General features: G+C 39.3%; 2 protein-coding genes across 6 annotated transcripts in view; one reads left to right on the top strand and one right to left on the bottom strand.

Moving 5' to 3' along the window:
* Window positions 1-10263, top strand: part of btbd10b (BTB (POZ) domain containing 10b) — a 20822-nt gene extending 10559 nt beyond the window's left edge. For both annotated transcript variants that reach the window (XM_079810800.1, XM_079810799.1), the window contains exons 5-8: window positions 4054-4174; window positions 4344-4541; window positions 6127-6237; window positions 8641-10263. In XM_079810800.1, coding sequence (XP_079666926.1) covers window positions 4054-4174; window positions 4344-4541; window positions 6127-6237; window positions 8641-8972 — 762 coding nt within the window. In that variant the 3' untranslated portion in view covers window positions 8973-10263. The remainder of the gene's footprint in view (window positions 1-4053; window positions 4175-4343; window positions 4542-6126; window positions 6238-8640) is intronic.
* A 3402-nt stretch (window positions 10264-13665) lies between these two features.
* bmal1b (basic helix-loop-helix ARNT like 1b) lies at window positions 13666-54767 on the bottom strand. Of its 4 annotated transcripts, none has more exons than XM_079810997.1 (21): window positions 54640-54767; window positions 48214-48278; window positions 38736-38800; window positions 38368-38515; window positions 37943-37963; window positions 37576-37644; window positions 29880-29918; window positions 29023-29049; window positions 28749-28906; window positions 26807-26886; window positions 26625-26717; window positions 26418-26535; window positions 25753-25902; window positions 25429-25675; window positions 22184-22290; window positions 21941-22091; window positions 21766-21854; window positions 19142-19238; window positions 18951-19047; window positions 14640-14733; window positions 13666-14385 (listed from the first exon to the last, which is right to left on the bottom strand). In XM_079810997.1, the coding sequence occupies exons 4-21, from the start codon at window positions 38505-38507 to the stop codon at window positions 14225-14227; spliced, it is 1938 nt and encodes a 645-aa protein (XP_079667123.1). In that variant the 5' UTR covers window positions 38508-38515; window positions 38736-38800; window positions 48214-48278; window positions 54640-54767; the 3' UTR covers window positions 13666-14224. The 4 variants fall into 4 exon arrangements, with proteins under 4 accessions (XP_079667123.1, XP_079667124.1, XP_079667125.1 ...); XM_079810998.1 differs by lacking the exon at window positions 54640-54767 and adding an exon at window positions 48362-48541 and having other exon boundaries at window positions 48214-48251; XM_079810999.1 differs by lacking the exon at window positions 37576-37644.
* Window positions 54768-72089: the final 17322 nt, after the last annotated feature.

Here is a 72089-nt window from a genome sequence, read left to right as displayed (position 1 = left end):
TTATAAAGCTCAAAGTTCAATGCCAAGCGAGATATTTTATTTAACAGAAGTTCCCTTTCAAAGCCTACAGCGAACGGCTGGCTTGGACTACATCCTGGTACTTCCTTCTTTAATTACGTCAGTAGAGCAGTAGAACAGACCAACCTCCGCCCACAAAGAAACGCGAAAAAGGGGGCGCGGTCTTGTTGCTGTCCCACGTGGAGAAGCGGACGGTCGCGTGGAGAAAAGGAACTGTTGCGTTGAGTGTGTTTATGGCCATGTCATCGAGACGCTGTTATTTTCATCCAGGAGTCAAATCACCTTTGTTTGGCTTTCCCAGGGACGCTGTAGAGATTATTGAACGCATACATCGCTCCGTTAAGAGGCGTGACCTTTCCAACGTGCGCTAAACTGCTGTCAAATTACAACACAGGAACCGCTTTCACGTGCGCTAAGCTGTGGTCGAATCACAGCACAGGAACCGCTTGCACAATCAGAACTCGTTACGTGTTTCTGAAGGAGGGACTTCATAGCACAAGGAAATCACCAGCCGTTTTTAGGACAGTGGAAACAGCGGTACACAGATAAGTAAATTGTGTGAAAAATACTGTGTTTTTTTACACGCGAAACATGAACACATGTTATATTGCACACTGTAAACACAATCAAAGCTTCAAAAAAACACGAAGAACGGGACCTTTAAATGTCAGATCCTCGTCATTTGCGTCAGGTCTTAAAGTGACAGCAACCTAATAAATCTGCTGCAGTCTGTGTCAGTAATGTTAATCAAATAACAAAGAGAAAATCACTCACTGCTCTTCTCTGAATCACTTTTGTAGCTTTAATAAGGATTAATCTGAGCAAGTAAAAGTCGGAAGCACTGCTATATTAAAGGCACAGCTTAAATTAAAAGTAGTTTTTATTAAAACATTTGTATTAAATGTAAAAAATTAAGGCTCTCAATCATACTGTAATGTTGAATGGCTATAAGTTTTCATTTCATCCCCAGAAATTGAGATCCATTTACATCAGTAGCAGTATTTGTATTTGGCCTTTATTCATAGTACTTAGTAAAGAGATACCATTAGAACATATTTAAAATATTCTGACTTCATGCTGTTTCTACATTTCAATGTGAAATTATACAATATAAAAATATAATTATAATTAAATGGATTATGTTGGGTGCGATTAATAACGGAAAAATGTGATAATGGCATGATGTGTGACCCACTTAACAAGATGCTACTGTCACTCACAAATTCTTGTATTAAATCTAAATATTTTATTTATAAGTTTTAATATGACGACTTTCATGTCACTTCATGAGTTGAAACGGTTCCATTTTACACTTGGTCGCATAAATGTGTCTCAGCAAATGGGATATGAATTTTAATTTCCCGCGCTATATGCAAATTTAACGGAGTTCAGGTTAACGAAAACATCAGATATGAGCTGCATTTTATTTATCATCAGCTAATTTCAAGATCAAAGACCGCAATAGGACAGAGAGCGGCATCAGCACTGGTAAGATCTTTTAGTCTCACTACTTTAAATGAAGATGATTGTGTTGAACGTTTGCGACTTACTTTCAGTTTCATTTGCGGGAGATCGGCTTGCTGAAGAGATACTCAGCTACTCATGTTGCACGTGTTGCAGTAGCCCTGTTATATCTGGCTATAACGTCATATAGCCTACTATAACGCGCTCTCATGCTTATTTTTTGGGGGAGGAGTAACATTTATATACGTGGTTTCAACAATCAGATGCATTTACACTTGTCCAGTTTCGTTTGGGATGCGTCTCAAACAACCTCCTGAAGTGGTTTGAGTGATTGGATTTAAATCCGTCTCGAAAGCTTTTCGGAGGGTATTTACACCTGGTCTTTTCACGATCGGATAGCTATCCCATCAGAGAAAACGCATGAAGCAACCAGGTGTAAACGGGCCCAAGGAAATCCCTAATTGTGTTTAGATAGCAGAACAAAACTTGTTAATTGGAAGGCTAATAGATGATTTGTATGCGTAAATGAATATTTAAAACAGCTCTGTGGTTCAGTCACAGGCTTGCACTGTGGGCTGCTTCGTCTCTGGGAACATCTCATAATGAGCTTCCAGCAATAGCTTTTAAATGATGCTGTAATGTGCAGCATAAGCCTGTCATCAGCTTTGCTGTATATCCTGCTGTAATGATCTTTCGCCACAGTGTATGTTATGTGTCTCAGGGCAGTGTTTATTGTGCTGCTGTAGCTCAGAGCTCTGTAGACAATCAATAAATTCAGATGAGTGCATTCAAACAATGTCACTGACTAGCAATCCGGAGAGAGGATGTGAGGGCTTTAACAGAGAAGCGTTCAATTTGCAGGGCCAATTTGAACTGCAGTATAATCACTAGAGGGGATGGGGAATGGGATTTGGACTTGCGTCACCTTTGTGAGCTCTTTGGCTCTAATGTATCAAGGGTACGTGGTCTACTGCAGGTGTGTCTGATGTTAAAATTTGGACTGTTTTTCTGCTGAAAATTAATCAAATGTAATGGACGGTAACCAGTAAAATAGCTGATATTAAAGTTCTGGGGTTTTTCGTTTGTTTAAATAAATAAACAGAACACTAAAAGCTTAATGAACCATTTAAAATGTTGCAAGAGAATTTACAGCATTATAATTTAAAATATGAAAATACGCTTATCACTAGCACTATTGACAATGAGAATATAAAAATTGTGATGTGCTTGATGTTAAAAAGAGTTCTAAGTGCAATATAACTTGAAAAGGAACAGTGTGGTGCTCGTGCTGACTGACACACTGGCAAAGTGAGCACGCCGAAAGCTCAGCATGCGATCGCATATTCACTTCTCTTTTACATCTTCTTAGACTTGAATGGCGGATTCTGAACTGCCAAAATGACTCCTCATTAATTTCTGTCTCACTTCCTATTACAAACCTACATAGGTTTGTAACACATTTGCATAATGCCTGCCTATGGTCTGTATTGGCTGCTCGCGAACAACGTCTACTTTGACCCGCACCCAAACACTTCATGTTGTCGACATCTTGCCTCTGTTTGATGCAGTTCAAAAAAATGCGGACTTGCGCTCGATTCAATACGGAAAAACTGACGCCATTAATGTTAAGTACTGAGGAAGCCTCTCAAGCTGAAATTTAGATATGGTAATGGGCATTTCATTTCCAACACACACTGTAAGCAGTAGACCAATGACAACAGACTGGGCCATCTGACCAATCAGAACAGAGTAGACCAATTACAACAGACTGGGCCATCTGACCAATCAGAGCAGAGTAGACCAATGACAACAGACTGGGCCATCTAACCAATCAGCAGAGTAGACCAATGACAGAAGACTGTGCCATCTGACCAATCAGAGCAAAGTAGAGCAGTTACATCAGACTGCGCCAACTGACCAATCCGAGCACAGTAAAATAATGAAAATGGACTGGGCCATCTGACCAATCAGAGCAGAGTAGACCAATGACAACAGACTGGACCATCTGACCAATCAGAGCAGAGTAGACTAATGCCAACAGACTGTGCCATCTGACTAATCAGAGCAGAGTAGACCAATGACAACAGACTGTGCCATCTGACCAATCAGAGCAAAGTAGACCAGTGACATCAGACTGCGCCAACTGACCAATCAGAGCACAGTAAAATAATGAAAATGGACTGGGCCATCTGACCAATCAGAGCAGAGTAGACCAATGCCAACAGACTGGACCATCTGACCAATCAGAGCAGAGTAGACCAATGCCAACTGACTGCACCATCTGACCAATCAGAGCAGAGTAGACCAATGCCGACAGAATGGACCATCTGACCAATCAGAGCAGGCTCTCAGAAATGAGTTTAGATCCTTGATCGTTTCAGACACTGTGAGAAAAGAGTTGATGTTGCTCTGTATATCATGAGAAAATGAAAGTGTTTTTGACTTTCAATGCATGTAATCCCCTAGGAGAACAAAACAAAATGTGAGAGTTCTATCATAATGGGGCACTTTAAGAGGTGCAGCTTCTGTAATGGCATCTTTTGTGTTGTCTGTTCTTTCTCTAACTGGCAGGATTATTATAAATCTGGGATTATCCGTTGTCCTGATGGAATCTCCATTCCTGAGCTGAGGGAAGCGTGCGACTATCTGTGCATCTCCTTTGACTACAGTACGATCAAGTGTCGAGACCTGAGTGAGTAATTCCTCTGCTTCTGATAAAGTGAGATTAATCTACTGTCAATGCCCATGCCAGTTCTGTGATCTGACAACTCTATTTTAACCATGTTCTCAGCCTATTGGCTGCCAGATTTCCCTGCTTTGATTTTCCACAGGTTGTTTATTGACCCAGTTTGTCTCGCCAGGTGCCCTGATGCACGAGCTGTCCAATGATGGCGCTCGGCGGCAGTTTGAGTTCTATCTGGAGGAGATGGTGCTGCCTCTGATGGTGGCAAGCGCTCAGAGCGGAGAGAGGGAGTGTCACATCGTAGTGCTCACAGACGATGACGTGGTGGACTGGGACGAGGAGTACCCGCCTCAGATGGGAGAGGAGTATTCACAAAGTAATCACACACACACTTTTCTGTTATTTTAACAATTTCATTTTTTAGTGATGCACCAAAAAAATTGTTTAACCAAAAATAAAGCTTTCATTTAGCCTAAATCCGAAGAGTTAAAAAGTAAATTTTTTTTTTTAAAAACCTGCTTTTAAAGCTGATTAAATTCTGCCTAAGGCAGTTTTGTATCAACTTTTTAATATACTTGTTTTTACTCCAATTCATGCTTAAAATGTAAACATTTAATTAAATAAAAAAATGTAATACAATTATAAAAAAAATTAAAATATAGGCTACATTAAACTATGAAGAACGCACTTACAGGTTAAGTAAAAATATAACGGATATAATAATAATAATTAATTCGCGATATCAAGTCGGTACTGAAATTTAAAAATGCTTCGTAAACACCTCATCAAATATGTCTGTGATTGGCTACAATGACCAGCGCTTCAAAAACGTTGTAAATATTCATCAAAGACGCTTGAGCGCTGACACAGATACACACAGGAGTGTTTGAATGCAGGCGCCTATCAGACTAGCGGTCCACTGGTCGACGCCTGCTTGTGCTTTCAAACGCTCCCGCTTTCAAAACACTTTCAAACACTTCTGTGTGCTTTCAAATGCTCCCGTGCGTTGGTCATTGTAGCCAATCACAGACACATCTGATGAGTGCGCGAGCACAATGGCCAGTCAGAGGTGTTTATGATTCCAGCTCAACAGCGCTCAGTCACATTTTTAAAATGTCAGTACCAACTTGGTATCGCGGTCGGAACTTTAGACAAAGCTAAACGGATATGCAATATAGTACATTTATTCATCAAAATGCTCCTTTCTAGAGTAATTTTTTCTAGTTAACTATCCAGCTATGAACATTGAATGGCTTTGCTAAATGAATAAATGTAAGTTACGTGACATATTGTTTACTAGATGTTTTATTGACATCTTTCTGTGGTTTAAACACAAAGATCGAGCAATTACATGACTTGATACAGTTCAGTAAGTTGCCCAAGTTTTTTAAACATACCTTCTGATGCTCATTCGTGTTTATTTTGTGCTATAACTAGTAGTAAAGAGGAAGAGATGATCAGTTCACATGCTGCTTGAGCTGAGGTGACAGCGATCTGTCACGCCACATAAAAGAGCGTCAAAGAGTTGAAAGCAGAGAATTTGTTTCATATTAAAAGTCATATTAAAAACGCACAAGCTTTAACCAACATTTAACCATCCAACATTATTGGATGGCAGGTGCGTAACAATTTTTTAGAACTTTTGTTCATGCTTCATCAGAAAACAGCACTAAATAAGTGATCCTGGGATTTATGAATCGATAAAGGTACTAATTAAAAATGAGAAATCAATATTGTTAATCCAGCACTAGCGTTCCACACAGTTGACTTGTTTACATGTGGTAGTTGATTCACATCGTGTGCAAGAAATGGATGCTTCAAAACTCGCCATCGGAGAAGCTAATTAAATGTCACTGATTTCGGCCCGCCAAAACAGAGAATTATTTGTTTTCTGTTTGGTGCATCACTAGTGTTTTCATCTGTGGCTACAACCAATATACTTCTTTTTTTCTCCTTTTCAGTTATATACAGTACAAAACTGTATCGCTTCTTCAAGTATATTGAAAACCGTGATGTAGCCAAGTCAGTTTTAAAAGATCGAGGACTTAAGAAAATTAGGCTGGGTATTGAAGGTAAGAATCCTATTTTCACATCCTATTTTTACAATGTTATACCTATTTATTCATATATGCATTATAGGGAAAGTTCAGCAAAAAAAAATATTTTCTCTGCAGTAGCAGAGAATTAAATATGGAAACGGGTGTCAGGTTTGACTTGAGTAACATTTGGTCACAATAAACCTGAGAACCAATGATGTTCATTGTCTTCCAAAGTATCTGGTATCTGGTAAATGTTTAGCCTGAAAAGCCAGACCCACATCAAGATGTTGGGTCTGGGAACACACCATTGGCCGGGCTCAATCCGAGGGGCGGGATAAACAGTTGTCTTTCAAATTCCCTCTGCACGCAATAGGAAAGCTCTACAACCAACCAGAGCAACGAAGAAGGTGAAGCGGAGCTAGTTGACAGATTAAACTTTCGCCGTTTCCAGTCGGCAAAACTCCGAACACATCTTCCTTTCTTAAGAATGACTTCAGTGCTGTTCTTTTCTCAAAGAAAAGCTTAACTCCAAGTCTTCCAGAATCGCGGCCAAAGCCGATTCGAAAGACCGCTGTTCGCCAGGTTCTTTGTTTACAACTGCCGTCATTATGTTAAGCCCGCCCACCGACTATACAAGATGTGATTGGCCTGACCAGAGTTTGGTTTTTCCAGCTTGCATGCCAATGGAGAGTTGCTAGACACCCTGGCTGCAAATGAGATTTGCTGCCGCTAGGGTGCGTCTAGATTTGTAGGCTATTTTCTAGTCATGATATTGATATCTACAAAGCAGACCAGCTGATGGCCAATGTAATCACAATACATGCATGCTGCTGTCACACTTTAGATTAGGACCCAATTCTCACTATTAACTATGACTTTTGCCTCAATAAACTCCTAATTACTGCTTCTTAATAGTTAGTGCGGTAGTTGTTAAGTTTAGGTGTTGGGTATGATTAAGGGATGTATAGAAGGTTTCAACGGCAACAACATAAACAAACGTTACTGCGCATGTGTGCTTTTGTGGCCCAAACTTAACTTCCGGTAGACGTCCGCAAAGAATCAATAACAACAGAGGCTGCGTTATCTTTCTTATGCGCTAATTGGGCGGCATTATCTTAATTTACATATTTTTATTGTTTCAGCATTTTTATTATAAATAATCTTCCATTTCTGTTTGCAATATAGAGTGGGGGAAACGCCCCCCTTAAAGGGTTAGTTCACCCAAATATGTAAATTCATACATTAATTACTCACCCTCATGTCGACCCCAACCCGTAAGAAGAAAAATATCTTAAGTTGTGTTCCGAAGATGAACGAAGGTCTTACAGGTTTCGAATGACATGAGGGAGAGTAATTTTGGGTGAACTAACCCTTTAAGGGCTGTGTAATGCCGTTTTCTGTACAGTATCTATAAACGCTTGCGCGCTCGCCTTCAATCATGCAATGCATTGGAATGACATGTTTCTTTGGATTAATGTTGGGAAAGTTAACTTGTAGATAAAGTACCCTATTTGAGATTGATTGTATATGAATGCATCACAAAAAATCCCGTGCTCTATGGGCACTGCCATTAAAAGAGGACAAAGTTAAAGTTGTTTTGCACTCCGTGATAAAGGCACATAATTTAAATATTTTGCAGGAAACATAAATCTGATCATTTATCCAGATGGCGACCACTTGATGTGAACAAATGTAAACTCGCCGTGTCCCGACTGACTGATGATCAAGGTGCTCGCATGTTAATGCCAAGTGTAAACGCAGCCAGAATAAGTTTCCTCTAGAGTAGATTATTTCTGATAAATAACAAGTAAATTACATTAGACACTGCTCTCGGATGACTGGATATTTATGAAGCATTTAAGGCTTTTTGGTGAGTCGCACACACTGTTTTTGCGCTGGTGTCATATTCTCTCTGCTTGATCGTTAATATTTATATCATGTTATCCAAGTATAGTACTTCAAAAATGTGTTTCTACTGAGTAGTGCGTCATACTATCTCCTTGCCAGACCAATAAACAAACACAGACCGGAAGTTAACTTCGGGCCAGGCGCATAACCGTGGCAACGCGTCTGCGTCCGATGAAACCGTCTATAATATGGTCATGAAGAATAAGGCATTAATATGTGCCTTATAAACAGCCAATATCCTAGTAATGTGCATGCTGATAGTGAGAATTGGACCCTAAACTAAAGTGAGATGCACACAAATTTGGTGAAACGAAAAGTGAACTTCTCACTTCTCACAATATTCACTCAGAACTCGCTACAAATTTTAATTGATTTACTATCCATTGATAAAGCAGTAAAATTGGGCCAAATATTAGCTGATACATCAGTCTACTTCTAGTCAAAAGCGGCCATATTTGATTTGGAAGCCACAGTGAAGGCGTACAATGACAGAATTTCAACTTTTGAATATCAAATCTGCATCTGTAGGTTATCCAACATACAAAGAGAAGGTGAAAAAGCGTCCCGGCGGTCGACCCGAAGTCATCTACAACTATGTCCAAAGACCCTTCATCCGCATGTCCTGGGAGAAGGAGGAAGGCAAGAGTCGACACGTGGACTTCCAGTGCGTGAAGAGCAAGTCCATCACGAACCTGGCGGCGGCCGCGGCAGACATTCCCCAGGACCAGCTCGTGGTGATGAACCCCGGACCACAGGTGGATGAACTGGACATTCTTCCCAACCACCCTCCCCCCGGTCACCACTACAGCAACAACTTCAACAACGAGCCGGACCCCGACGCGCCCTCGCCTGCCGTCTGAGAGCAGACGCCCCTTCACAGCATGCTGCAGCATGAACCAGAGTGACACTATAACCAGATTGCCTTCTGCACCTCCTCCACAGCCTTAGAGCCTCAACTGTCTAGTTACTGTATTTAAAAAAGAAAAGAAAAATACACATGGACTTGAGATACTGGCATGGGCAGTGCTCTCCTGTCCCGTCTTCGCTGTTCTCTTTTTTTACTTGACCAAAGGACATTTTATTTTTGTTTGTTTGAAATGAAGTTATAGCAACCTCACTTGTTTTGTAATTGGGCCTATTATATGATTATAGTTATTGTTACTCTCGTTCTTTTCCATTTGACTTATATTATTATTGCAATGAGTTGAATTATTATTAATATTATGAAGTTCCTTTCACTTGATGCGTTTGGGTTTGGTGCCACTTCTTCTTTCGGAAAGCTCTCCCCTCGATCTCCTCAGGAGGTCCACTTGCCTGGTGAATGAATGCAGTGTTTTTCTTAGATGGACATTAATTTATCTGCTCAAGATCTGTCTGTTCAAGCGCTTGAAAATCATTGTATTAATAAAGATATATAATATTATGTACTGTGTTTGACACATCAAGTTTGATTTTTGGTGGTTTGCTGATGTCAAAAGATCATAATGGCAACTGTTGGAACAGTGTAAAGGCCTGTTCACACTAATGACGATAGCGATAAAGATATGGTTCTCAACAATAAAGGGGGTCCTATAATGCCCCTTTTTAAGATGTAAAATAAGTTGTGTGTGTGTGTGTGTGTGTGTGTGTGTGTGTGTGTGTGTGTGTGTGTGTGATGTTTTAGCTCAAAATACCCCATAGATTTTTTTTTTTTATAGCATGTTAAAATTGTCACTCTTTGAAGGGGAGCAAAGAAGTTGTTGTGTGTCCCTTTAAATGCAAATGAGCTGCTCCTTTCAGGAAGAGGGCGGAGCTTCAGAGACTCAATGAAAATGTCAGAAACTATTCAGCTTTTATGTTCAATGATGGAGAGACTCAAGAAGAAGTGACAACATGTAGAATGAGACAGGATGTTTCTGAATGGTTAGTTGATGAATTTATGTAGCTGATGTGGAGTTACTATCCTCATTGATTAGCATATTCTGTCATGATAATCTATAAATCGCTCGTGTGGGAACTGCTGTAAAATGCACAGAGCCAGAGAATATCTGCTGCATGGTGATAGAACAGGTGTAGTTTAATTGTATTACGGTCATAGAAGCAAGATGACAACATATTGCATTTGTTTTTGTACTGTATCGCAATAAATGTGCAAAGACGGATGACAACTTGAGCAGACTCACAAATGTGCTCGACTACAACAAAGCCCAGCATGGCCTCACCCCCTTTGTTCTGTGTTCCTGGGGGCGGGGTTTATGTAAATGTTCGAGATTGTGATGTCACTAACCTGTGAAGAAGCTAGTTGTAGTCCCTACCAGCCGTTTATTGTAGTCCCTAAAAAACGATTTCTGTAAAAGAAAACATCTCCCTTTGCTTTGAACTTTGAGCATCGTAACTATTGACAGCCAATCAGAATCCATCCAGCTATAATGAGCTTGAGCATTTAAAGTCACAGTCAAACACAGTATCGTCCTCTGGTGTGGATTCTAATACAGTTATCGTTCTTGGTGTGAACAGACCTGGGCATAACAGTTTGATTTTGTATTGATATGCAGTATTTTGTTTCTCAAATCCTCTGCAATAACGATTGGGTAGGGTCATTTCATTACCTGCACTCCACTTCACAATCAGGTTTGGGACTGCTTGGAATTCAGTTCAGTTCAAACGACTTTCTACTCTAAAGAAATGCAAAGTTTGTGTAGTTATGTGTACCGTAGAGGACATAAATTCTAATTCAATGTTTGGTTACACTTTATTTTACAGTGTCCTTGTTATGGTATATCAGCGGTGTCTAATCCTGATGCTGGAGGGCCACTGTCCTGCAAAGTTTAGCTCCAACCCCAATTAAACTCACCTGAACCAGCTAATCAAGGTCTTACTAGGCATACTAGAAACTTCCAGGCAGTTGTGTTGAGGCAAGCTGGAGCTAAACTCTGTGGGACAGTGCCCCTCCAGGACCGAGTTACATGTACTTGCCATGCATAATTTACATGCAACTAACACTCAACCAAATCCTAATCCTACCCTAACCCTATAGTAAGTACATGTAGTTCATTAATATTACTCAGTACTTAAATATATAATTACACTGTAACAATGACACCGTAAAATAAAGTGTAACCCTTTATTTTAAGGTGGCATAGTTAAATTGTACTTAAAGGGTTAGTTCACCCAAAAATGAAAATTCTGTCATTAATATCTTACCCTCATGTCGCTCGACACCCGTAAGACCTCCGTTCATCTTCAGAACACAAATGAAGATATTTTAGTTGAAATCTGATGGCTCTGAAAGGCCTCCATTGGCACAATGCACGGTTCACTCTCAAGACCCATAAAAGGTACTAAAGACGTCGTTACAAAGTCTATCTCACTACAGTGGTTCTAAAATAACTTTATGGAGTGACGAGAATAGTTTTTGTGCGCAAAAAAACCCTAAATAATGACTTATATAGTGATGACGATTTCAAAACACGGCATCATGAAGCTTCGAAGCGTTATGAATCAGTGAGTCGAATCATGATTTGGATCGCGTGTCAAACCGCCAAACTGCTGAAATCGCGTGACTTTGGCGATTCAAACCGCTGAATCGACTCACTGATTCATAACGCTTCGAAGCTTCATGATGTATGTGTTTTTTTGGCATGGTTGCCTACTAAAATTCACATTCCCGGGGCTAAATATCACATAATTGGGGTCGCTTCAACCCGCGGACATGAAAAAACAGCCCGCGGCAACAGTGATGAAGTAGCCCAATGCCACGGGAAAACCGCAGACTTGGCAACACTGCCGCTGCCTGGCTAGCGTTGCTGAGAAAGAGGAGACGTATACAGTGACGTAAGACATGGCTCTGTTGTGGCTCTCAGAGCATGTGGAAAAGCAAACGGTTCTTAGAAGGCTCCTCAGTCGAACCAACTATGAACTGGGACCAGCTCTGGCTCTGAATTAGCTCTAGCACTGGCTTGGTGGAAAAGGGGTATCTAGTGTATGGTTGTCTGTCATAAACCTTCCATCTCCACGATGAGAAGAACTCCTCTATAGGGTTCAGGAAAGGGGAGTAGGGTGGCAGACAGACGTTTAAAAAGTGGTTACTGTTGGTGGTGAACCACTCTCTGATTTGGTTTGTTCTGTGGAAGCGTACATTGTCCCAAATGATCACATAAATGTGATGTGCGGGCCCAGGATGGTGTTGTTGGCGGTCCAGGAGGATGTCTTTTAGCTCCTCCAGGAAGGTGAGGAGACGTTGGGTGTTGTAAGACCCAAGGACACCATGCCGGTGGACAAGCCCCTACAAACCCATGGCCACACAAAAAGTAATATTAAAAATATTAAAAAGTTGGCCAGGAACCTCAGTGATGGCTCTTCGTCTTCGTTTCTGCAGGTTGAAGCCAGCCTCATCCAGGAAGAGGTACTCATGAGGTCTGTCCATCGCGTCCAACTGTAATATCCTCTGTGAAAATGTGAAAGTGCACAGGTGTTCAGAACAACAGTCAATCAGGTTGCACAGTATTGTCCAGAAGTAATGTAGGCCACTGAGCAAAACAGTATGTCCACTAACTGTACTGTGAACATGGATGTATACTTACTTGCACATACTCATAACGTAGGTCTTTGTGTCACGCAGAGTTGCGCTCAAAGGAAACCCTATAGACCTGTTTCATCCGCATCTTTTGGTGCCGGAGAACTCGGTCTATTGTGGCCAAGCTGACGTCATCAATGCTCTCAAAGTTGACATTATCGGCAATGACTTTGTCTCTGATCTCCCGGAGTCTGATGAGGTTGTTCTCACGAACCATATCCACAATGAGGGTTTCTTGTGCCGCTGTAAATATGGCAACCCTCCCACCTCTATGTGGCATTCTTTCAACTCTAAAGAAATAAAACATGTGTTGTCAATTGACATGTTTTACAATACAGTAACAACTGATTTGAAACCAATAGACTACTTTCACAGGCTTGTAAAATTGTATTGTGACAAAGAAAGCAATAGAGTACAATACCTGTTGTGTTGTCTGAATGCCCTGATAATGGTGGCCACGGTGAACCTACTCAGGTTTGGACGGACTCTTAGTCCTGCTTCAGCCATTGTCATGCCATGGTCAATGACTGTTGCTCGCATCTCGTCCGTAATGATGGTGCGAGGTTGTCTTGCTCGTAAGGATACACGGAGTACTTACCAACACAATCATCATTTCTGAGAGAAATAGTAAAGGTGAATGCATATACAAACAAGTTCTCCGTTTAGTAAACGAATTCAACCCAAGCGCTCTTTGGTGACGTGGATGATGACGTTACTGTTGATCATCTGTCCATCATCGTATAAACCCCGCCCTGACAATTTGATTGGTCTGAACAGCTCTGGTTCCAGCATAGTTGCTCCACAACGGATCAAGTCCAGACCGAACTTCCCGACCTCAAATGTTGTGGGCGGGGCTAAGTTCAGCTGGCATCCAGGCTACATATTTGGTGCTAATATAAAATTGTTCCGTTTTTAGTTTTTTTTTGGGTATGAATGGTGTACTCTCACATAAAAAAAATGAAGATTGTACTCAAAATAGTTTTCTATGACAACATATATATAACAAGAAAGAAATACTTTTTATTTTTAAAAATATGTCACTGCCCTTTCGTTAATTTAAATCATATACATTCAGATCAAATTCATACATGTTAGAATATACATATCTATGTTACACTTTTTTTAGTAAATATGCAGAAACACACAAAATAACTGAAATGCTGCAAGGTGCATATAGAAATCATCTCTACGCCCAACAGGATTTCTGTTTTTTGTATGTCGAAAACAATATCCTTGCACTGATAATGGTGTGTTGTAGGATGTTGTGATCTAACACCGTCACAACCTGGTGCGAGAAGTCATTCTGTCCTCAATGCAAGTGAAACGGGAACAAGATCACCTATTTGACACGCAGCTGTGGAATGGGGTTGTGAACCAATGAGATTTTGCTATGGGCGGAACTTCCTGAGGCAGTGTGACAAAAACAAACGTAACGTCACCAAGAAAAAGTGTCCACGCGTGTTGCTTGTCAAAGTCTTGGCTGGTTGGAACGTGAACTCGTTGGGATAGAGTGTGACAGGTTGTGCATGTGATGGGTGAAGTTCTCCTTCAGGGCTCTCACAGCGGCCAGGGCAGGTCACTGAAGTCCACTGGACCGCCCAGGCCTGCGTCCGCCTCCAGCAGGCTCATGATGATCGCCATGGCAGCCTCATCACTGCTGGGGCTGCTGGAGCCCGGCTCGTCCGTGATGTCACCGATACCAATGTGTGAATGATCACCTACAAAAAGAAGTGTGTCAAAAGCAATACTGACAAACCAATCAAGTCACCTTCCGGTAACACTTTATATTACACGTTACATGTAATTACGGCATTAATAACTATAAATGATGCATAATTACAGGCAAAATAACCCTAAACCACACCCAAGAGCTAACCCTATAGTAAGTACACATAGTTATTATTACACAGTACTTAAATGCATAATTACACTGTGACACGGACACCTTAAAATAAAGTGTAGCCAAACTTACTTAAAATAGAGCTGTTGGAGTAAGGATATCCTATGCTGTCCTGGCCTGACATCATCCCTACAGACGGAATGTCTGGAGTTCCACCGTTTGAAATCTGAGCAGTTTGGGGGAAATAAAATCAGGACATGCATTAACATTACAGTAACTTGTGTACCTCTTAGGGCTGTGCGATATGTATAATCTACGGCAATAGATCGTTATTGTTTAACAATGTAGAAGCTGACATTGAGTATGACATAATCTAGTAGAATGCAGTTACAATGGCCCCATACACTGATCAGGCATATCCTTATGCAGAACCGATACTGATTTTTTTTAAATACCAGAACTGCGCAAAGTTTCTACGTTTCGGTTCCGAAAACGGTTCTGGTGCAATGTGTGTGCGAAGCGCTGGGAGCGTATCCTTTAATAGCGAGCGAAAGCTCACCTCATCGTGAATATTAATTACGTTGCCTGCCGCTTCCAGGAGAGCAACCAATTAACCCAGTTCAGCACTGAAAGCCCTCGCGCTACACATTTACGGTTTTGCGTCAGATATCTTCTCGTTGACCAGCATGGCGAAGAGAAAGTCACAAGTATGGATTCATTTCCAAAGAATGAATGATAATAAAGCAAAATGTAACACATGTGAAAAGTTAATAACATGCAAAGGAGGCTGCACTAGCAATTTGACAAAACATTTGCTACAGCACAGAATCAACCCCTGCCACAGGGCTGTGACCAGATTACTAGTCAAAGGCCTATATGCTTTTTCAACCGTTGAGTCACCATGGTTTAGGTAAGCGTTTAGGCACAATTACCTTTGCAATGCTGAATTACCATTTATGATTTACAAGTTCACTGAATAACTGAATTACTATTCAATTAATATACAACTAATTCATAAATATAACTAATAAATATAATTTACAGGGAGTGCAGAATTATTAGGCACGTTGATTTTCTGATCATATTTTTTTTCCAGGCACATTTGACCAATTCCAAACCACAGTAATCCTAATAACTACTATTGATTTAGTATTTAATAATGTATAAGTGATATATAATTGTTCATGAAGGCTGGAAATGAAAATCACCTTATATTCAGGTGTGCAGAATTATTAGGCATGTTTTCTTTTACAGATAAATTGAGCCAAAAAAGAGATTTAACTCAGACTGAAAAGTCAAAAAGTATTAAATGCCCATGAGAAGGATGCAATACTAATGCAATACTAGACACTGCAGTTAAGGCGTGACCATTGGACAGTGAAATGCTCGTTGGGTCAGCAGGGTCAGACAAAAACATGTGGCGGAGAAAAGACACCTGTTAACTGCAAAAGAATTAAGAATTAAGGTGAAGAATTAAGGGTGAAACCATCAGGAACCCTTTAGTCTCCAGCGCCACCATTTTCCAGAGCTGCAACCTACCTGGAGTCTCCAGAAGTGAAGGTGTCAGGATCTCAGAGACTTCAGTTAGGTAAAGAATCCTAAAAAATGACCCCCACTAGATAAGAATCACAAGCTGAAGTGTTGTAAAATACATGAAGAAGGTTTTGTTATAGGCTTTATGGACAGATAGGTTGAGAGTGACTCTTGAAGGACCAGCACCACATCCTCTAGTACCACTGTTTGAAGAATTCATCTTCCAGAATCTGGCAGTACGTTTTGGGAGTTCATTTTAGTCCATCCTGAAGTCCGTTTTGCAGAGATGGACTAAAAATGAACTCCCAAAACGTATTTTACAACACTTCAGCTTGTGATTCTTATCTAGTGGGGGTCATTTTTTAGGATTCTTTACCTAACTGAAGTCTCTGAGATCCTGACACCTAGCACTTCTGGAGACTCCAGGTAGGTTGCAGCTCTGGAAAATGGTGGCGCTGGAGACTAAAGGGTTCCTGATGGTTTCACCCTTAATTCTTCACCTTAATTCTTAATTCTTTTGCAGTTAACAGGTGTCTTTTCTCCGCCACATGTTTTTGTCTGACCCTGCTGACCCAACGAGCATTTCACTGTCCAATGGTCACGCCTTAACTGCAGTGTCTAGTATTGCATTAGTATTGCATCCTTCTCATGGGCATTTAATACTTTTTGACTTTTCAGTCTGAGTTAAATCTCTTTTTTGGCTCAATTTATCTGTAAAAGAAAACATGCCTAATAATTCTGCACACCTGAATATAAGGTGATTTTCATTTCCAGCCTTCATGAACAATTATATATCACTTATACATTATTAAATACTAAATCAATAGTAGTTATTAGGATTACTGTGGTTTGGAATTGGTCAAATGTGCCTGGAAAAAAAATATGATCAGAAAATCAACGTGCCTAATAATTCTGCACTCCCTGTATAACTTGGTTTTATTCAGAGACAGAGAGAGAAAATGTAATAAGACAATTTCAGAGGTGTTCATTTGAACATTTTTTTGTTGCAAGAATGGCTTAATTAATAGTAATACTGTAATATATGTACACTACCGGACTTTTTTTTGACATTGCCAACCTGTAAATTAGGGGTTTATAATTTTAATGGAACCGGAACCGGAATCCTTAGGCGGAACCGTAACCAGAAAATTTCTCACAATTCCCAACCCTAATTATGACAGGTGAAGTGAATAACACTGATTATCTCTTCATCACTGCACCTGTAGTGGGTGGGATATATTAGGCATCAAGTGAACATTTTGAAGTGAAGGCTGGCCTGTGTGGTCCGATCAAAAAGACAAGCTACTGGAGCTCAAATTGCTCAAGAAGTTAATGCTGGTTCTGATAGAAAGCTGTCAGAATACACAGAGCATCTCAGTTTGTTGTGTATGGGGCGGCACAACCGCTGACCAGTCAGGGTGTCCATGCTGACCCCTGTCCACCGCCAAAAGCACCAACACTGGGCACGTGAGCATCAGAGCTGGACCACGGAGCAATGGAAGAAGGTGGCCTGGTCTGAGGATCACGTGGATGGCTGGGGGTGTGTGCGTGGCTTACCTGGGGAACACATGGCACCAGGATGCATTATGGGAAGAAGGCAAGCCAGTGGAGGCAGTGATGCTTTGGGCAATGTTCTGCTGGGAAACCTTGGGTCCTGCCATCCATGTGGATGTTACTTTGACACGTACCACCTACCTAAGCATTGTTGCAGACCATGTTCACCCTTTCATGGAAACGGTATTCCCTGGTGGCTGTGGCTCTTTCAGCAGATAATACGGTTATAATATAGCAAAAAGGGTTCAGGAATGGTTTGAGGAGCACAACGACGAGTTTGAGGTGTTGACTTGGCCTCCAAATTCCCCAGATCTCAATCCAATCGAGCATCTGTGGGATGAGCTGAACAAACAAGTCTGATCCATGGAGGCCCTGCCTCTCAACTTACAGGACTTAAAGGATCTGCTGCTAACATCTTGGTGCCAGATACCACAGCACACCTTCAGGGGTCTAGTGGAATCTAAGCCTCGATGGGTCAGGGCTGTTTTGGCAGCAAAAGAGGCACCAACACAATTATAATAATGTTATGCCTGATCCCTGTTTGAGTTTTTGTCTTATTTCAATGAGAAATAGTTAAGCAGTATTAGAGGAACAAGCATGCTGCTTTCGCCACAATGTCAGCATAATTGCAAATGTGATATTGATGTTATACAACAGTAAACAAAAAGTTAATTTGACAGTTACATTTAAGGCACAATATTGTCTATTTTTGTTCTATTTCATCAATGGAAATAGTCCCAAACAAATCTGCAACAGAACTGTTGTCCATCTCAGAGAATCACAGTTGTGTTTCATTCCTGAATGACTCTCACACACTACTCTTGTCACATGCTGTTTTTCGCCTAATTTATAGTAGGGAAAAATGCGATTTCGGATGCACTCAGTCATTTGGCCATTTACAACGAATCGGTTCATCAGTGACTTACTGCCACCTACTGGCAGTTTTACATTCATATTTAAAGTATCATTTAATTTGAAAAAAAAATATTATTATAATTTTTTTAAACAATCTCATAGCCTTATTTATGAAATTACAGTGTAAATACATTTAAATGCTGCTTTAGATGGATTTTGTTGATATTGATTTCATTTGATTGACAGCCTATAGTCTCATATTACTCTGATTGAAGTTAATTTGACATAAAAGATGATGCATACGATTAGAAAAAAACCTGCCCTTATTAAAGAGATAGTTCTCCCCAAAATGACAGGTTTAAATGAGTCAAGGTACCAGCACAGAAACACACACACATCAAATTATTGTTATCGACAGAATCCCAGAAAATATCTGGATTTTTTTTGTCAATATCGCACACCCCTTTATATGTTTGTCAGAGACTGAACCCCAAACGTTACCTTCCTGCCCCCAGGGGACGATGTGTCAGGAGGGGGTGTGCTGTTGGTGATGTTGAGGGGGCTTGAGCCACAACTAGAGGGGGATGAGCCTCTTATCCTGTGAAAGATAAAACCAGATGCAATAACGTCATCAAGAGTGTGACTCAAGTGCAGATTATTAGGCTCAAAACCATGTAAACGGATCCGCTCACCTTTGGATCTCCATCACTTCCTCTGCGATCATGCGGCCGATCTTTCCTGCTCCGGGTCTCGTGCCTCCAGGGATTCCCGGCACCGTCTTCCCTGAGCCTGCATCAGAACATTGACAAGAAAAGACACCGACTGCCTACGTATATCTGTTGCAATGAAAGTGCTACGTAACCTTCCAGCATAGTGTTCTCCCTTAGCAAACTAGGTAGTAGCAATCTCTTATTTACATATATATAGAGAGCTTTAAATATCTTTAGTGTAAATATTGCTTTGTCCTGTTGTGAGACTTTTCCTTGTGATTTAATTTTGTGCTTAATTTTCTCAGCTTCCATACACTGCACTGCAACCAATCTGTCACACACTCAAATTTAAAATCGTATTTAAATTTCATATAAAATTTCCATCCATTTGGATTACACAGTTTCAACATAAACAAACTAATAAACTTAATGCGGTGCATATTTGTCAGATACAGCAATTAAATGGGAAAGATAAACTAAATGTGTTTTACATATACAATAACCAGGTTTATTTATTTATCATCAATAAATCCCATTTGTTTCAGTCTATACAATACATGAACTAATCGAACATTGTTTGTTCCACAGCTTTAATTTGATTTATTTTAACTTATTAAATGTAATGGTTTTAACAATGAATACATTGATGCTGATTCTAGGCAATTTCAATAAATGCATTTTGAAAATATGATTATTTAAAGGGGTCATAAACTGGCTTTTTAATTTTTTTATACTGTTGTCTGAGGTCAACTTATGACGTTCTTGTGGTTTTAACATTCAAAAACATCATAATGAATAAGTAATAGGCTAATTTCTACCTTGGTTTTGAGGCTCTCTCAAGCAATGCTCAGTTTCTATGGGCGTGCCGCACTGAAGACTTGGAAGTAAACGCCCACGGCTAGGATTGGATAAGATTTGCATATTTAATGTGCTTCAGCTCCCTCAGTAAATGTGGGAATTGTTTTGAAAGCGTGTGGAGAAACGACAACCGGAATGAATCGCCCACAGGCCTCACAAAATGTCTTTATCAAACAAACACAATGATTTATCTCTCATCCACCCGCGATTGATTGGAATGTTATTTTTTTATTACTTGACCCGCCTGATCAGTGGATATAACCACGAACCATATACACACACACGCACGCGCACAAGCCCTTCAAATATCAAGTCAAGAGAGCGAAAAACGCAAATCAAGAAAGGAATGTTATTTCACTATTTAAGATACGTTTTGGTAGCCCGTCTGGAAAACACATAGCCCCTTTGCGAGCCCTGGCCCATACATGTCCGAGTCTGATCCCGAATCGCAATGAACCGACAACACCACAAATAAAGGATTATTCAGCCTGTGACAGCGTGCTAAGGTATGTTCAGTTAGACATGTACACATAATCAATACGATCTGTAACAGTGCAATACTATCACATATAAAAACATGTTTTACTCACATTAGTGTGTTGCTTCATTCATTCATGTAATCTCAGCCTGTCTGCAAATCCAGCCTCTTGTTTACAAACGAAATCCGTGGTGAAATGAAAGAACAGACACGCAAAGTCTTCCCCACGTGAGATGGATTATTAAAAGTAAAGTTCATCCATGCATTCATAATATTGGAATCTGAATGAAGCTCATGTGGTATCTTTATTGCTTAGAAGTTCGATCCGGTTTAGCTCTATGTAGGCCTATATCATGTCAGGCACGAGTCGGTGGGCGGGGCTACAGAATCAGGCGTTGTTCTCCTTCTGTTGAGGCGGTGTTCCACCACACGATGACGTCAAGGGTCGGCATATTCTGAAATCGATCGTTTGCTGGGCCTGGTGTCAATAAAAGCTTTTCTTTGACTAACAAGGAAGTTTTCAGCTCTGAAACTTACAGGATATTCTTATATTACCATGACCTTTTATATATCAAAAGCTCAAGGGAAAGTTGATTTCTCAATTCATGACGCCTTTAAATAAAATAGATGCACATAGTTAATATTAAACTATGCTATGATGTTTTACCTATTTCATTTATGTATGACTGACAAATATGCATTTGCATCAGATGAAGTTTATTAGTTTTACTAGTGTCCATTAATCCAGAACACTTTTTAGGATGAATCTCACAAAACAGAAATGTCAAATGTATGGAAGCTTGTTTCTGCCCCAAGAATCAAAAATAAAAAGGTAATTGCGACTTTTAACTCACAATTGCAAATTTACATCTGACAATTTCGACGTTTCTTTCTCAGAATTGCGAGATATAAAGTCACAATTCAGACTTTTTCTCAGTTTATATTGCAATTCTGACTTTAAAACACGCAACTGCAACTTTAAATCTCAAATTTCTGAGAAATATATATATTTTTTCTTCTCAGAATTGGAATTTATAACTCACAATTGCGAGTTTATATCTCACATTTCTGAAAATTGAAGTCAGAATTGTGAGATTTAAACTGGCAACTGCAAGAAAAAAGTCTGAATTGTGAGATAAAAAGTTGCAATTATATTTTAAATTGTTTTATTCTGTGGCGGAAACAAGCTTCCACAGGGTTAGGGCATGGTTTAACAGTCACTAGTTTATTTGTTGTGTTAGAATGTGGAGAGTAAATTGGATCCTCTTACCGTCTCCGGCTGTAAGGACACTGTCCATACTCTGGGGGGAGGCAGTGAGCTGAGGATAGTGAGGCTCTGCTCCCTCAAGTGAACTGCCCCTTCAAAACACACCCATTCAGGTCAGTACACCAAACCATCAGAACACTGATAACATCTATTATTAACAGACGTTTTGTTTACTTACGAGACGACTGTATTAGTTGAGACTATGTATTCTACTTCTTTGGTCCAAGGGTTCATGAAACTGAACCAGCGACTTCTTAAAGTTATAAAAGTGCCATCTTTAATCTTGAAATTGTAACAGTTAGTGTTGATCTTCTCTCTCATCTGCAGCACTGCAAACAGAGACGTGCAGATCAGAAATCTCGAGATGAGTCTGGTCTCGCTGCGCTCAGGAAAAGTACGGAGAGCATCGCTCTATAGTTACCCTGTCTGTGGCATTCAGCAAGATGTCCGATGTCATCCTGATGGAAATACTCATAGAAAGACGTTCCCAGCAGCTCTTGAGGTAGATAAGCAAGAATGGCCGTGGCCCTGAAATGAAAAGAGCAATCTTTTACACACAGAGGAGCACAAGTGTTTTTACAGTGCTTGAAACTTTAATTCGACAGTCCACTTGACACACTAACTATAAGTAACTTTGTTACTAAATGTCAACTGCCAGCCATTAGAGTATTAGTAGACTGTTAGTTTAGGGTTAGTGGAATAAGTTGGCATGTACATGAAAATTTCTTTATAATCAGTAGAATATCTGTTGGGGAGCCTCAAAATAAAGTGTTAACAGACATTAAAGGGATAGTTCACCCAAAAATGAAAATTAGCCCATGATTTACTCACCCTCAAATCATCCTAGGTGTATATGACATTCTTCTATCAGACGAACACAATCAGAGTTATATAAAAAAATGTCCTTGCTCTTCCAAGTTCATATTCAACTTACGGAAAAAGTGTAGTGCCTCTCACAGTTCAAAATGCTTACGCTACGAATGCATAAGCATTTTGAACTGCAAGAGTCGCTTTGGATAAAAGCGTCTGCCAAATGCATAAATATAAATATAAGAGGCGTTACACTTTTTCCGTAAGTTGAATTTGGAAGGCAATCTGGTGGAAGCTAGATAATTTACTTTATAAAGTTTTAAATATGGATATTTTTCTTACACAAACGTGCTGTTTCACTTCCAAAGACCTTTATTAATCCCCCGGAGCCGTGTGGAGCAGTTATATGATGGATAGATGCACTTTTATGGACTTCAAAAACAGAGCAACATTCACTGCCATTATAAAGCTTGGAAGAGCCAGGACATTTTTAATATAACTCCAACTGCATTCGTCTGAAATTTTTGGGTGAACTAACCCTTTAAAGGTGCCATCCTAGGTTTATATAACTTTCTTATTTCAGTCAAACACAATCAGAGTTATATTAAATAATATCCCAGCTCTATGTGTTTGACCCACGAGAGGCATCTACATTCACCTAAGCTTACGCTACTCCTACATCCTAAGTCATGTGTCGGGTCAGAGGTTACTCTTCTGCCGGAACTCGACTCGCTTACAGCTGTTACCAGAAGCCAGTGATTATAGTTTATAAAGTTACAAACAGTGTTGGGTCCGAGTCCACCTTTGTCGAGTTCGAGTCAAGACCAAGTCTTAAACAATCAAGTCTGTGTCCAAAAGTCGAGTCCAGAAAGTAATTAAATTGAAAAAAGATTAGACATTGCTATTGTAAATGTTTACCTTATATTAATATTAACCTTTCAACCCATCAAACCAATGGCAATATAAAATTGAACAAAAATACCACTATTACATCTTGCCATTGCCATTTAACATTTTTATTTTGTCAACAGAACCTCAACTAGTTTCCAATCAAAAATGTTTTCAAAGAATAAAATGGACATAGATATAAATGTAGAACTGGATGAAAAACACAAATTAACCTGTTTTATTGTATGTCAATTATTTAATGCCTCTGGTATCACCAAATGCTAATGTTTTGGGGTGGGCGTTACTAAAATCTTATTTCACGATAATGATATGTTTTCTCAAGTAGGATTATTCAAGTAAGAATAAATACTATAGAAATTGATTAAAACAATTAAATGTCTAATAAAACAAACTTTAATGTACAGTGATTATTATTAAATTTACTAAAGTTAGTCAGCAGTAGAGTGAGTGAGTGAGTGAGTGAGTGAGTGATTTTCTCTTTGTCTTTTGCTGTTTGATAAACATTTTACCAGCAGGTTTATTAGACTGCTATATTGACGATTAACTCGTTCCAGACACATCAGTAAGAGTTGATTTGCAATCCGCAGAGTGCTTCTTTTTACCGGATTTCTTGCAAATAAATTCTTTATGATTTTCAGAAGCAAAACAAATTATTGCTGACTTTGAAGACATTGTCCTAGCCACGTGTGTGATGTGTTTTGTCTGCAAGCATAAGATGATGCTACTGCTGCCTGCCGGTGTGGTGCAGTAAAATGACAGGCGGGGAGACGTTAATTAATTTCTCATCTTAGTTTTATGCCGGTTTTGTTGTTACACATGACGCAGACTCGACTGCACTTGGAATATTTCCGAGTGCAAAATGTTCAAGTCTGTGTCAAGTCCGAGTGAAAATTCACCCGAGTGTGTGACAAGTCCGAGTTCATTCAAAATTGGACTTGAGTCTGGACTCGAGTCCTACCCCAACTCTAGTTATAAATATGGATATTTTTCTTACAAAATGCATTATAAGGCCCAGGATATTTTTTAATATAACTCCGATTGTTTTTGGCTGAAAGAAGAAAGTCATATACACCTAGGATGGCTTGAGGAGGGTGAGTAAATGATGGGGTGAACTAACCCTTTAAGACTCCACAGGTGCAGTTGAAATATAAAAGCCAAACTGTTCCTTTGTCACAGGCATTATGCAATTTATTTAGGTGCAATGTCTGTCCTATATTTCAGCATCTAGCCAGGCCATGACCTTACTTCCAGCTATTCCATTTATCCATTTCTATATTTGGATATTGACCAGCATTGTGCTCACAAAACCAAATAAGCTGTCACGCTAACATCAGGATTGGTCATACAGTCACCATGACCACCAAACATCTGAACCCAAATCAGTGGACAAAACAAACATCACCCAACCAATAATCAATTTTACCTCACACTTTCATTCAAGTAATTTAGAATCTGGAAAAGTATACCATATTACAGAAGCCATTCCACATGTTGTAGTGCGTTGGCATTGTTAAAGGTTATTTAACTTAGTTAAGGTGCTTCATCAAAGCCCATTTACTGTTGCTCTGCAAAAGTTTGCAGGCCATCCAAAACCATTCCTACCAGCTAGCAAACGAACCGACCCTAAATAAATGATTCCTTTATGGAATTTTTTCATATTGAAGTGTAACATCGCATCCACTGTGCGATGTTACTAAAGTTTCTGCCCTACTGAGAGGCTTGCTATTGGTTGGCGCAGCGAAAGTTTACCCAACTATAACTTGATGCGACATTCACATATGGACATTTTTCACCACTGGAAGTCCATCAGGCAAAATTCTTCATTGCACAGATTTGGATTTTGCTTGTGAAATTCCTCCGAGCAACGTCAATTATGCTAATTATGTGACCACACCTTTAAACTGCTACTGTATTTCATGTTCATGTAGTCCAGTAGTCACCACTTACCTTTGGTCCACAAAGACAAACTTCCCATCAATGGCATGGCGCGAGACATACTCTGTCGGCTTCACCCGGATGTCTCCATTCATAGGTTGTGGAACAATATGAGGATGTAATCGGCCAATGGCCACTAAGCAGCTGAGATTACAGCCTTCATTATCAGGCTCATTGTCTTCATCTAAGCCCATTTTAATGGGCGGCCAGCTCTTCAGATAGCCAGTGCTGTGGATGGTGCAGAAGCTCTTGCGATCGGCTGCAGGGAGAACAAAGCAATAGTTATGATGAGGAATCGTTGTCTTTGAATGTTTGACAATATTCACACTGATTTACCATTCTTTTTGGAGCAAGTCGAGGAAAAGTCCTTTTCCTCCATTTTGACGAGGGACCTGTTGCACTTCATTCTGCAGAAGAAGGAGCGTCTGGCCCCCGAGCACAATCTCGAGGGACTAGGGGCAATGTCTGTCCTGACCCGCAGCCCGGCTGAGAAAATAATGCTCTGTCAGATCATTTTAAAAACTGGTAAACAAATTAAATGTTTTTAATTAAAGGCTGGAATACACTTCACGACTTTTGTACAGATTTGTGCGGAAAGTCAGAGCCAGTCTGTAGACTCTCGGCAGTCGGAGTTGACAGAAATACCTTCAATGCCCTTCAATATAAGCTCTTCATGTTATCTCAGCTGGTCAAAATACCATCATGTGTAGGCTACGCACGAACAACGAGCGAATTTAGCCCTTGCACAGCATTGTTTCAAATGTTCGGTAAGTTCTGTCAAGAAATATACATAATAAAAGCCGACAAATCAAGTTGTGAACATATCCCTATGCCTTTAGGTTTGGTGTTAAAATGGCTTTTTTTTGGGTCCGGACCAAACGAATCAAGCGAACTGAACTACAAGTGTGAACACACTCAAAAGTCCTGTAGTGTACTCCAGCATTTACTTTTTGCTTGCATAATGCTGTATTTAAGGCATATAGCAGCAAGTACTAACTTACTTTTAGCATCAATGAGTCTCTCCCGTGGTGCTGTGTCAGATGACGAGAGCTGCTCTTTGACTTTTGCAATGTCTTTAGGATGCAAATAATCAAACAAACTCTGGCCAATCAGGTCGTTCTGTAAGATGGAGAGAGCGCAGGCTGTATGAGTCACAGTCGGAGTTCTGAATCATATCATGGATGTTATGAAGCTTTAGTAGGCCTTACCTGACTGTAATTTAGAATTTTGTTGACAGACTCTGACACAAAAAGGATCTTTCCCCGATCACAGCCCACAACGAATAGAAAACCATCAGCAGCCTGAGACCCAGAGTGAATCACCAATGAATCACAGCCATGGATTGTCACTCAGCATAACGCAAAAACACTCATTTCTTTAGGTCACCTACCCTTAATATTAAGTGCTTCAGCTCATCATCTGATAAAAAGGCTGGCTTGTAGTTAGCTTCAGTATAAGGGTTTGCAGCACCTAAAAATTAAAAATAAGCACATGCATGAGTAATTGATTAATACTTGTTGTGAGTATGAGACACTTTCCGTTCAATTGCAACACATTTGGGTCCCTGTGAAACTGGTGCTCATTCAAAAACTCTCAAAACTTATGCATTCTCTCACAAAAGTACGGTTACCGGAGAAACTTTGCTTTCACTCCCAAAAATATTGAAATATAGTTTATTTCATATTATTGACATCATTAGTTTTGCATTTGCTCAACTTTCTTAGGGCAATGCAAAAATTTGGGAGCAAACGCAAAAGCACCGAAATATAATTTCCTTGCCCGGTCTCATATTTTTTTTCCATCACCATGTCCTTTTAGGGGCTCTGTAGAGACTGACTGACCAATACAAAAAATGTTTTGTTTACTGATTATTTGTATTTAATACTGATTATGTATTTTATCATTATTTTTATTTTTAGAACTCATATTTTAAGGCAAGGCAAGTTTGTTGATATAGCACATTTCATACACAATGGTAATTCAAAGTGCTTTACATAGAAAAGGTATTACAATAGTGATAGAATAATCACAACATATGCATAAGAAATAAAAATAACAATCATATTTAACTAAAGGCTAAAATACTATTCCTGACTAAATTCGAGGCTCCCCTGTCTGAACAGAAGAGTCTTTTCGGTTCGTGAGACACACTAGTAGCATCCCGGCTTCCTTGTGACCTCCTGCCCTTCAATAGGGAGGAGTTTTTCCGATAATCCAGGTCGAATGTTCAGTGAAAAAGTCATCCCTTCCATCCCAAAAACACAAACACAGTTCGCATGAGCAACTCGATAGCACGAGCACGACAGTCCAACTAATAAACATATTACAATTATGACAAGATTAGAGGGTTATATCGATCACGAAAAGAGGAACCAAAGGAAACAAACATATATTAGGAGTATATTACTGTTCGGACAGACTTTGGGAGCTGACGCTTGAAACAGACAGTGAGGAGGTTTAGACGCTCCAGGCTTATATGGTGTGGAAATGAATGGGTCTTTATCATCGCTGAAGTGAACCACAATACGATCGCAAATGGACAAGCAAGCGAACATGACACATGAGCATATTCAAGCAAAAACTAGCATCTGTGAAACAAAACAAAACCAATGTTACTCGCCTATCGAGAAGAAATAAAGCAACCTCGCCTTCGCTCCTTGAGTTCTCTCCAGCGCTGGAAAGCTGATACTTCTTGCCTGATCGTAAGCCTTCTTTTGTTCCATAGACATCTTCCATATTTGTTTTTTATCTGCCATCTCTCTCTTTCTATTGTCGCTCGGCTAATGTCCGTCCTGTGTCGTGTCTTTTGAATAATGACATGCACTAAGCGCTCTCTTCTCCCCATCATTAGTAGACACGCCCCTTACTGCTGATTGGCTATAAGTTTGTTTTGGTACTCGGCCCGAGACACTTTTCTAAAGCAGTTTTGAAATACCACTAACCCCACCTTTAATATTCATTATGAATATTTTAATAATACTATAAATAATATCAGATTTAATAATACACATCATATAATGAAGTTATTTTACATTGCAAAACAAATTTGCATAAATTCACTGTTCCATTTTAAACAACTCAATTATATATATATATATTAGTTTACAATATACAATATTTATCAGTTTGTTTTGAAACCATTATTGGTGATTACATTTTTGTGAAATAACAATGTCAACATCATACTCTTTCGTTTGAACTTGTATTTACATGTTTGAAATAATTAATAATAACAGTACTCGGCAACAAAATTACTTGGATGCACATGTCTAGAAATAAGATGACATTTAAAATCCCAGCTCTATGGGAATGAATGTGAGTGTGAATCTCACCTCGAAGTGTTTTCATATGCTGGACCGCCATGCGCAGCACGGTGAGTTTATCCAGTTTACGGGACATGGCGTTGCAGGTAGGCACTAATGAAGCCAGCTCATCAATAAAGCTGTTCATCTTGTCTCTACGTCTCTTCTCGATCTGACTGTGAGCCTCCCTGTTGACAACCAACAGTCCAAAACAATGTTACAATTGGTGGCATATGATCTACAACAGGCTTTATCCACTAATACAAAATTAAAATAAATACAGAAATGCTCTGAATTACAGCACCTTGCATTCTTAATCTGCTGATCGACCCTGTTGAGAGAAAAATGATTAACTTAACATCCAGGAAATGAATCAATCATGTAGGCTATGTATAAACAGATGAACCATTTTATTCAGACTCCTTGAGCAAAATCTCACTGGATTATTACAATTATATCAACACGTTATCATATCGGCAAGGCATATCGACATTTACCGTCCGATTCCGATGTCGTACTGATAATATCGTGCATCCCTATTGATTTGAACAGAAAAGCAAGCATACTGCATGCGAGGGCTCTCTTTATAATCACTAAAAAGCTGTCAGTCATTTTACTCAATCTTATACTTACTGTACTGGGGTTCTTTTTAAGCAGTGAGTGGATTCTAACTTAAACACTTCTGATTGGCCATTGCGTTCAAGAAATCAACAGATATGTTTGTGATTGGCTACATTGCTCAACGCTGTAAAAACATGTTGGAAATAAAAACCTTTGATTTTCCCCCGTGCAAAAGACATACACACACACTGGATTGTTTCGCCAATATGCTATTATTATGTAGAAAACTGATCGTAGACGAGCAGTTATGAGCAGTTTTTTCCTCTTAAAGCAATCAGAAACAGCAGCATACATTCGTTTGAATGAGAAAATTCCCAGCTTGTCTCAAGTCTGTTGCCAGGGGAAGGATAAGCCTTGCCCAGCCTTACACACACTCCACCTGTGGCCATGTAATTGCTCATGTAAATGCTCTGATACCTAGCAGATTACATGTAAAGGACTGTGCCATCTAGAGTTTGGTGACTGAACTCTATAACTTGTGATCTCAGACATTTAGACCATACTGTGTATATATGAGATATATATCTTAATTCAGTTTACCTTCCAAGTTGTTTGTCATTGTCTGCATCCATACTGTCCCTTAAAAATGAACAGTAAACAAATACATTAGCTTAAATAGTACTTTGAATTCAAATGCATGAAAGTCACATATGCTTATACTGCAAGTTGAAAGGACAACATATTTCTCAAAACCTAATATTTCTGAAAAGCAATCTTAAAAAATTTTCTCTTCCTTGTTAAAACTCTGCTAAAAATATTTTACGTTTATTTATTTTTTAATTGTTTATTTCATCGGAATGATAAGGGTCTTGGTAAAGGTTTGAGCACTTGCTATGTGAACACGCACATGCAAAAATCATGGACATGATTTTAACATTTGTTAAATGGTATTGAAAAAAAATAGTCGCACTCGTACTCCTCGCGGTCAAAAATGGCCGCATTGAAATCGAATGGGAAACAAATTTCATCTAGTGGAAGTGTTTGGTCCTGCACCCAAAGTCACTCTCCAGAGCCGCTCTGAGAGTCACTTTATGAGCATTTTACCGTTTCATTTGAGGAAAAAACTATCGTCATATCATAAATATGACAAAAGTTTGGTTTAACTTGAGAGAAATATATTCCGGTTGTACATTAGAATCTAGATATGTCTCAATGTAATAATAATACTAACACTAACAATAATACATTTTTAATAAAACAATTTTTTAAGGAATAATCAAAAATGTTCTTCCACGTTTAATTTTAACAGTAGCTGATTGTGCAGCACGTTGTTCGACAAAAAGGTTTGTTTAATTTAATTTGAGTAAAAGATAAATTAAATCCATGTTTTATGTCGTCATTTTAATACTAGAAAATACAAACACATAATTTGTGGAAAAAAAAATATTAATATATTTAATATATTATATATAAATTTGGTCAAAATAAATAAATTAAACTTAAATTGTATATGTTTCATTATTGTAATTAATTAGAAATGCTTTTTGATTACTACTAATTTAATTGAACCATTAAAATGGAGTCCAGAAGAATAAAAACAGAATCCAGAATAATAAAAATGGAAAAAAAATGATTTATGAAAAAAATTTAACAGAATTTGAGACAAAACTAAATGGATTTCATAGGGTCCTACAATATACTATGACTTGATATGATATAACTCCCAGGTCACGCACAATCAACTCCAGCCTGGTTGGTTCATAATGACTGGTTTCATAACTGAGAGTAATTGTACACCCTGTTTACCTGAGGGCTTGACATTGATAACATCTGCTGCAGATTTAGTTTTCTCTTGGTTAAGTAACTATTTAGTTACATGAACCCCTATGACCTCAATTATTGACTTGATGTAATGCCTGAGATTTCAATCTAAATAAAGCAAAAATCTGCTCTTGTTTGCAAACAATTAATTCATACTCTTCATAATAATATGCCAGTTTTATTAGAATCTCAAGAACCCCCTGTTGTTTACAAACCCTTGGGTGGGAAACCCTACATTACAAGTTCTTGTTAAAAAACGAATATCAAAAACAGTAACTGCTATTTTGCATGATATTTAGACACTGAAACTAAGAATTAATTGTGACTGTAAACTGTTTTGATAGTGTTGTTTATGTGCGCACACACACACATATACACACACACACACACACACACACACACACACACACACACACACACACACACACACACACACACACACACACACACACACACACACACACACACACACACACACACACACACACACACACACACACACACACACTGTTGAGTAGTTTGAGCACCTGATTAACAAAAACGATTCATGCAAATCAAGTAGTGCAGACTACCATAATCGACAGCAGCACACTGGTACAACAACAATCCATGCACATGAATCAGATCTTTAAAATGCAGAAAGTGCTCTTGTCCATCCCTTGATGAATAATTAAAGCTATAATCAGAATGGAATGTTCTCACATCTCTATTAAGCGCTTACCTCTTCACAGGCGTTAATAGCCTAGCATTAACTTCGCCAGGCAAATAGCACTGTGCATAAGGAGCAATCTATAACAAGTCAAATTTTAATAAAAAGGAGGCATATTGAGCTGAAAACAACATTAACCAGCCCACAGGTAGCACCCGATTAAACTGGATTGTGGGTGCTGGGAGAATAAGACGCAGGTTTTTGTGCAGAAATACTGTTCAGTGAATTTGCCTCTAATTGTGTATTTGAGTTTATTTGTAAAACATGGAATGAAAAAGCCAATGGTTGTAGGTGTTTAGTTAGTGACTTTATAGTATGGTGTGATTAAAACTGATACGATTGCTCTGTTAGTGCGTATAAAATGAGTGTGAACACTACCATCTGAACTGCTCAGTCCGCTTCCAAATGAACTTAACTGGTTCGACTGAAATATGAATGCAGCACAGAGCAAAGACATCTAAACAAGCAAAAAACAGGACGTGATGTCTCAAGATGCAAACCCAGAATGCTCAAGAATACCTGGTTCTTGTCATCATAATCGCTACGTTGCCCATTACAGTTCAGCAAAGGCCTTGGAATCGCTGTCTCCTTGCAGAAGACCATCGTTTGTGTGTGTGTGTGTGTGTGACGGAGGGATTCCTGCCGCTGTTTTGACTCCATTACACATTTTATAAGCTCTTCATGAGTTCTCAGCTGGTAAAAATACCATCATATGTAGGCACTAGGGGTGTAACTGTTCAAATTACTCACAGTTCAGTTTGTATCACGGTTTTAGAGTCACAGTTTTGGTACGATTCAGAGCAAAGATACACATAAAAAAAACATTCTAAAACTAACATTAGTTTCCAGGTACAGAAATTGAATCAAGTAATCAAAAGTAATATAACATTGCATATTTGACTGTATAAATTAAAGATTAATCCTTATTAAAGTTACAAAAGCTAATCAATTAAGAGCAGTGAGTGATTTCCTTGTCTTTTTTTGTTTGATTAACATTAAAAACACAAACAGCAGGAATATTAGGCTGCTGTCACTTTAAGACAATGCACAGATCTAATATACTGATACTGTACACATGCATTGTCTTTTTCGACTGTTTAGGTTCACTTTATGCCGAGTTCACACTGCCAGATTTTAGCCCCGATTTTGACTTGCCGACAGGTTTTGCGAAATCGCAGACAAATTCCCGAAATCATAGGCAAATCGGAGCTTGTGCACGTGAGTGACAATCCCGCAGTGTGAATGATCAAAGACGCGATCAGAGAGAATCACAGATGAGTGATTCACGATTCAAACTGCTGCTGTGTGAAATGTGTTTTGACTGAAAATTACATCTGCGATGACCGACAGCCAATGAGAGAGCCAGATATAGGGCAGCTGGAGGTTCAGGGAGGAGTTATAGACCAGAATATCAGTATTTTTATAGATATATTTACAATAATATCAAACAGAAACAAAGCACAAACATTTGCTTGACCAGCCGCAACAGCAGCACATTGCAAAATGATTTATTTTCCCTCCAACTCTCTTTGCAGAACACAACCCTTGCTCCTTGTCTCTCCCCAACCATTTCCTCCACCATAATCTTTTTTCTCCTTTTTGCTGCAAATCAGCGCACAGACAATTTGGATCGCACTACAATTTGGAAGTTTCTGCACTGCAGTCTACATTTTTAATAACAATTCCAATCTCGCGCGAGAACTCCAGTCTGATGCACGTGTGATCTCGCGTTGTTTCCTTCTCAATTCTCGCGTGTGTTTGCTTGTGAAACGTAGTTTGCGGACTGGACAGAGCTGTCGGCGATTCTTCCTCTTGCACAGTCATCTTGTACTCGCCAATCTATCGTGCAGTGTGAACACAGTAGGGGTGACCCCGAATAGTCGAAGATTCGATGCATCGGTATGCGGAGCCTGATTCGACCACCGATCTCACAGTCGAATCTTCGCGGGTGTTATGAAATGAGGATCATACCATTTTGGCAATATGGGGGTGCGTAATGTCTAATTTCACACAGAACTACTGGTTTTGTACGGTTATATTAAGTTATATACAGCCTTTAATTATGATAATGCTGTAGAAAAAAAACGTGAAAAGAAAGAAGCGTTCAATAAATATTTTTAACGTGTGTGTGAATAAATCTAACCACCCCTGTGACAGATTTAAGTTTCACTTTCCCTGATCCAGACGAGGCGCATCTTGGCGGCAGGGATCACCTAATGTCTGGAATAAGAAACTCTAAAGTGTGGATGCACTTTGAAATAGTAAAAGATGATCCAAAAAAAGTCAAATGCAAGTTGTGCCAACAGCCCATGTCCTACCACTCATCAACAACAAACATGGCTTTCCACTTAAAACGGGCAAGTTTAAGAGCGCACTGCAGCCGGCCAACGTCAACAAGTTGGTTTTCCCCGCACACAAGCAGAGTGAAAGAATGGATTTTTTTCGATCGGGTAGGGTACAAGTGTTTTCAAACATTTCAGCCGTTTCTAATTTTAATTTGCTGTGAACATGTTTAGCTAAAAAAACTGCCACTTTAGCGTTTATTGTTGTTGCGGCAGTTAAAAATAGAAATTTCACAATTCTGGCTAAACTTTCATTGTTTTAATAATTTATTTATTTTTATTTTATTGATTGGTCACTCAGGGTTACTTAATTTAACTGTGGCTTGTGTTTTTTTTATATATGAAGAGTTCAGATGCTTCAGATGCTCTCCGCATATAGTATACGTTCATAAAATACTTTCACTTCAAACCCACTAAATCCCAGCCTCAGCCTATTCAGAAGTACCGGTACTTGGGTAGAAACCTATACATAGAAACCTGTCAAAAATGCTTATTTTAAAGAAAGCTGTCAGACGGACTAAGAGGCTTTTGCATCTGAAGTCTTCATATGTTTCCCTGCACTTTGGCATTTTGCACACATTTATTATGCTCCCTGTGACTTGATTTCGTTTTTATCTATTTTTTTATTATTAGTAATGTATATTCTGTTCTAATTTAATTCTGTAAATTAATACTTTTTATTGTTTTTCGTTGTCTCGATGTTGCGCTGCACTGAAAGCATGCTGGCACAGCAATTTTGCCGATTTAATTTATTTTCGCAAAATGTGAAATGCAAATCCTGTCTGCAGTCAGTGTGTTCTTTTCCTCTCTAGGCAGGTATTTTGTTTAGGTTTATTCATCAAAATGTTCGTTTATATATTTGTGTGATGTTCTGTATTTCGATCGCAGCTTTAAAATGTTATGAGAAAACGTTTTACAAATGTTTATCCACCACATTACCTTTTATTTAAACCTAAATAAGAAAGCCATTGTCAGTTCGTCTGTCAGTTGGTAGGCAGTTTTGGTCGCTTTATTAAAAGTTGTTGCTGTGTGGAGTGTGTAAAATAAAATAAAAATAGTTTTACCCTCCTGCTGACTGTCGTGCCCCTCCCAGTCCCAACCCATTCACACACACATAGATGATTCGACTATCGGTCGACTGTAGAAAGATTCGAAAATTCTGATTCGAATGTGTAAATCATTAGTCGGGGACACCCCTAGAACACAGCAGTGACTGAATGCTGGCCCAGATAGTCATGTAGTGTGAAAAGAGCAGTGATCCGACGAGTTTGAAAATTGTGCAGCCTGAACTCGGCATAAGGCGTAACCGACTATGTCTGCTACACTCTAAAAAAAAAGGCTCGTAATCATAGGGGAACCTTTTTTAGTGCTATATAGCACCAATTTTGGTGCTTCAGTGGTTCTTCAGCGGTTCTTCAGAGGTGCTATATAGCACCTTAGTCAAAGAACCGGTGAAGAACCTCTGAAGAACCGCTGAAGAACCTCTGAAGAACCGCTGAAGAACCACTGAAGCACCAAAATTGGTGCTATATAGCACTAAAAAAGGTTCCCCTATGATTACGAGCCAAGAACCATTTTTGGTGCAATATAGAACCTTTTTTTTTTTAGAGTGTAGGATACACATCAAGCATGCTGACAATTTTTGTGTGAATTTGTCCATTCAAGCACAAAACTTGAAAGAGAACTCAATATCTGTGTGCTATCAACACCCGGGTGATGACGGTGTAAATGACTGGCCATATCTGAGCATACGGCAGTCGCATTGAACAAAGTTTACAAAGAGTGACTGTTTTTTTGTCCATGTTTTTTTGATCAATCGCTGTTGTTGTAATGTATTGGGAAGCCAGAATGCGTATTCATCGACAGAAACATTCATTAGCCGAGCTCTGTCTGTTTTACGCATTGTTATTTTTAACAAACCATATTATAGAAGTCAGATTGAACCGTGGTGCAAGTGCACCCCGAACCGTGGGTGGAGAGCGGTCCAGTTACAATTTTTTACAGAGAACCGTTATGGTGCGTTCAAACCGGACGCGAATGATGTAATAAATTGCGCTATTCACAGAAAGTTGGACGCTTGAACATTTTGAGTTTACTCGCTTCATTCGCGCATGACATTCACTTCATAACAGACGCGAATTCGCGTCATGGGAGGGCTTCTGCCAGCCAGCTCGTCTCGTTGGGAAATGGCTGACATGGGCTGTGTTTACACGTCTTTTTAAAATACCACTGGTAATGTGTGACAAAACGTAGTTTTAAGACTATTTCAGGCGATAATGTAGTTGTTTAAAGCTCAAATCTGTGGTTTATTTATAAAAAGAGTCTAATGCCTATTTGAACATTTTATCTGACGTTTTTGGAGTTGTGAGCTCCAGTGGATCAGCGGCGCTCATTAACCCCGGCGAGAGCAGCCTTTCCTCGGCCAGTCCTTCTGCCGTCTGCCGCTGGCTCTGATGTCTCTGTGGTGTCTCGAGCTATAATTCGTCTTGTGTATATGTAACGGCCGATCTTTGGTTTCATGGATCTATAATTTGTTCCCTGGCAAATCGTTTAGGCTGAGGGCAAAGTGAAGTTTCATTACTTTTTTATTTTTAGGCTATAACTTTACGTTACCGTTGTAGCCGACTAGCACTGACTTTGAATGTTTGACTGAATTGTTTGCTTTATTTCATGTATAGCTTATTATACCTTTTACTTATGCTTTTGTATTATTGATCATACATAAACTTGCATTTACAAAAAGAGACTGGGTTGTGTTTCATGTTATTTAATGTTATCACAGTGATAGGATATGCACACTTGTCTGAACCAGATATTAATATATGATTAATATAAACCAGATTTTCTCCTAATTGTTGTCACTACTAGAGCAAGCTCCTGATTGGTTAACGCGACGCGAATATCCGCCAAAGTTCAGATTTTTCAACTCTGGTGATTCGCGCGAATCACGCGCCAAACGCTCAATTTGCGCCACAGAATGTCTATTAGCGTCTTTGCATTGACTTAACATGTAAATCACTCTCGTGAAATGCTTCATTCGTGCCCGGTGTGAACGCACCATTACACCCCTAGTACATGCATACACAATGTGTCTACAACAAGCACATTTATCCCAGCACACAGCATTGTTTTGGGTGTTCGTTAAGTTTCGTCAGTAAAATACGTCATAAAAGCACCTTAAGTTTCAGTGTTAAAAATGACATTGTGTACGGCAAAAAAAAACAGGACTAAATGTATCTTTTTTTTGGACCAGACCAAAAGAACCAAGAGAACCGAACTACACCCATAGTTAACATGGTCACAATTTTCGCCCTCTCTCTGAAGTGAGAATTTGGATATCAAAGGTGCTGGAGCACATTTGTCTTAAATAAGAACAGACTGGACAGTTTGACCAGTTGGCATCTCTTCATCCATACTCACTGACCGTTCACTCTCAGGGTATTGTGTGTGCTGTGAGCTTGGGATGAGGAATCTCATCCATGAAGCCTCAGATCTAAGAGGATAAAATTGGTATTTTTCTCAAAATCAAACGGGTGAGTTGATACAGTTTGTTTCTTTATTTAATTATATGAATGGTGTGCCTGTCCTCAAAGAGAGACACAAACACTTACAAAAAGGTACTCTGACAGTACCATGGTTTAGTGATGTTTCAGTGATGATAGCATGGTAATATGATACATATCATGGTAGTGTTTTATACTGTCAATGCACCATGGTATGCCATGGTTATAGCTTTTTTGTCACATTTTAAATGTGTAAAATGAAAATAATTTGGATGTTTTGATACTTACTCAAAAGAAAATCCATCGATTCTGTGAAAAGAAATACAACGGCAAAATCAATTTGATTTAATCTCATATTAAAGGAATAGTCCACTCAAAACTGAAAACTCATGTTTCAAACCTGTATAACTTTCTTTGTCCACGCCTTTTTTTTTACACTGCTTGTCCTTAGTAAATCCTGACAGTAGTTTTTTAACGCCAAAATAGGGTTTGCACTGGAGCAAGCTGTTAGTAAATCTGGCCCTTAGTTTCTTTGAAAATTGATCATAGTTTCAATAGTTGAATGTCTCCACACGTTTTTTTTTACAGAACTAAACATTGGGTCTTGAATCTCATAATGAATCATGCTTGCAGTCCATTATGAACACACAAACGTGAATGACAATGAACGATCTTGAAACTGAGTTTGAGGATCTGTTAGGATCCGCTCTTACTGATAGTCGGTCATGCTGCCCTTCCTCTTGCGGCTGTAGTCCATGCCTGGCGTTCCCATGGAGCTGCTGATCAGGTCAGTGGAACTGGAAGACATGAACTCATTCATTGTGGAGGAGATGTCCATTCTTTGGTCTGCCATTAGATAATCTGCAAAATACAAACGTAAATGTAACCCCTTCGTTTCTTGTTTTCTGTTATTGTGAAAACCATATTGAAAGACATCTGCAATTTCACAAACACTTAAAGTTCAGAGTTTCAAAGACCAACTGATAATTAAAGACCTAATACAAATAACACCTTAAATCTGAATTTCGTTATCTAAAGGAGCAGAAATTAGGAAAATGAAGGTAATATTCCTTAAACTCACCACAGGGATAGACGAGGGCTGCTCTTCCTTCACCATTTCCCGAGGCTGTCTGATGCGATTCTCCTCTGCAAGAGAACAGAGTTGTAGTAAAGAGGGATATATAATCTCCACCCAGACAAAGCTTGAGCATTTCATAACCTGGACACAAGAGAGGGGTATGGATGATGTAAGTGAGTAAACAGCAGATCCTGAGTGTGATATACAGGGGAGTCCAAAAGTCAGAGTGAAAATACATTATTGTTTTGTTTTTAACCCTGGAAATAACCCACGTTTTGGCAGGTAACAAAAATGTTACGGCCTAAAATTAACCCTATAAAGCCTACTGTATCACATTTGATATGCAAATTTCTAAGGCCTCTAAATTATCAACATGAATGTCGGCAGAGACCGTGTCAACTAGACAATCCCCTGTGAAGGCCTTGTCAACATGACAGCCATCGGCACATATTGTCAACAAAGACCACAACAACCAGCTTTGGCTGCATACCGGCGTAATGAGTCTGATCTTCAAGCAAAAGGAACTGGATGAATAATATATGAATGATACCAATCCCGATCTGAATTGTGACCTATAATGCTTCCTGAATCATAATCACAACGTGTTCATTCGTTGGCCAGTTCTGGCCCCCCAGTCTGAACCTTCTCCCAAGGTTTTTATCTCCATCCTGTCACCTGATGGAGTTTGGGTTCCTTGTCCCTGTCACCTCTGGCTGGCTTAGGCCTTGTCCACACTAATACATTTTATTTTGAAAACACATCTTTTCTCTTCGTTTTGACCTTTCGTCCAAACTGAGACTGTGGTTTTTCTCCTGTGAAAACTGAGCTTTTTAAAAACATTTTCCCAAGTGGATAAATTTGAAAACGCAGTTTTTTCGCATTGTAATGTGGACTGTGATAATGGAGGTATTTCAAAACAATGACGCATGTTTAGTCATGTGACGCATATTGAACCAATATGTTTTAATGTTTACCACTATTGTGCCTGTTATGTGCTATTCATGTTACTTTGTACACTCTTCATATCACAGTCCTGCAAAAATGTACTCACAGTTGCTGCATTTTAGACCAAACATCAAGCATAGCGTCAGTTCTGACAGGTCACGTTAGTCAAGCTCGCATCAGCTGACGGTCAGCTGATCATGTCTGCCTATAGGAATATGACGTCTATATAAGCTCCTTCAGTATTATCAGCAGCTATCGCGTTCTCCAGAGCTCTTTTACCCTCCTCCACCCCCAGCTCCTCCTCACGTCCAGTCACGATTTGGTATTCTGATACCCCTTGAATCAGACTAAATTCCCGAATTATTTTGTGTTGGTTCTGTTCTGTATACCCTAAGGGGGGTTATTGATGCTCTCCCTGCGTTCTTGCCCAGAACAGAACCATACTGCCAAACTGTACGCTAATTGTCAATCATCTTTGACAATAATGGTCCTGACTCCTGACAGAAATATAATGGTAGGTGAGTGTGACCTATTTTGGTAAATAAAATGATCCTGTCAGAAGAATAGCATGAGAACTTTATTACGTCTGTTCCGTCTGTATCATCTCAGTGAGCTTTTATAAGGTTTTATGCACACGCATTAAGGTGAATTTAGTGTTTTCCGATGTTTCAGTGTGGATGCTCAAAAACACTAGTGTGGACGGAGAGCGCTTTAAAATGAAAATGCAGTTTTCAAATGTATCTGGATTAATTTAGACATAGCTATAGTTAGGGACACTTAATATTCAACAATATTATTAAACTGACTGTACTGACACTGTTGTATGAGAAATGAACTGAGCAGGATGATGACTTTTATTTTTGCAGAACTGCTTTATAGAATAAATAAAGTCAATGAATCAACACTGAACTCACTTAAACTGAACATTAGCTGAAATGCATAATTTTCCTGTTATCACAGTAAAGCTGATTTGAAACAATCTGTATTGTATAAAGCACTATATAAATAAAGGAGACTTGACTTGACACTATCGCCAAAGTTGATTAACAATTAGCATATAGTTTATAAGAACTCCCTGTCCATCCATGCAGCCTAGTGGGAGAGCAGCAATAACCCCCAAAAACAAAACCATATGCCAACATCCCCGAACCACAAACTGATAGCGAATATTTGATAATATCCGAAAAACTTAAGCAACAAGCATTTTGCCAACAATAACCAAAAAGCCTTAAGCAACAAGCATGTTGCCCTTACCCAGATGACTTAAACGAGAATGATGCCAAGGCGTTTCAGCCGATTAAGCATGCATCGGTGAGAGAGATCACTCTGATTGACTGTTCAGCTTAGCAAACCAGTGCATGAGAAGAAAAAATGCAAGTGAAAATAAAAATTCTTAATTGATTAAGCAAGCAAACATTTTTGCAAGCATGTTGCTGATAGCCAGATAAGCTTAGGACAGCATGTTGGCAATAATAATCAGATAAGTTTAAAGCAATAAGCTTGTTTCCAATATCCAGATGAGCCTTAAGCAACAAGACAATAACAACCAGATAAGCCTTGAACAGCTTTAAGATCAAGCATGTGGCTGGTACCCGGATAAACTTAGCACAGCATGTGCAATAGTAACCAGATGAGCCTAAAGCAACATGCATGTTCCAATAACAACTATATAGCCGTAAAGAGCAAGCATGTTGCCTATACCAAAATAGGGTTAAGCATAACATATTGGCAATGATAACCAGATGAGCCTAAAGCAACAAGCAGGATTCCAATAATAAACAGATAAGCCTTGGCTTGGTGCAACAATCATGTTTCAATACAACCAGATAAGCCTTAGCAATAAACACATTAAGGAACAAGCATAATGCTGATACCCATCCATTACAAGCATGTTTTCAATGAGCAAACTGCCTTGAGCAACAAGCATGGTACCAATAACAACGAAAATCATGTTTGTAGTAAGGGGGGCGTGGCTCAGCGAGGTCTGTGATGAGTAAGTAGGTCAAGTGCAAAATGACATACACCTGTGTCTCGTTGCAGTAATTGGCGTGGGGACCGGATAAAAGCCACCTGGAAACGGGGTTACAAGAGAGAGAGGCTGTGGGAACGTGTGACTGTGACTGTGAACTGTGAACTGCTGTGCAGATCAAAAGCTGATTGTGAAGAGACTTTGACATAGCCTACTTTATGTTGTGGAGAGCACTAAAAAGTTATTTTGTTTTGGTGAAAAGAGAAATAAAAACGAACCACACGTTCTACAGAACGCCGACCCTGTCTCCTTCCTTCATTATCTCATTGGTCTTGTTACAATGTTGCACCCGGAAAGATTAACACAGCATGTTTCCAATGACAACTAGATATTGTTGAAGCATGTTACCAATGACAACAGATAAGTAACGCACATTGCTAACATGGTCGCATAAGCCTAGTGTAACGGAGGCCAGCTAGTAGTTGCTGTACAAGTAAACCTCACTCGTCTGATCTCAAGAGATGCTCTAGTGACTGACGCTAGAGGTTGCAGCCTTTAGGCTCCTTGTTAGAGCGTCCAACTCTCATGCCGGCCGACCCGGGTTTGGGATAGGATATCAACTTGGAGCGGGTGGTTTGAACAGAAGGAGTTACACTAGCACCATGCATTTTACTGAAAACAACTAGATAAGCCTTAAGCAACAAGCATGTTGTCAATGTCCTGATAGAGTGTGCCTGTTTATTGCAATTAACATCGGCATACACCACAGTTTGATTGTGAATATGGTTACTACGATTATGAGCTTAATTGCATTAGTTTGATTGAAGTATTGCTCAAATCCCATTATAATCGCATTATGCAGGTGCATGTGAACGCATGTTTCCTACATTGCTACTTTGTGGTAGGATCATTTTAGAATGACACGACAGTCATTCATGACACTTCATTCAACAACTGCAACAGCTCGTTCCACACGTCATATGCCGTTATGCCAAAGTATTTTCAAGTTTCGGTTTTCAATCCAATCAAGTGTTTATATATCCTATCGATAGGATTAGAAAAGGAATAAACCACTACTTCCAATCTGATCGAAATTTAAAGGGGTCCTTGTAACTCACAATACCCCACAGAAAATTTTTATAGCATGTTAAAATTGTCACTTTTTGAGGGTGAGCAAAAACATTTTGTGTGTGTCCCTTTAAATGCAAATTAGCTGCTGCTCCCGGCCCCCTTTCAGGAAGAGGGTGGAGCTTAAAGAGCTCATGTTAGCAGCTCTGATTACCTCACACAGACACGCACTGAAAATGTCAGTCTGACAATGATGGACAGACTACAAGTGACAGCATGTAGAATGCAACACAAGCGATTTATAGATTATCATGACAGAATATGCTAATCAATGACTTGAAGATGGGGCTCTTCTAAATGGTTAGTTGATGAATTTATGTAGCTGATGTGGAGTTAAGGGGGGGGGGGGGGTTTAACACACAGTTTCAGCCAATCTCATGTTAATCTTGAGTACCTACAGAGTAGTATTGCAACACAGACATTTGATGCAGTTTTGACTCGTGACCGGGAACAAACAAACACACTTACAGAACTACATTGCTGCTCCGGAAAAACAAACTGCATCTGATGTTTCCTTAACGCTGGGTTATTTGGGAAGATGAACAAGGTTATCTTTCCCTCACAACGAACGGAGCTCGTTGGCTCTTCCTGGAGAAGTGCCCATACAAGCAATTCCACCCATTTTGACGTAATACATGGCCAAACTTGAAAAAAACTTTCCACAGAAATACTCGTCATAGGCCCAACTCTTTTTTTAAAATCTTGGCCATGTTTAGCATGAGAATCCAACTCTTTAACAGTGTAAATAAGTCAGAATGCATGAAATAGCATTAGACCCCCCCATTAACAATCTTCAAGTCATTGATTAGCATATTCTGTCATGATAAATCTATAAATCGCTCGTGTGGGAAGTGTTGTAAGATATGTTGTTATCTTGCTTTTATGACAAGCTATTGCATTTGTGTTTGTACTGTATCGCAATAAATGTGAAAAGACGGATGCGACAGCTTGAGCGACTCACAAATGTGCTCGACTACAACAACTCTTCCTCTTCTCAACATGGCCTTTGTTGTGTGTTCCCGGGGGCGAGGTTTATGTAAATTTTAAAGTTAGTGATGACACCAACCCGTGAATAAACTCATTGTAGTCCCTACCAGCCATTTGTTGTAGTCCTTAAAAAGTGATTTCTTTAAAATAAATATCTCCCTTTGCTTTGAACTTTGCAGATGTTGTTTATGCTCAAACAGCAACATTACACACTAACTAGAGTTAAAAAAGTGAAATCATAATCAACCACCCCTTTAAATCGGATTGATTAAGGTGTTTACATGAAGGCTTTTCAGTCCGATTGAGCCGTCAATCCAATTACTAACAGATTATTTGGTTGCATGTAAACACAGCCATTGTCATAAGGCCGTGACTTGTCTAAGACTCTTATTCTCTTTGACTTCTTCATTATTATCTTTGACCTATTTTTCACCAACAGACACTTGATCCAGGTGACCTGACAGATCCAGGGTGCCGTGACACCCAATTAAACCTGCTATGTAACACCCTGATCTCCCCACGCCATCAGAGGCCCACATTCGATTATGTTCTTGGACAATCATTAGCTGATCTCTTTACAGTGATAGATCAGACTGACACCTGCTTCTATTCACGCCAGTAATTTGCAAAGTGAAGCTTACATCACAGTAAAGAAGGACACTGATAATGTGACAAGTCTGTGTCAAATGTGTTATGGGAACTGAGTGTCTTAATACTATAAGAAGCACTGGAGACTGACCTTGATGAATTCTCTACATTTACACCTCATGAACTTCGCTGACATTTCTGTCAGGATCTGTAAGGAGCGGCTTGCAGTGAAGGAGAGGAGCGCTGTAACTTTTTTAAAAGAAATTAAAATTATATTTCAATCCTTTTGCGTCTGCATCTCTCTCAAAAGTGTTGCGTTTTACCAAGAAACATTGTGTTCACTCGCAAAACCATTGCATTCCCATGAGAAACGTTTTTCCAACAATATATATTAATAATTAATAGCTTTAAAAAAAAAAAACATTTTTAAAGTGTCATAACAGCGCTCTGAAAAACAGACGAGTCAAACCATCTTTGATTGTAAATCAACCACTAGATCATATCAAGACAATGTAGGTTACATGAACAGAGAGGAAACCAAAGGCTGTGCGTATGAATAACAAGCATACGTACACAAAAGTGGCGGCAAATGTAGGTCACTTGAGTAAGTCTGTTCACTTGCAGGAAGTTATTATCCTTATTAAAAAGGCATGAAAAGGTCTGAAGTGATTTGTGTTGATTATGGTTTTCAATAAGAACACTGCTAATTAAGTCATTAAAAAAAATACAATTCTGTCTTCATTTAAACACCCAAATGATTGTCTTTTGTTGAACACATACGTAAGGAATATGTATTCTTTGAATCAGGGGTTCCCAAACGTTTTGTCAGTCGAAACTGACATAAAATATTTACTTAAAGTATTTAATTTAACGACACATTCACAGTCACGGTTCTGTGATGTTATGGTCACATGACATGACATATATCTATCTAATATTTATATATATATATATATATATATATATATATATATATATATATATATATATATATATATATATATATATAGAGAGAGAGAGAGAGAGAGAGAGAGAGAGAGGGGGGGGGGTACTTTGGAAATGTAATAGGTTACAGATTACAAGTTACCCTATTTAAAATGTAATATGTAGTGTAACTATTTCAATTAATGTAACTGATTACAAATTAACTCTTTCCCCGCCAGCGTTTAAAAAAAAAAGTTGTCAGCCACCACCAGTGTTTTTGATCATTTTCACAAAAATGTAATGGCCCATAGAATATTTTGTTGTATGAATATCTGATATATCAAAAGAAAGAGCAGACCCTATGCTTTTAAACAAATACATTTTATAACAGCTTCATGCATTATTTTTTATCAACACTTAAAGGGGCACTTCAGCACTGGAAAGATCATTTATGTAGTAGAAATGTGAAATTATTTATGAAATTGGTGCCTTCTAGACTGAGAAAAGCCAGAAAATGTATTTTTGTCTCATGTGGATGAAAGACAACAACTCCCAGAATGCACTTGCTTTGCTGCCCTACGAGGCCACTCCCAAAGCCACGGCAACTGGTTTATCACTTGCCCACCGCAGCACCGCCCCAACGTCGTTATGATTTTCATAGTAATAAAATCATTTAGTTCAGTTAGAGAATAAACACTACAATTAAAAACTGAACGTGTCTTTTCAATAACGTGTGAGTGAGCCGAACGAAAGTCACGACACAAACACAGCAGGAGTCAGATTTCATTCCTCACGAGAGAAGAGCTGAGCAGAGCTGAGGTAAGCGTGGCAGTCATTCACAACGCGTGTCCAGTCTGGCGCGTTATCAGATCGCATATAGAAGCTAAACTTTCATAGGAATTAATTGAAAAGTTGAAACACTCGCTTTGCTCCGCACCGCTTCGTTATGAATGCCTGACGCGAGCGAATGTGCGCATTTACATTCTGTGAGTGAGATCTCTCCGCTGTGGGCGGGTTGAAAACATGCGGAACAGCTCCTACTACTGGCTGTAGTCTCTTAGCTCTGGCCAAAAATCCTCCAATGATGCAAAATGACGATATTTGCGTCATCTGAGGATTTTTTCCAGAAATAAAATGCATAATATCTCGTCTCAGGGGATATGAGGGGGAAAAGTACCATAATTCAAATATACTACCGGGTTTCTACTAATACAAAGCCTAATGCTAAATCACTGAAGTTTCATGAAAAAAGCAACATTTTGAACAAAAAGCTGAGAAAAATCCCGTTTTTGTCAAAGACTACATCCAGATCAGATTCAGAGTGATGATCAAAACACGGATGGAGTAGATGGAGTCCATCAACACCCCTAAAGCTTCACAGTCCTGTAACTTGGCCTGGGTCGACAATTCATTCAGTAACATTGGGCAGTTTTGATTTATATGATGTTTAATGTTGATGATCACGTTATTTTACATATGCATCTGCTTACATACGATTGCTTGTTTTTTTTGCGTCTTTTTTTTTACGATTTTCGCGTGCGTTTAACGTCTCGTGACTAAACTAATGGCGCCAATGTGAGTGTGCACACTGTCGCGCAAAACGCCAGGCGAAAAAGCGTCATTTAAAACCAATGAGATCGTCGGTTTTGTCCACGCGCCTGGAGCTGCTGAAATTACAATAAAACACGACTTGGTGGCACTCAAGCACAAAACGGTCTTGCCAAACACACTGATACGACGAAGAGGAAGTAAGTAGACAAAGAAGAAGATAAGCTGCTAATGCTGCTTGCCAGCTAGCAAAAAGTGTGTGAATGGTTTCGGCAAGAACGTAAATTCAGTCTCTCTCGTAAAGTGGCGCAGCACCACCTTGTGTACAGGGAGCGCATCTACTGAATTTGCACTTTCACTCGGCGCATCGCCGGTGAAAATCGCTTGGGTGTGAACACTCAAGACGTGCTGAAAAACAACTCGAAAAACGTGTCGGTACCGTTTGATTGTAATATGAGCCTCAGCTGATCTCATTCATAAAAAAACTCCTCTATTCTCCTCACGAAGACTCGCGACAAATCAACATCCCTCAGGGCTTTTTAAAATCTGAAAAGTAACTTCCGGTCTTGAATGGCGTTCCCTTTCCGATGACGACTGTGTGACGGCTTGGGTTTGAATACCCTTAACCACTCCCCTCCATCCGTTAGTCCGCTATGAGCGAGAGATGGAGAGGAGGAGCGCTGAAGTAAAACCCTGCCCTCTATTCAATATTCCGTTTCACTTGGAAATACATCACAGCACTGAAATAAAGTCAGTTGCAACTTCCGGTTCACTGGGACTTTAAAAACAGGCAAAACAACTAAAGAATATTATTCAACATATCCTAGCTTTTTACAGAAAATTTTCAGATGCAACCCCCTTTGTAATCACTGCTATTTTCATAACCAATTATTAACTAATAATTTTTTCTCAATAACTGTAACGGTTATTACATTTATTTTATAATTAAATTACGTAACACCATTACATGAAACCAGTTATTTTTTACCAAATGCACATTAACCTCAAATGCACAGTTGTTGTAGTTTCTGCTTGAACTTTACCCAACTATGACAACTATGGTCCATTCCTGAAAATAATATCACAATGTATAACAAATCTTTATTTGTTTGTTTTTGATCCAAAATAGTAACCTGGGCACCTTTTCGTTACATTCACCCAGAAATTGATGTTGTCAAGCTTCAAAATGACCAAAAAGCACCATAAAAGTACATCTTCTGTGCTCTATTTCGATTCATCTGATGCCATGCAGCAGTTTTGACATTTAACTATTAAATGAATCATTCAAAAATTACACAGTGACTTCAGGGTGAGTAAATAATGACAGATTTTTAATTTTGGGTGAAATATCCAGACATTAATTCCACATTCTGTTTCCAAATATGCACATACCTCAGAGAACAGCTGTTTCCTCACAGCGCTGGCTTCTGCTGAAATACACAAAACAGGCACAGGACCTGAGAGAGCACAGGCAGGGAGGGGGTGGAAGACAAAAAGAAAGAGCGTATGAAAGTTAGGAAAGCGGCATTACTCCACCAACCTGCTGTGCTGAGTGCATGAGGAGTCATTGGCAGTATCAGTTGTTGTGATGAGTAACGTCTGTGACTGCAGCGCCAGCAGATGGGTTCTACTGCACATGTACCGTTAGCAGAGGATCATGGGAGGACAGAGGCTCCCACTGCAAGCTGCTTAACTGTACCACCAGATGCACTGACTTCACCTGCACAGCGTCAACACGTCAAACAGCTGTCACGGTGTACTCTGGCCCAGCACGCCACCTTGCAAATAATCAGGCGTCTCACTCACAACACAAGAATCAGGCTGATTGTCGAAGCTTAACCGGATTTATCAGTGAAGATGAAGGGAAAGACACCTTTCACTGTGTATCTATTAGGGGTTGAACGACTTTTTTGGAGTCGACATTTATGTGATTAAAGTCGAGTCGACTAGTCGCCGATGACGTCATAAACAAATAAGCCTGAACCTCGAGCTGAGAGTCGAACACAGGTTCCCACACTGCAAAAATGCATTTGTCATTAGTATTTTTGTCCCGTTTCTAGTCTAAATATCTAAAAATTCTTAAATCAAGATGCATTTACTAGATAAGTAAAATGACACAGAAGATATTTTTTCTTGTTTTCTGAGAAAAAAAACCCAAATGAAGTGAGTTTTTGCTTGAAAGTATAATTATCTGTCCATGGGGTAAGACAAATAAGCTTGTTTCTGTTTGAAATCTTGTCTTTTTAATCTTGAAACAAGCTTATTTTTCTTACCCCATGGACAGATAATTGTACTTGTTCCAAGCAAAAACTCACTTCATTTGGGGTTTTTTTCTCAGAAAACAAGAAAAAATCTCATGTCATTTTCCTTATCTAGTAAATGCATCTTGATTTAAGAATTTTTAGATATTTAGACTAGAAACGAGACAAAATACTAAATAAGAAAAGCATTTTTTGCAGTGCAGCAAGCAATAGCTGCCATTTCACCGTCTCGGTTAACTATAGACCCGATATAGTCCGGCTATCAGTGACCCACTTATAGCAAAAATAACCTTGAATTTGGTTACATGTTGTTTATGCCAAAATAACTTGCGAGATGTGTGATATTCCATCATGTAAGCAAAGTCAACAGTGATGACAAGGTGTTTGGTTTCTTTGACATGTTCATGTTCTCGGTGACTAGTCTATTCTTGGGCTATGATTAGAGGCCTGTTAAATTTTCACTGACAGCCCAAATTTTGTCTTGTTTCAGCCTAGAAGTTAGGGCTGTCGACATCTATTAAACACAAAATTGCTTGCTGGGTTGCCTTGTGCACATCTATGGCATTTGACGCAGCGCTATTGCTTCTTCATAACTGCTTATTTTAATCAGTTCTTTTGTCTTTGGTTCGTTATATTTCTCACAGATTTACCACCAGATGCAGATAAAGTTGCACAGTAAATGTTACATTTATATGAAAGCATTAGTGAGAGCGTGATTGCGTGTGAATTAATTCTACTGCTAGTGTCTCTCTACTAATAGTGAAGCTGTGGGGTTTAGTTACTAAGAAGCATCTAGTCGACGTCAAGCTTAAAGCACCATAGCAGAGCATTAATTCATAGTATTAACGACACTGATCTTCCAAAATATGAAAAATATGAATTATTGATTGATCTTGGTAATGTATCAGGGTCTTTTCCAGCATTTTGCCTCTAGTTTGCGTTCACACAGAATGGCAGATGGCAAAGCCTATAGCCCAATGTGAATTTGCGGTAATATACCACAGGTTTTTAGACACATACCATAATAATACCATGGTATTCTCCATAGTATCTTTGAGTACCATACCATTGGACATAAATATGGTAGGCTACTGCTCAAACTGCTCAGAGTGAAGTTTCTCCAGGCTTTCTCCAGATCATTTTTATCTTCTACATGTTTGCCCTGAATCAAGTCCATATATTACCAACAAAAACATCATGTTCCTTTTGGAAAACATGTTTTTTAATTATGTTTTATCAGTTAGTTCCTTGTTGCACAACCTACATCAGCACAATAAATACTAATAAGGACATTTTTGTAACTTTTACTCCTAAAAGGTGCATATTAGTACCTTAGAGTACAAATATGTACCAAAAATGAAAATAACCCCATGATTTACTCACCCTTAAGTAGGGCTGGGTAAAAAATATTGATTTCTCGATTTTAATGGATTCTCACTTTTACAAAAGAATATTGATTCTTAAATCCCAAGAATCGATTAGGCATCCTGTTTTCAGTTAATGAATGAAATAAATATTTTAGCGCACCTCCCATCCAATAAATCTTAATAATCTTTGTGCTTTATTACTATTGATATGAAACAAAGTCTCAGATTTAAAATTACGTCTATTTTTTTTACGAAATTCAAAAGCATAAATACCGCTTTGGTGCAGGGTAGCTCATGATGCGATACACGACACATGGCTCACGATACACACAGAGAAAAAGGGTGTCAAAGTTGTACCTTTAGTACATTGTTCTTTGTTCTTTTCTCAAGAAAAGCTTAACTCCAAGTCTTCCAGAGTCGCGGCCAAAGCCGATTCGAAAGGCCGCTGTTCGCCAGCTTCTTTGTTTACGAGTAGCACGCGGAACCGCCGCAACTCTGCCGTCATTATGTTAAGCCCGCCCACCGACTCTATACACGATGGGATTGGCCTGACCAGAGTTTGGTTTTTCCAGCTCCCAAGCCAACGGAGAGTTGCTAGACGCCCCAATTAGATTTTCTGCCGCTAGGGTGTGTCTAGATTTCTAGGCTAGTCTTTGCCATGAAGCTCCACAAATAATGATTGAGAAACATCTTGAAGTCAGTTGCTTATGATTGAACACAAGCAGTGATTGCTTTGCTTTAGGATTTGATATTGGATATCAAGAGGTGAACTAACATAGCTCCAAAACTCCATAATGCTGCATGCACCTCTGACTCCTAAAATCATACTTTGTTAGTATTTCTGTTCCCCAAAAAAACTGCACACTCCTGTGAAGTTATATGTTATATGGAAGCTTGTTTCCGCCACAAAAAAAAAGGTATAGGTAATTGCAACTTTTTATCTCACAATTCTGACTTTGATATTCTCAGAATTATGACTTTTTTCCCTCAGAATTGTGTTTATATCGCAATTTGGACTTTATAACTTTTTAACTTAAAGAACATTTTCACATTTCAGCATTTATACTATGTTTATTTCTCAAAATTTCAAGTTTATAACTCACAATTCTGATTTTTTTATATACAAATTTATATGGAAGCTTGTTTCCACACGGAATGAAAAGTTGCAACATTTTATCTCACAATTCTGATTTTTTTCTTGCAACGTGAGTTTTTATCTCACAATTCTCACTTTATTCTCAGAATTACTCATTTATATCTTGCAATTCAGTCTATAACTCGTAATGCTGAGAAAATTCTCACAATTGAGGATTTATATTATGCAATGACTTTTTTTCTCAGAATTGTGTTTATATCGCAATTTGGACTTTATAACTTATAATTCTGAGAAAAAATCTCACAATTGAGCATTTATATTATGCAATTCTGAGATTATTTCTCACAATTTTAAGTTTATAACTCACAATTCTGACTTTTTTTCTCAGAATTGTTTGATTTAAATTTGGATTTTATGTTATATTTTGATTTAAAAAACTGCACACTCCTGAGAAGCTCAGAAATGTTGAATGCTAATATGATGCATAAAGATGTAGAATACACATTGATATGAAAGCTTGTTTCCGCCACAAAAAAGGTAAAGGTAATTGTGACTTTTTTCCTGACAATTCTGACACAAATATTCTCAGAATTATTAATTTTTTCCCCTCAGAATTGTGTCTATATCACAATATGAACTTTATAACATATATTTCTGAGAAATTTTATATCATGCAATTCTTTTTTCTCAAAATTTCAAGTTTATAAATCACAATTTTGATTGTTTATATTGTGAGACATAAACGACATTTAAAAAATATATAAATTCTGACTTTTTCTTGCAACTGCGAGTTTATATCTCACAATTCTCACTTTATTCTCAGAATTGCAAGTTTATATCTTGTCAAGTTAACTCTCATATATCATATTTATAAAATATAATACAATTCTGAGATTATTTCCCACAATGTTAAGTTTATAACTCGCAATTCTGACTTTTTTCTCAGAATTGTGAGATATAAAGTCGGAATGCAAGAAAAAAAGTTAGAATACAAACATTTATATGGACTTGCTTCCACTACGGAATACAAATTGCACCTTTTATCTCACAATTGCGACTTTTCCCTTGCAATTGCCAGTTTATATTTCACAGTTTTTGACTTGTTTTCACGCAATTCGCGTTTATATGTCACAATTCTCAATTTATTCTCAGAATTGCAAGTTTATATCTTGTCAAGTTAAATCTCATATATCATATTTATAAAATAATATACAATTCTGAGATTATTTCCCACAATGTTAAGTTTATAACTCGCAATTCTGACTTTTTTCTCAGAATTGTTTGATTTAAATTCGGAATGCAAGAAAAAAGTTATAATCTAAAAATGTATATGGACGTGTTTCCACTACAGAACAAAATAATGCAACTTTTTAGCTCACAATTGTGTCTTTTTTCCTTGCAATTGCCAGCGAGGAAAAAATGTCATAAACGCATGTCAGAGTTTTTTCGCAATTCCGCGTTTATATCTCACAATTCTCAGAAAAAGATTAGACTAAGAGGTGAACTAACATATAATGCTGCATGCACGTCTGACACCTAAAATCATACTTTGTTAGTATCTTTGTTCCCAAAAAAAAACTGCACACTCCTGTGAAGCTCAGAAATGTTGAATGCTAGTATGATGCATAAAGATGCAGAATAAACACTGATATGGAAGCTTGTTTCCGCCACAAAAAAAGGTAAAGGTAATTGTGACTTTTTTTCAAATATTCTGAGAATTATTACTTTTTCCCCTCAGAATTGTGTTTATATCACAATTTGAACTTTATAACATATATTTCTGAGAAAATTTATATCATGCAATTCTTTTTTTCTCAAAATTTCAAGTTGATAAATCATAATTCTGATATAAACGACATTTAAAAAATATATAAATTCTGACTTTTTCTTGCAACTGCGAGTTTATATCTCACAATTCTCACTTTATTCTCAGAATTGCAAGTTTATATCTTGTCAAGTTAACTCTCATATTTCACATTTATAAAATATAATACAATTCTGAGTTTATTTCTCACAATGTTAAGTTTATTACTCGCAATTCTGACTTTTTTTCTCAGAATTGTGAGATATAAAGTCGGAATGCAAGAAAAATTTTTAGAATACAAACATTTATATGGACTTGCTTCCACTACGGAATACAAATTGCACCTTTTATGTCACAATTGCGACTTTTCCCTTGCAATTGCCAGTTTATATTGCACAGTTTTTGACTTGTTTTCTCACAGTTCTCGTTTATATCTCACAATTCTAAAAAAAAAAAAAAAAAGATTATACTTGTGAGTTATAAACTAAGAATTATGAGAAATAAAGTCAGAATTGTGACTGTGAGATATATCACAATTACATATCACAAAGCTTCCATACACTGATTCCCAGAGCTCCCTAAAAAACATACTCATTCATTCCTGACTGTGATGCCCAATGATCCCCAAAACTGCAGCACAAGCCAATGAAGGTAAAAGTTAAGATGCCCAAAACAGCTGCCTAAATAATGCTCAAAGTGATGCTGAATGATGAAAAATGATGCTGCAAGCGCTATATAACGCTATAAAAAGCTGCCTAGGTAGTTACTAGTAGTCAGCAAATTGGGATTCGAGATACAGTTTCTGTTTTTGCCTTAGGAAAAGCGCGTGAGAGCTTACAGTGTCCTCGCGCATACCATCACAGCGGACGATCAAGCGCTCGAGCGCATATTTGAGCGACACGCAGTACAACAGCACGTGCACAGTAATGTGTTTATACGCAAAAACTGCGCTTAATATCAATATGTTTTCATCAGAAATATAACAGCCATGCGTAAATGACGCGTAATTAACACGTTCACTTCATTCTCTGACCTTATATAATCTGCCATGAGTTTTAAGAGAAGCACAATCTAGGTTAATGTTTCTGTACTACTACTAATACGGTATAAACCGTGACAGAAATATTACATTTTAAAAATTATACTGCTCCATAACCGGTCGAGATCTTTAAAAACTTTAATGAACCTCGCGGTGGCTAGCGAATTAATTATCAAGATGTATTACAGCAGTATTCGCAGGTAAACAACATACAGTTGGGCACGTTTAGAGGTCAAACATGTCTTACTTACATGAAGAAGGCAGAAAAGCACATGAATGATGAAGCGAATATGGACGGCGATGGACAGTATCAGCATACATTCGCTATGACCTACTTTCATCTCAATCTAATAACTAGGGGACCACTAACCTACTTAATGAGCCAATGGCGTGTCAGTGCAGGCTACCCGCTGACTCCTTCGTCCAATCAGAAAACGATTGACGCGTCTAACAACCAATGAGGACACACAGGGAACAAGCGTAGCCAATAGAAATTCTTCAAAACATTGCAGCTTCGGAACAACAGTAAACAAAGCGCTAGTGGTGGATTCCGAGAATAACCATACGTCATTTTATTATTACATTTTGTTAATCAAACACTAAAGATCAGGTGTGGTTTTCGTTTTACAGTACATTTAGGCCATTCCACAAAGATACCTTGTTTGTCCCTCATGAAAAAGCTACATGTGTGAAGTGAACAGTCATTTGATTCTTAAAATATCAAAAGTATAATAGTTTAATATTAAAAATAGCCTATTTGTTTCTAATATTTCTCGTCTTCTGGTATGTCCCCAGCGATGTGTTTGTAGTTGTTATTTAACTATGCAAATTTTGTCTGGGAATAAATTAGGCCTAAACAAAAACTATTTTGTATTTAGGCTATTCCATATATTAGATTTGAATCAACGCACTATATGCTATATTTTATTTAAAAAAATAAAATAAATAAATAAATAAATAAAAAGACACCCAGTGCCCAGGAATGCCGCAACAATGTTACCATAATAACTCCCCTTTTTGCCTTTTTTTTTTTTTTAAATTGACTATTACATAATAATAATAATAATAATAATCTGAACTCGTAAATGTCAACATACCATTTCCTAACTTTCCATTGGCAAGACGGCATTCAAGTAAAGAAGGTTAAGTTTGTGTCTAATTATGATTAACATTTATTATTTTGGATATCATTTTTTTTTTAATTATTTCACATAAAGCTTGCTCCCTCTTAGCCTAGAAATCTAAATCTAAATAAATACATAAATAAAAAGACACCCAGTGCCCATGAATGCGGCAACAATGTTACCATAATACCCATCACACACACACACACACACACACACACACACACACACAGTTCCCTTTCGAAAGGGAACTCTCGCTGCGTCTAGCTGACGCTATGGGGAACGCCTCCAGCGTCACAGGTGTCTGAAGCTACTATCGAATCACGTCAATCCTATTGACCGACGACAACCCATGGCGTCATCACTATGCGACCCGGAAGTATATAAGGGCGCTGTGCCAACACATACACATCTTTCTCGTCTTCAGGGACTGTCTGTAAAGCGGTAAATTCTACGGATCCTGGTAAAAGACTTTGTACATTATGAAACGCACTGAGAAGAGGCAGAACTGCTTCAGGAAGTGTGCCGACCCGTGTCAGAGATTTCTGACACCGGAAGACACACACACTCTGTGTGTTTTCTGCTTGGGAGAAGAGCATGCACAAGCAGTTCTTGAGGGTTCTGCTTGTGCAAATTGTGAGAGGTTTCCGCTGCGAACTCTCCGCTCTCGTTTGGCCCTCTTCTCGAGGGAAGGGGGCGCTTCATCTGGCGCAACCGATGTGGGTTCCACTCCCGCTGAGGCGGAGCGGCTACGCACATCGTGGGGCTCCCAGATGGAGCTCGCCGATCGTCTGGAGAGAGGCGTTGTTCTCTCAGACGATCCAGCGGCTGACGAGAGTGAGCTGCAGGTCGACGTGGAGAATGGCAGTTCTCCGCGAAGCTCTGCAGCGAGTGCTCTTCTGGACGGGCAGGAGATGGCTGAGGAGGGTGGTAACAACAACCAGGATCAGCCTGGATCCTCTCAGCCACCCTGTCCCGCGTACGCTGAGCTGCTGGACACTGTGGAGCGCGCCGCGGGCAGGCTGAGGCTGCCTTGGCGGCGCGCTAGGGGAGAGATCGCGCGTGGTAGACTCGACGATCGGTTTCTCCCCGGCCACAGCCCAGTACCTCAGGCGAGCCTTCCATTCCTCCCGGACCTCCATGATGAGGTCCGGGCGGCATGGAGGAACCCGTACTCCGCCCGCATCCACCGGCATCAGCGAGCTAGTTTCGCTGATGTCGAGGGGATGGCGGAGCACGGGTATGTGTCGATGCCCCCCATGGACGAGACGTTCGCGAACTATCTCGTCTCAGGGCGTGCATCGACACTGAGAGCTCCAACTCTGCCATCCCGACCGCTGAGGGCGACTGCGCGGTTGAATGGCAGAGCGTACGCGGCAGCAGGTCAGGCTGGTGTGACCCTGCACACGATGGCTGTGTTGCAGGCGTACCAGGCGGATCTGCTGGAAGACCTCGACCAGGGGGCGGGGCTGTCCCCTGAGGCGGTGGCTGAGTTGCGCCGCACCACAGACCTGGCTCTCCGGGCCACTAAACAAACCGCTGCCGCGATCGGGCGGTCGATGGCGGCGATGGTGGCCACGGAGAGGCACCTGTGGTTGAGCTTGGCTGACATCGGGGAGAAAGAAAAGAGCTTTCTCCTCGATTCACCAGTTTCGCCCTCTGAACTTTTTGGCACCTCCGTAGAGGCGGTGGTTGGGAAGTTCAGAGAGGCGAAGGCGCGCTCAGCCGCATTCAAAAACTGTTTACCGCTGAGGTCTGCGTCCGCACCCAGGCAGGCGGGACCTGGTCCATCGCGGCTCGAGGGCCGTAGAATGGACCAGAGAGTGAGCGTCTCTTCCCGTGCCCCTCCTCCGTTGAGGAGTAGGACACAGAGGAGACGCCAGTCCCGCAGGAAAAGGGATCTTAGGGAGGTGATCCAGGACAAGCGCTCCCGGCGTTGGTAATGGGTCACCTCCTTTGAGGGGATTTCAATCCTACCCTCTCCCTTTTCCTTTTTTAAAAAAATGCCTTTTTAATGCAACATTTTAACATTCTATGTCTTTTAAATCCCAGGCGCTTCTTACATCAGGTCTGAGGCGGGCCTATGATGATTAGAACAGTGGTTCTGACGGCCCGCCGTAGCTTGGTTAGTGAGAGCGCCACTTTCAGGCATGCAAGGGCGGTAGAACATCGCGGTGATAGCTGCTTGGTGAGTCTTCGCTCTACGTGCCGCAGGTGAGAGTGGTAATTTTTTGTGTTGAAACACTAAAGAATGTGCTTCTTACAGAGACACCATTCCCTGTTGCAGTACGGGATTTTTCTGAGACGGAGCTAACTGAAGTTTTCCCCCTGTAGGTGGCTTATGTCAGCATCAGGTGCTGCTTGAGTATGTGTTGGCCTTCCCTTCTGCGATTGAGTTATCGCGGGGCTGGCCACCGCTCATGGTATCATAGTTTTGTATTAAGGCCTCCTCTCAGTGTGAGAGTGGTGTTTAGGCCGCCGATCTTTTCTATTGAAATGTTTGCGGGATACTAAGCGGTAGCACACCCTTCTGGGAGAATGGAGTGTTGTCTTTCTACCGCTTAGGGTTTTTTACTATATGCCTTCGGTAAGCCACCGCAGGTTAGAATAGTTTGTCTCCTTCAGAGTGTTTGTTAGAGACTGATGCCGGAGCTTCAGTTAGGCATTTGGCTTAGGCTATGTGGATGAGGGAGCTGCATTGCTGAGGCACTGTCACCTCTGGTCGTCACTTCGTGATTCTGAGCCTTCTTGTACCATCCCTGTGGTAGCCTCCTCTCACTTGAGAGTCGTTTTTGTCAAAGCAATAATAGTATTAGTCAGCCAGTGGATCTAACTGTCAAGGGTTTCATAGCAGTCAGTTAAACTTGCTACCAGGTGGTAGGCCTCACCAGGCCTCCTTGGAGGCGAGTTCCTGAGTTGGATACTCGGGGAGCTAGCATTGCTTGCTATCAGGTAGTAGGCCCCTTCAGGCCTCCTTGAGGGCGAGAGCCGAAAATAAGGCGTGAATTTGATATGGCTAGCCTGATGGCTATCAAGCGGTAGGCCTCATCAGGCCTCTGTGGAGACGAGCCCCTAGGGTCTTTTTTGTTACTCTCACATTGTGCAATGTGTTTGATATCAGTTGGCAGGCCTTTGAAGCTAGGCCTCGCTGGAGGAGCGCTCTGAGTCTCAGTCGCTTGACAGCTAGCACGGCTGAGGTAGTGCTAGCAGGTGGTAGGCCTCACTAGGCCTCCCTAGTAGGCTTGCTCTCAGATAGAAGGCCTCTTTAGGCCTCTCTTTTGAGGGTGAGCTTCCGGTAGAAGTTCCCGGGCAGCTAGCATGGCTTGCTATCTAGGTAGGCCTCACCAGGCCTCCTGGGAAGGCAAGTATCGATGCAGGGCATCGTGAAAAATAGCCCGGCTGGCTTTCAGGGTATAGGCTACAATAAGCCTCCCTGATGGTCGGCTGTTAGGTGGAAGGCCTCAGTCAGGCCTCCCGGGAGGCAAGTACCGATGTGTGGGCATCGGGAGTATTTTAGCCTGGCAGGCTACTCAGGTGGTAGGCCTTATCAGGCCTCCCTGAAGGCAGAAGAACCAGCCTAGCTGGCTATCAGGGTGTAAAGAGCCATTACGCTCCCCTGAGGGTCGGCTGCCAAGTAGGCCTCTATAGGCCTCTTGATCAGGCATATTATCAGTTGGAAGGCCTCGCTAAAAAAGCAGGCCTCACTGGAGGAAGTACCGATAATCACATCGGGACAACTGGCCTGCCGGCTAGCAGGTTGCAGGCCTCATCAGGCCTCCCTGAAGGCCTGTTGTAGTGGAAGCAGGCTAAAATGGGTGGAAGGTTTTACAAAAGCTTCCCTGAAAAGGAGTTCCCAGGTCATGGTCACTAGATCAGTAGTATATATTGCTATCTGACAGTAGGCCTGTACCGGGCTTATCCCAGAGGCCGGTAGTAGGCCTTATTAGGCCTCCCTAAGGCGTTCTTGGGGCCCACTCACTTGAGAAACAGTTAGGAACGAAAAACAAACAGGTAGTAGGCCTCTCCAGGCCTCCCTAAAGGCTGGCTATCAGGTTGTAGGCCTCAATAGGCCTCCCTTGAGGGCGAGTTCCTGAGTCAGGATGCTCGGCTAGCCTGCGTAGCTTGACTGTCAGGTAGCAGGCCTTCATTTGGCCTCCTTGAGAAAACAAGTTCAGTTTTCCAGCCTTGACAGACAGCTTCAACTGTTATCAGGTGGCCCACGGGACCTCCCTAGATGTAACCTCAGCAGTAAGCATGCTTCGCTGGCAGGTGGTAGGCCTCTTTAGGCCTCCCTGAAGGTGAGGTCGAACGCTCTATAAGTTGGCATATATTGCTGTCAGGTAGTAGGCCTCTCTAGGCCTCCCTGAAGGTGAGCTTGAACGCTCTGTAAGTTGCCAGCATGGCGTGCTGTTAGGTAGTAGGCCTTTATAGGCCTCCCTGGGGGATAAACCTTTTATCAGGTAGTAGGCCCACCGGGCCTCCTTGAAGGCGAAGTTCCCGAGGTAGGCACTTCTTGGTTACCAGTTCTCTGTCTTAGAACTGGTCATAGTTGGCCTACAGCTGGAGGTTACCCGCCAGGCAGGCTCAGCTGCTCCCCTCACTGAGGGTCGTCTATGAGCACACAGCCGCCTGAGCCTGGTCAGACGGTTGTAGGCCTCTCGTGAGGCCTCCCTGTTAGATCAGTCCGTAGGCCTTTCCGGCCTCCTTATTGCTTTGAAACACAAGCACCTGATAGATCCTTGATTGAGCAGGCAGACTCCCCTCGCTAGCAAGGGTTGTAAAGCGCTATGCTGAGTATTGCTCTCTTGGATAACCCGTCTCTGAGTTCCGGGCTGAGTAGGACTGCCAGTTTTTCAGTCCCTTAGTTTGGATGCCTCCTGGGCACCATCCAGAGGCTCTGTCTGAACAGACAGGGTTGGCTAAACCGAAGTGTCCATAACTCTTAGGGCACCAGGTCAGGCCTCCCTGGTGGCATTCGGGAGAACTTGTTTCCCGAGTAGTGACTGGCCAGGGTTCCTTCGGGTCCCCTAGCCACATTCCCTTAAAGTGACCCCTTCTGTTGAAGTAGTGGTCTCGGGCCTTTGAGCAGTCTGGATAAGAACCTCACGCAGTTGCGTTAAGGTTCCGTTTAGATGTATAGCTTGGGCTATGACCGTAGGGAATGCTGTCGCTGACAGCCCAGTGTGACCTGAGGGAGTGGCTCAGGTTTTTTCAGTTGAATTTACTTGTGTTGACAGTGGTCACTGCCACTAGGCAGACACTCCCCTCAGCATGGCGGCGTTGGTATATCGTTCCCCATAGCGTCAGCTAGACGCAGCGAGAGTTCCCTTTCGAAAGGGAACGTTCTAAGGTTACGTATGTAACCTCTGTTCCCTGAGAACAGGGAACGAACGCTGCGTCGCTTTGCCATGCTTCAGGGCCTATCTGCCATACAGTCCCTTCAGACGAGAAGATGTGTATGTGTTGGCACAGCGCCCTTATATACTTCCGGGTCGCATAGTGATGACGTCATGGGTTGTCGTCGGTCAATAGGATTGACGTGATTCGATAGTAGCTTCAGACACCTGTGACGCTGGAGGCGTTCCCCATAGCGTCAGCTAGACGCAGCGTTCGTTCCCTGTTCTCAGGGAACAGAGGTTACATACGTAACCTTAGAACGTTTTTTTTTATGTACATAATAATAATAACAATAATAATAATAATCATAATAGCATCATCTGAACTCGTAAATGTAAACATACTATTTCCTAACTTTCCATTGGCAAGATGGAATTCAAGTAAAGAAGGTTAAGTTTGTGACTAATTATTTTTTAACATTTATTATTTTGGATATAATTTTATATTATTTCACATAAATCTTGCTCCCTCTTAGCCTAGAAATCTAAATCTAAATAAATGCATAAATAAAAAGACACCCAGCCAGTGCCTATGAATGCTGCAACAATGTTACCATAATACCCCCCCTCCCTTTTTTTTAAAATGTACATAATAATAACAATAATAATAATAATAATAATAATAATAATAATATCATATCATCATCTGAACTCATAAATGTAAACATACTATTTTCTAACTTATCATTGGCAAGATGGCATTAAAATAAAGAAGGTTATGTTTGTGTCTAGGGGAGACCGGGGACAGTTATAACACTTTGTGCAAATTTTAGCAATACATCAAAAAACATTTATACTGGAATAACCAATTTATTATATTATAAACACTATATTATATGCTGAAACAATGTATTTAAGTGGTTTTATGAAATATGTACAGGTTGCAACATTGATTTTAATACAGTCTCTCCACTGTGACAACTGTACAGGGACGGTTGTAACATGTCTAAAATATACCTAATGAATTAATCATATACTCAAAATGAAAAATATTATTCATCAGTCATGGTATTGTGACTATTCATTTCATGTTTTTAAGTAATGATTTCCTTTTTTTCCTACTACATGACAAAAAAACATATTTGAAAGAATGTTTGTAACCAAGCAGATTGTGTTTAACATATGAACATATTTTGGATATATTTATTTCACATAAAGCTCACTCTTGTTTTAGGCTACATTAGCACAAATGATCGCTTGCACATGTTAACCACTGGAGAGCGCCAAAACACAGCAGTGGCATTGAGTGGCACTTTATGAAGACTGAGAGGTTTCAGTTTGTTGTGATTCATGTTGAATTTAGGGTAACAAAATATCCAGGAATTTAAACTCCTGCCATTTTGTATATGTAATAATTATTTGTGTGACTTAAAGAAAATAACCTTCTTTTACTCAGAATAGAATCTTTTTAGTGCAGTCATGTTTTTCTGGCTACAAACTGTGCAAATAAAGAAAGCCATGGGGAAGTCAACAGATACAAAGCTTCTCAATAACCGTTCATTAAACTGACTTTCAGTTGGATTAGCGTCTACTTATTTACACAGTGTAACTGTACACTGTACTGTAAATCACCCATGACACATATACACATCTGTCCATGGATACGGTGGAGACTCAGGGTGAGCAGCAAAGATACTGTAACCCTCATCCGTCCCCAAAATGAATAATTAAAAATACATTTAAATCAAGTGTTCATATATGTGGTCCAAGACCTAAGGTATTTTGAACCATGGATACAAACAAAAAAAACTGACTGGATTCAAGGAGGTTATGTGGTTGAAATAAAAAAAAAGTAACAAATCCTTCCCTCGCGGGTCAATTTGACCCCATAGGAATGAATGGAATGTGAGAATTTTTGTTTTAATTTGTCAAAAAAAAGAAAACAATTGCCACAATCCAGAACAAACACACACACAAATGAAGGCATGAGACTATAGGACATCCCCAATGCAGAACACACTCCATGCATACACACAAACACATGTACAGACACACCTAGGAATTCCTATTAAAATTAATGAGAGGTAAAATAAAGCGATGTTTATTTATTTATTTATTTATTTTAAAAAAATTTCTAACAAAAATCAGTCAATGCAGACGGCACACAGATATGAATGAAGTGGTAAGATTTGGACACCTTTGCAATACAGAAAAAACCCACCACCCACAAAAATGCAAAATAAATGGTGAAAATCAGCATTTTAACATAAATATTCCTCACGGTTTGACTTTTTTTTTCTGTTTTTTCTGTTTTCCACCTTACTAACTTGAATTATTGCAATATCCGACACTTCAGTATATATAGAAAAACCTAAAAAAAAAAAAAAAAAATGGTCAAAATTAAAACAAAAAACTGCTAATACTTTACTTTTCCATACTGATGAAAAAATCGGAGTAACTGTTTAGGACCCAGGAGAACAGCTCGTTAGCTCCGTTTAGAGCTATAAGGCCATCTAGAAGCAAGAGTCATGAAATTTCATGTTATATTATTATTATTTTTTCCACAAGAGGTCGACAGAGACACCCAAATTGACGCAGTTTGAGATATTTTGAGCTGAATTAAAAGGGTTATGCATGAAATGGTAAGTTATTTTGAATAACGGGGTTTTTCGGGGTTTTTCTTTTTGTCTGTATGTGTGAGAGAGATACCACTATAATTTCAAATTCATAAACACTTTTTCTGGAAAACGAAGAACATGCAATGCAAACCTTAATGATAGGTAACACATTTTTACGAATGCTTCCAAAAGTATTTATGAAAGTCTCATTTGCAATTTCGACAACTTTGATGGCGAGATATCAGAAGTTTAGCTTCATTTGAGGTTAAATTTGAGGCTTTTTAGTGGGTTTTAGAACTGCGTTCATAATTGTATAACACCCTTGCTGTAATTAAGGTATGATACATAAGGTAAATACAATAAAAAATAGCAAAAAAATAAATAATCCAAAAACATTGCATTAAAAATGGAAAAAAATATTATAAAAATTAAATGAAATAAGCTTTCTGGACAGAAAAAAAAGGTATAATTTAGGGCTTCGGGTCATTTTGACCATCGAGGGAAGTATTTGTTACGTAATGCGAGGGAGGGATGAGGGGTAAACACATCCGATTAGTTTGTGCTAAAAATAGCCATTTTAAAGCTGGAAAGCATAGAAAATTTACCTAATTCCTCCATTTTTACTAATACCTCATTTAAGCTATATTGCAGTAATAGCTTATAAATGGCAAGATCCTGCACTGCAAACGGGCTCTGTTCACCTTCACCATGTTTTAGTCTGTCCCTGAGGTTGGGAAATAGCCTGTGGGACATTTCAAATGTATTTAAAGGGCAGACTGATCCATTAGGATGGCTGAATCCTCTTGGGATCTCTGTATTCCCAGAAAACATTCAGTATAGGCAAACAAACTCTTTCCTCCTGCAGGGGCCAGTTGCATAAAATGCTTAGACTCATTTGAATCCCAAAACTGATTAACTCTTGGCGAACTTCTAGTTGGTCAGACTAGACACAGTCTTAACCCTGTAAAGCCAGTTGCATAAATGCATTCACTATGTTAAGACTGTGACTTGAAAAAGTAATGACCTGTCTTAAGTTGATGGCTAACTTGTAAGACTAAGCAATTTAAGCAATAAGGCAACTTACACATGAAATAAAATTATGAAAATCTAATTTATTAATGGAACAGTTTATTTAAACTTTATACAAAATCTAAAAATAAAAAAAGCATATGGATTTTTGTTGAGTATCATATTTGATACGATTTCATGGTCATGATAGGAGAATATGAAGCTCATACTCAAGGAGGAAAAGCCACCTCAGCCTAAACTGAGCAAAAATGCATTGCAATTTGACGCAGCTGCTGGTATTTGGCAAAATATGATATATGATCAAAGCTCTGTAGTTTTTATTGTGGGAGGCAAAACGTATAATGCAATACAATACAATGATAATTGAGAGATGAAAAAAAGAAACATTCCTCAAAAGCTGGATCATATTTGATACTCACATTTTGACATGATTTTTTTCTATTAAAAAAGGTGTTCAAAAAGTTAAAACGTTTACCTAACAATATAACACTTGTTACTTTATCATAATCATAAGATTTCACATAAAGCAAAAAGACACATGTACAACAACCTGAAGGGGGACATTTTTTTTAGAATTATACTAAAAGGCCTTTTACCTGCTAAAATGTATAAACTATCAATGAGATGACAGAAGGCATATAGTAGATTGTGTACAACAGGTTTTTGATCATGTAGACAATTTTAAGACCTTAAAATGTGTGTATTAAAGGAACACGTACACTATGCAAAATTAGCAGTATTTTATGTAAATAGGAACTAGATGCTATTTATACTTATAAATAGGGATGCACGATATATCGGCAACATATCGTTATCGGCCGATAAATGATTATTTTTGATGTTATCGTTATCGGTCCAATAAGAAAATTTGACCGATATAGTCAAGCCGATAGATAATGTATTATTTCCTTCAGCTGAGACGGACGCGCTGTCCACCATGATGGGTTTGAATTGCTCTAAATATGTTTGGAATCACTTCGAAAAGGAAAATACAGTTATGTGCAACATGTGCAGCGCAAGTCTTCTATAATCTACATAAAATGATAATGAGAATAGAATAGGCTGTAAAAGAGCGTTGTGTTTCAGCGCGTTTGTTGAGGGAAGAGCGCGCCCACGGAGTTACACCTTCATGACGAGCACAGTCAAGTTCGCTTGTGCATTCACAGCCTTTTGTGCCATTGTAAGTTGTAATATTATATTTATTATTATTCTGTGTATGTAATATCATATAGGATGCGTTTGGTTGAGTTAATAAACGATGCAGTAAAGCACTTCATTGTACCGGTCTTTAGCTTCAGCGCGCGCCCACGGAGTTACACCTTCATGACGAGCACAGTCAAGTTCGCTTGTGCATTCACAGCCTTTTGTGCCATTGTAAGTTGTAATATTATATTTATTATTATTCTGTGTATGTAATATCATATAGGATGCGTTTGGTTGAGTTAATAAACGATGCAGTAAAGCACTTCATTGTACCGGTCTTTAGCTTCAGCGCGCGCCCACGGAGTTACACCTTCATGACGAGCACAGTCAAGTTTGCTTGTGCATTCACAGCCTTTTGTGCCATTGTAAGTTGCAATATTATATTTATTATTTTGTGAATATAATCCCATATAGGATGCGTTTGGTTGAGTTAATTAACGATGCAGTAAAGCACTTCATTGTACCGGCGCGCGCATTTCAAACAGAAATGCACAGCATTAATAACTACTGGGACTGTCCTATACATAACACAGCAATGAGAATATTTCTGTTATAAAACGTAGTGAATTCTCTGGGTTTAGTTGTTTTTCAGCGCGCTGTTGTGGGAAGCGTCAACAACGCATTCTGACCAGCACAGTCAAGTTCGCTTGTGCATTCGCGTCATTTTAAGCATATGTAAGTCGTAATATTACGTTTTTGTAGTATAAACATCTGATTAAAGTCATATAGGATGTGTTTCGTTAAGTCAATAACCCGCAGTGCTTCACTGTACCGGTGATCATCTTAAGTTTCAGCACGCTCTCAAACAGGGGAAGAGCATCCACAGGAGTTATAACCCTTCACCTATGCGTGATTTTGTGCTAATATAAGTTGTAATATTATATTTATTTTGTATAAATATCTGATTGTTCTCATATATGATGCGTTTAGTTGTTAATTAAACTTCTAAGCGCTTCAGTTTATGGTTGTTCGTTCATTCTCTCCAGCTTCAGCGCGCTCTCAAACAGCAACATTATTCCTAATAGACTAGACTAATATTACAGATGTTTACTATTACTGTAATATTAAACATATTTTTTTTTTCAAAAACACAGAAGCATTATTTTTTATAATTAGCACTTTTATTGTTCTCGTATCATTTCCATCAACAATATGGTTTGATTAAAACCATTTCTTTATCGTCTGTGCGGAGGTTATTTCATGCACTTGCATTCTGATTCTTTATTATGCAGCCTAAGTAATGCTGTTCAATTACTTGTTTGCATTATTTAGGTAGGCCTATATTATTTTTATTTTTTAGACAATATAATTTTTGGTAACATTTTACAAATAAGGTCTCATTTTATTAATGCATTAACTATCATGAACAAACAGAGAGCAATAACCTTTGTTTCTTTTAGTAATAAAATGTTTGTGTTTTGTAACAGTCCATTCACAGTTCATACCTAATGTTAAAAGACACAACTTTGGGTCTGAATATGTTGAGATTAACATGAACTAAAATTAATAAATCCTGTTGAAGTATTGTTAATTCATTGTTGGTTAACTAATACTAACAAAAATTAACTTTATTGTAAAGTGTTAAAAAAAAAATTTTGGCCATAGGAGTGTAAAATTAATTTGAAAAGGTAAGGAATCTCACACTGGTTCAAATAGGCTACTGTAGTGTATAGGTTTGATTTATGTTGAAGTGTTTGGGACATGGCTTTTAATGGTGAGCCTTTTGTTTTTGTAATCAGGCTCTCAGAGTTTATTAAAATTTGTATTTAGATTTATCGGCCAATATATCGGTTATCGGCTTTCAAATATTAAGAATTATCGGTTATCGGTATCGGCCAAAATGTTCATATCGGTGCATCCCTACTTATAAATAGTGGCAGAGTGTTGTTGTGCATTAGGTGTGCAATAATAACAGAGTGTACATGATTATATTTATTAAAATTATTCAAATGGATGCCGCCTTATTGGAAAAATAATGCCCTCCCTACACTTATCCTTAACCCTAACACTATAATATTAAACACATATTAGACATTTTTATTTCCCTTTTTTTAATATTTTAGTAGTTGTTATTGAAAATAAATGGCTTTCTGATCCGATATGTGATGGGAAAAGAGAGTAGAGCGAGTTCGGCAAAAGGCGGATTTGAACTCGGGTCGATTTGCATCCAAATTTTCTGCCACACGCCTTACTGCTGACAAATCAGCGTCACACATAATTTTGGTCAATGGGCGGAGTTAGTGTAAATAGCCTCTGCCAACAAGGGGCGGACTCAAAATGGCAACACTTCTATTAGGCTTACCATAGTGAATCAGGTAAGCACATTTTGAAAGAAGGATTGATGATGTATGACTCATTATTTAAATTTAGTTGATTTTGAGTAAAAAAGTTAAATAGTGTACCTTTAAATTCAGGTTCAGAACATAGAAACACAACACTGACACTGTACCAACTGCAACCTGTACAAAGACACAAAGCCTTTTGCAGTCTTCTGAAAACCTGTCAAGTTTACACAAACGAAAATGTTGCAACGCTTTAAATGGCAATGTCACGCCGAAGGAAAATCTTTGAAATGGCTCTCTTGTTTCAGTCACTTTCTGGCCATTCTGTGTGCTGATGTTTGCTTGGCCCGGCGTGTGATGGGTTGGTGACAGCTCCTTTTCAAGAGGCAGAAAAGAAAAGTGATTGGTGAGCAAACACAGCCTTTCTTGTGAGGCATGAATATATCTTAAAGAGAGGGAGGATATCCACTAGCATAGCTGTGTTTGAACGAACACTTTTTCCTGAGAAATGTGTGACATGACAAACATGTGAAGTTCAAATGGTTCACACGTCACATGCGAACAGTAAAATGCAGTTACGAAACAGCAATAAAACAAAGTGATTGTTGGCTAATAAGTCATGGTTTGTGAAGTAAATGCTTTTGTTGTATGTTCTTCGGGAGAGTCGAAGGCCACTGCTGACTGTACTTTGATGCAGACAAACAAACATGCAGGCAAGTGGATGAGGAATGAGCCAGAGGAATGTACTCTGGATGGCAAATATCCCAGCCTTGTTGAATAAGCTTTTCAGTGAGAAAGCCCTCCTAATATGACTCCTAGAGCGTTTCCCCTCTTCTCTGGGTGAAATTGCTGAGCAAATAAGTCTAAAAAGCTATAAATGTCAGAATCAAGCATAAAAGTTACTGAACAGTTTTGGTTATGGATATGACAATGTTGATATGTTTGGTCTTGGTGGAATCGATCTGTTACGCGGCTGCTGCAGAGAAAGTTCGGGGACTTGTTACTGCCAATACACACATGACACGCTGCTGTGAGTAAGTAAGACATGCTGCTGCTGTACAATAGAGCGTACATAAATTACCCACTGCAGATCTAGGGGAGCACGGGGCACAACCTAACACGGGGTTAGTTGTAACACACATGGTTTAAAACTTTCCACACATGCCAGGATGACGAAACTTAGTGTATTTTCTAGTTGCCATATCAACATTTTTTAGAGAAAAAATTGCGGCAAAATAAAAAAAATATTTGAAAAATATCACTGAACATTTATTCAACCATAGCAAAAGTAAATTTCTTGCTTAAGTTTATTTTTCATCTCTGTTTTGTGACAAAATATTTTAGTTTGTCTTGGATATTTTTTTGATTGTATCAGGTAACATTTTAAGCTGTCATTTGTTCATGTACAATGTACCCCACCTATGGGGCATGTTGTCACATTTCACTTCCATTCTTTCGGGGTAAATCAAGAAAAAAGTATAAACTGTATTAATTAGACAAAAACACATAACTGTACTAGACGTGTGAAATTAAAGTGGGAAAAAATAAATACTCTGAACCCCAAGTGGATTTATACAAAATGAGAAAGTCAAAAAGCGTTAGGTTGTGCCCCGCTCTCCCCTATACAGGTGGAGCTGGGGAAGGTGGAGAGTTTCTGAAAGCGCGCTGCAACTGCTACAAGAAATGTTAAAGGGTTAGTTCACCCAAAAATGAAAATTTTGTCATTAATTACTCACCCTCATGTCGTTCGACACCCGTAAGACCTCCGTTCATATTCGGAACACAAATGAAGATATTTTTGTTGAAAGCTGATGGCTGAGAAAGGCTTCAGATAGGCCTCCATTGGCATTCAGTACATTAATCCTCCCAAGACCCATAAAAGGCACTTAAAACGTCGTTACACAGTCCATCTCACCACAGTGGCTCTACAATAATTTTACGATGCGACGACAATAGTTTTTGTGCGCAAACAAAAATCAAAATAACACCTTTATCCAGCTCGTTCATGTCTTCCGTGTGTGCCTCCACGACGCATGCGCGTGAATATGACGTAGCGCCGGGGCTCGGGAATCCATGAAATGCACACTTAAGCCCCATTTTGAGAACTACGCCGAGACCTAAAGCACGATCAATGTAGAATCCAACAGCTGAGACACGCGCGTCTTCCTCTGCTTGTAAACAAATCCCTTCTGGGTCATGTGTCCGAGCGCCGGATCTGCGTCATATTCTCGCACATGCGTCGTGGAGGCACACACGGAAGACAATAACAAGCTGGATAAAGGTGTTATTTTGATTTTTTTTTGTGCACAAAAACTATTGTCGTCGCATCGTAAAATTATTGTAGAGCCACTGTGGTGAGATGGACTTTGTAACGACGTTTTAAGTGCCTTTTATGGGTCTTGGGAGGATTAATGAACTGAATGCCAATGGAGGCCTATCTGAAGCCTTTCTCAGCCATCAGCTTTCAACAAAAATATCTTCATTTGTGTTTCGAATATGAACGGAGGTCTTACGGGTGTCGAACGACATGAGGGTGAGTAATTAATGACAGAATTTTCATTTTTGGGTGAACTAACCCTTTAACCAAGTATTTGACGGTTGAGCAGCGAGCTCATTGCCTACTGATTCAGCAGGAACCAATCATCTGTGAGAATGATGTGATTGCAAGCAGATTGCGTTAAGGACCTATTAATCTAGAATTACATAACAAAACTTTATATGAATGATATATGAATTTTCACCAGGTTTAAAACAACCATTCCCTAGTTTCACAGACAAGGCTTAAGCTAGTCCCAGACTAAAATGTGTGTTTGAGCTGTTTTAACGGAAAGCAACTTTGTTTTGTCTCAAGATGATCTCTAGTAATTTAATTTAGGCTTAAGCATTGTCTGTGACACTGGGCCTATAAGTCAAATACAGGAGGTTTGCAATCATATGTATTTTTTATTTTATTATTTTATTGACAGCGCAAACAAAACATTTCACAAAATGAGGACAAAAGGTATTTGTTCTCTTCCTGGTTGTCATATATTATTGTCAATGGTTGATGTGATGAACTACACATGTGTGTTTCCCTTCTAGGACAGCTGTGTGAACTTGAGGAAAACTGACTTCTGCAACTGAAATCAGAAATTAATCTGTCGGTCTTTTCCTGCCATAGCATATATACATGTCGTGTTGAAGAAAGAAATATGAATGTGGTACAAACAAGGCTCGATTAAAGCTCTATACTCAGGTATGCTCTTTTTCCAAAAAAAAAAAATTGTATTATAACATTTTCCTTGAAGGTTGATTTTGACACTTCTTTGTCATCTCCCTACAGGTATTTGTTTAACAAAAGCAAGTTGCGCATCCTGTGTTGCATAAGTTTGCTTTGTTATTGCCATATGTAACCAGCATATAATGGAATAGAGCTCATGACATCTTATTTTTCAACCCCACTTCAGAAGAAACACAATCCTTACAAATTGGGATAAAAAAAGGAATTATTGAGACCAATATCATTTCTGCTTTGGAGGAAGAACAGTATCACATTCTGTGACCTTGTTAGGAGATACATGAATAAAGTGTTTCTACCGGCGCATTTTAAACAAAGCAGAAACTAGCTGAGAACGAGCTTTGAGAAACTAGCTCTGAGAAAAAGAAACAATGAAGCAAAACTGGGTGTTACACACACACACACACACACACACACACACACACACACACACACACACACTGGGTTGTCATGTTTTATGGGGGCTTTCCATAGACATTATGATTTTTATACTGTACAAACTGTATATTCTATCCCCGAACCCTAAACCTAACAGTTTCAAAACATCCCTAAGTATGAGTTATAAGCTGTTTCCCTCATGGGGACCAAAAAATGTCCCCACAAAGACAAGGATTTTGGATATTGGTGTCTTTGGGGGGACATTTTGTCCTCAAAATATAGGGTTTACCTGAACCACACAAAGTTGTACTTAGCTTTTTTATGCCTCTTTTATACCAACTTTCCCATGCGCATAAGGTAGTTTGTACTTCAGATGAAGCGGTCGTGTTCTCCATGCAAGTTCCTTCTCCGTTCTCATCCGTGAATCAGTGAGGTCAGCTGGAATCTCGAGGGT

Source organism: Gobio gobio, assembly GCF_949357685.1.
Source record: "Gobio gobio genome assembly, chromosome: 2".
NCBI classification, from domain to species: domain Eukaryota; kingdom Metazoa; phylum Chordata; class Actinopteri; order Cypriniformes; family Gobionidae; genus Gobio; species Gobio gobio.
This window is presented reverse-complemented; position numbering and strand designations above follow the sequence as displayed.

What these genes read in the sequence shown, in the direction of transcription:
- bmal1b (XM_079810997.1), bottom strand. Translation starts at nt 38,507, where the DNA reads ATGGCAGACCAAAGAATGGACATCTCCTCCACAATGAATGAGTTCATG. An exon ending in GCATATGAAAACACTTCGAG is followed by an intron (nt 26,887 to 28,748) that starts GTGAGATTCACA and finishes TTTAATTTTTAG; the next exon opens with GTGCTGCAAACCCTTATACT. An exon ending in TTTGTCTTTGTGGACCAAAG is followed by an intron (nt 22,291 to 25,428) that starts GTAAGTGGTGAC and finishes TTTTCATTTCAG; the next exon opens with GGCCACGGCCATTCTTGCTT.